Source organism: Silene latifolia, chromosome 11 (genome assembly GCF_048544455.1).
Source record: "Silene latifolia isolate original U9 population chromosome 11, ASM4854445v1, whole genome shotgun sequence".
Taxonomy (NCBI): Eukaryota; Viridiplantae; Streptophyta; class Magnoliopsida; order Caryophyllales; family Caryophyllaceae; genus Silene; species Silene latifolia.
Genome location: NC_133536.1, coordinates 8,824,252 through 8,896,340, shown reverse-complemented (window position 1 = coordinate 8,896,340; position 72,089 = coordinate 8,824,252). Strand labels below are relative to the sequence as shown.

The 72,089-nt window shown below is 38.2% G+C and overlaps 3 protein-coding genes across 3 annotated transcripts; 1 reads left to right on the top strand and 2 right to left on the bottom strand.

The window, feature by feature from the left end:
* Positions 1 to 23,579: 23,579 nt before the first annotated feature.
* LOC141610935 (protein transport protein SEC13 homolog B-like) lies at positions 23,580 to 25,606 on the bottom strand. The gene is made up of 2 exons (XM_074429248.1): positions 25,405 to 25,606; positions 23,580 to 24,828 (listed from the first exon to the last, which is right to left on the bottom strand). The coding sequence occupies exon 2, from the start codon at positions 24,795 to 24,797 to the stop codon at positions 23,892 to 23,894; it is 906 nt and encodes a 301-aa protein (XP_074285349.1). The 5' UTR covers positions 24,798 to 24,828; positions 25,405 to 25,606; the 3' UTR covers positions 23,580 to 23,891.
* Positions 25,607 to 27,135: 1,529 nt separating this feature from the next.
* On the bottom strand, positions 27,136 to 39,107 carry LOC141610934 (ABC transporter G family member 36-like). Its single transcript, XM_074429247.1, has 21 exons — positions 38,439 to 39,107; positions 36,092 to 36,301; positions 35,247 to 35,331; positions 34,535 to 34,694; positions 34,264 to 34,340; positions 34,090 to 34,143; positions 33,456 to 33,546; positions 32,308 to 32,609; positions 31,521 to 32,119; positions 31,272 to 31,432; positions 30,930 to 31,039; positions 30,665 to 30,818; positions 30,432 to 30,557; positions 30,158 to 30,333; positions 29,728 to 30,060; positions 29,357 to 29,647; positions 28,810 to 29,027; positions 28,486 to 28,713; positions 28,219 to 28,390; positions 27,876 to 28,130; positions 27,136 to 27,705 (listed from the first exon to the last, which is right to left on the bottom strand). The coding sequence occupies exons 1-21, from the start codon at positions 38,804 to 38,806 to the stop codon at positions 27,433 to 27,435; spliced, it is 4,443 nt and encodes a 1,480-aa protein (XP_074285348.1). The 5' UTR covers positions 38,807 to 39,107; the 3' UTR covers positions 27,136 to 27,432.
* A 27,456-nt stretch (positions 39,108 to 66,563) lies between these two features.
* On the top strand, positions 66,564 to 69,751 carry LOC141612680 (putative flavonol synthase 4). Its single transcript, XM_074431483.1, has 3 exons — positions 66,564 to 67,187; positions 67,836 to 68,190; positions 69,349 to 69,751. Exons 1-3 carry the CDS (start codon positions 66,598 to 66,600, stop codon positions 69,580 to 69,582), a joined length of 1,179 nt encoding a protein of 392 aa, XP_074287584.1. The 5' UTR covers positions 66,564 to 66,597; the 3' UTR covers positions 69,583 to 69,751.
* The last annotated feature ends 2,338 nt before the right edge of the window (positions 69,752 to 72,089 follow it).

The following is a 72,089-nucleotide window of genomic DNA, read 5'->3' as shown; positions in this document are numbered from 1 at the left end:
ATGGGAGACGTGCCTTTGATGAGCCATTGGAACACCGACAACTTGAGGAAATACTTTGTATAGCGGCGGAGGTGTCCAAACCCATTGTGGACACCCCAACGCACGATCATAACAAACGAATGAATCACCCAACTTTTCCATCGAAGTGTTTGTCACTCAAAGAAAGGAATCGCTACCGAGCCATTAACCCCGATTACCTCGGCCTCAGCCGAGAGCGACGGGGACACAATGACCGGTACACTAGAAGAATGCTATCGAGCCATAACCCCGATTACCTCGGCCCCAAAGCGAGAGCGACGGGACACAATGACCGATAAGCGCTATCGAGCCGTAACCCCGATTACCTCGGCCAAAGCCGAGAGCGACGGGGACACAACGACCGATATGCTAGAAGAAACGTATACTCAGTGCAGTTGAGACGCAAGTCTGGCGGTCAATATGCCTACAGTTACGAATGTTATCGAGCCATAACCCCGATTACCTCGGCCCTAGCCGAGAGCGACGGGGACACAATGACCGATAAGCGCTATCGAGCCGTAACCCCGATTACCTCGGCCAAAGCCGAGAGCGACGGGGACACAACGACCGATATGCTAGAAGAGACGTATACTCAGTGCAGTCGAGACGCAAGTCTGGCGGTCAGTATGCCTACAGTCGCAAATGCTATCGAGCCATAACCCCGATTACCTCGGCCCTAGCCGAGAGCGACGGGGATACAATGACCGGTACGCTAGAGGAAATGCTAAAGACGTTAACACAATTGAGCCATGCATTCTAACTGCCTCGGCCACGCCAACGGTAAAAACGAAGGCACTCAATTAAAACAACGCAAGAAGACAAGTGAAGGATAATATGATCAAAGCCCCGGCCAGAGCCAAGGACCCAAAAGATGAAACTCTATTAAAAAATAACTGCAAGAAGAGTACAAGCGACGGCCGTCCCCATAAGGATAGCCTAAAACTCTACCTACCAAAGTTTTACAAGAAGCAAGGAAATAAGGAAACAAAAGGGTACAGACTTAGGATTTGAAGCGCCAAAAGATGGCAGGGAGAGAAGGCTCAATAATTGGCCCCCGAACAGCTAAAGCTATCCGAGACGCCGGGGGAGTCTGGTGACGACCGCCCGTCTCCCTATGCCTGTTGATTCCCTCCATCAGCAGCAGCAGCCTCCTCGTTGGCTGGCTCAGACGAGGGCTCGACATTTTCAAGCGCCTCAGCTACCTGAGCCGCCTTCGCGGCCTCCGTCTTCCCCGCCGCCGCTTCGTCCGCAGCCTCAGCCATCTCGTCCAAAAGCGTCTCAAATTTATCCCACGGGAAAGAGCCCTCGGGGACGAGCTTCCTTATTGCCTCCCTGGTCGCCTCCTCGGCCTGGTCCCGGAATTGGGCGCACATTTTTGGGAGAAGTTCATCTTGGAGCATGGCAATATCCTTCTCCTTTTGAGCAATGACAGCCTGCGCGTCCCTAAGCGCCTCCGCCTGGTTGTGGAACTGATTCTTCCACTTTTCCCCCTCGGCAACCGCGGCATTATGAGCGTCCTTGTACCTATCCCGCTCCTCCATCATCTTGGCAGTAGCGCCATCAGCTTCCTCAACTTTGGCCCTCTCGGCCCCAGCCAGCCTTCTCAACCTCCTCCGCGCGCTTCTTGGCGTAAAAGAAATCCAGTTTAAACTTCGCGCCTCCCCTTTGCGGCGGAGAGGTCAAGTCTAAGCTTCGCCATCAGCGGCGCAGCTTGGCCCATGGTTTTCTCCTGCTCCACGATATAGGAGCCGGCTTGTTGGGTCCACTTCGCCAGCCTCTTATACATTTTAACACCCTCCGCCACAAGCTCGGAGGCAGAGATCTTCTGAGCGGAGGAGTCAACAATAACATTTCCGTCACCCGCCGTCTCGATAGCCCTCTCGGGCTGCTTACCTGATTGCCGCTCAATAAGAACGACGGTCGCCGAGGAAGGATCTGCAAAAAATTTGCACAAAGCATCCATGTCACCGTGCATTGACACATCGTAAAGCCTGGTCGTGCTGGGATGTCCAGCGAACCAGCTAAATCCGAACCACAAGTTAGATCCGTACAGTTTGGGCCCTTTTTGTTCGAGGGCCGGGATGGATCGGTTTTCTCCCGGAACAACGGAAGGAGACGGTGGCTCTTTCCTCTTCTCCCCAACAACGGTAGAAGCAAGCGGCGACTCCTTAGCAATGGTCACCGACCCCCCGGTATCAACGACCTCCACAGGTTCCCTCTGAACCACTGGGTCGAAGAGGGAGCAGGCACAGACGCCGCCGTCGCCCTGGTCGCAGCCCTCTTCGTTCTCTTTGGCACGCCTCCGAGAACCCTTGCCTGAGCCGCCACCGGATCCACCCCTTTTAACTGCTTATCCATGAGCTCGTTGGGAGACGGTCTGCGATCGCGCAATTCAGCCGTAGGATGCCGCACAACTACCTTCCCGTCCTTATCAAGGCCTAACCGCTTCAAGGTGCTCTCGGACAGATTCTGGCCAAACCGGTCTGCAAAAAAAGAAAACCAAACAAGAATTACACGACAGGAATAGAACATAGCTCTAGAAACAGGAGCATAACAGGCAAAATAGGCCTCACACCGACCCCACTCACCCTGGCTGAGGGCCGGTATGAGGCCGACGTGACAGAGCAGCTCATCTTGAAGAATAATCTGAGTCGGGGGCAGCCATCCCTTCTCAGCATCGAACAGCTGCATCGCCCGCTCCTCATCCTCAGTAAGAGGAACCTTCGAAGCGTCCATTTTCACCTTACCCCGGGAGGTACACTCCTCATACTCTTCCCGGTTCTCACACCGCAAGTAAACAGGGCTCTGGAAAGACCGGGGCAATGGGTAATCCTCCGGCACTTGGACATAAACCCACCGCCGTTGCCAGTCTTTGCAGGAAGTAAGCTTGTTCACGGAGGCATAGCCTGGCTCCGTCTGTACGCTGTACCACCCCACCTTATTAGCAATTGACGGTCGAAGACTGTGAAGTCGGCGGAATAAGTTGACTGTCGGGATCTCCCCCCCTAAAGAGACAAAGCCACACAAAGCCAACTATCGTCCTCATGGCCAGCGGATGTAGTTGGGCCACCGCGACGTTCATAGCTCTGATAATGGCCACGACGTATCTATTCAGAGGAAACCGCAGCCCATACTCCAGATGCCTGATGTACACGCCGGTGTGACCCGGTGGAGGGCAACAGACCGCCTGACCCTCTTTAGGAATAACGATCCTATACCCCTCACCGAATGAGAAATGGCCTCCGAAAAATGTCTCGCCGGAACAACTGCCGAACTTATGGAACCAACCACGTTCAAGACCAGTCGTACAGGGCTCGCCATGATCCGGGACAGACAGCCTCCCACCATCGGAAGGGGTCCCCCCATCCTCATCAGCATCCTCACCCTCATCCTCCCGTCCCTCCAGAATTGGTGGATCGACTACGGGAGAAGGAGACCTAGGGCCCCCAAACCTTATCGGAACGGCGTCTAGTATCTCCTCACCATCAAGACGCAACAGGGAATCCTCCGGCGCAGAAGTACTAGTCCCGGCGCCAGTAGCAGACATAATAGCAACAATTATTTAACAAAATAAAAAGAAGTTTGTTTGTTTACCTTGAAGAAAAACACTCGCCGGAATAACAACTCTGAATGTTAGAAGACAGAAGCCCTTGAAAGTTTAGAGAAGAAAAATTTTGGAGAATGAAATTGGTGACCAATTTCACGGAGCAACTGCCCTATTTATAGGAAAAGCCCATGAAGCGGACCAATCGAGAACAGCCCCATGAAGCGTCAACCAATCAAAGATGCGGACACGTGTCGGACATGCAACCACGGGATGTCAATCGTTGCAACAGTTATGTCAATCAATGCAACAGTGACCAAACGTCTTCAACACGCCTATTCAAATCTTTCCGCCTATTCACCTTCTTCAAACAAATTCCCATGCACCTATTCTCCGCCGGCCACATGATCAACCAAGCTAGACACCGCGGCGGGGCAATCAAAAATAACCTAGCCTCAACCCCGGTCTCGGCCAGCGTCCCTTTCTTTTCCACATCGGATGCCCAATACACATCCATGCGGAGGGGGGATATGGTACGGCCTAAGAAAGACTAGGCAGAGCGGAAGAAGCCGATGCAGGAAAATTTTCTACAAACTACTTGCGCAGAATATACGCTCAGACGTACATCGAAGCCCATACCACGGCATAGACTACGCTGGGGGCAAATTGATGGGGCATATTCTGCACCGCTGACCAAGTCAACATATTGAGCAAGGTCAAAGATGTCCACAACAAGTCAACGACTTAGACAGCCTAGCCGATGCCGCCCATCGGCTCAAGAACCTAGGTCCCGCACGACAACCCGCCAAATGGGACACATATCCGCGTACTCATATCCAAGACCCCTCGGCGGCGGGTCACCAGTGCCCGCCGGCCAGCCATAGGTCCCTCGGCCGAGGGGTAGATCAGTCTTTCCACCTGCTAGCCACTTGGCCACTTGGCCACTACGTGACAAAAGGTGAAGTCTATAAATACTCTTCAACCTTCATTGAGGAAAGGATCCCCCATCCAATCCAGAAATACACAACTTAACCTAAATACACTATTCATCTGGTATAATCTTCCTTATCTCTCTACAATATATTCCTAGTCCATTAGCATACAACCTATACATCTAAGTTTACTGACTTGGGCGTCGGAGTGGGTACGCTTGGCACAAAGCCAAGCCCTCAGTTCGTTCATTGTTGCAGGAGAGGCCGAGAGGAACGATTAAGACCAAAGGAGAATCCAACTCAAGACATCATTCAATAAGCCACGGGTGGTAACTATACTTGCTCTGGAATTACACCCGGAACATAATCTATTCCGGTTTTGAAAAAAAAACACATAAACTTAAAAATATACAAATTAGAATTTAGAAACCATACTATTTAATATTTATCTGAAGGTTCACTTTCGCTTCCGCCTTTTAGTACGCTTCCTTTTAGAGTTTTAGTACATGCCTTGATAATAGTTCATATGAATTGAAAAACAAAAATATATGTTAGAGATGATTATACTCATGAATACAAAACTACAAATTCAAATAGGTTGATCGGGAAAGCATAATAGTAAAATTACACAACAATATACGCGCAATAACAAATTTAAAGAAATATTATAAGATCTCCATTTTGATATCAACGATCATCTTATAATGGTTAAAAAAACATAAACCACTTTAAAAAGTAAAGTAAATTTTATAGAAAAACAATCAAAAAGTGGGAGTTGGAGAAAACTTAAATTGGAAGAGGAAATGACATAATTAAAATGATTAAATATTGTCATGATGGTTCAAAAAGTAAGTTGTGAAATTTTAAAGATTTTTCATTCAATTATTTGTACTTATTTATTTACCATTAATTATGAGAGTATGTTTTTTTTTTAGGAAATTATGAGAGTAAGTTTTATGTATTATTCTTGTTTTGACAAAAAAAACACATAAACTTAAAAACATACGAAGTAGAATTTAGAAATCATACTATTTAATATTTACCCGAAGGTTCACTTTCGCATCCTTTTATTACATGGCTTGATAATAGTTCATATAAAATGAAAAAGAAAAATATATGTTAGAGATGATTATACACGTGAATACAAAAATACAAATTCAAATAGGTTGATCGGGAAAGTATAATAGTAAAATTACATCACAATATACGTTTAATAACAAACTAAAAGAAATATTATAAGACTTCTATTTTGAGATCAACAATCATCCATTACTTATCAGTTTCTACCTTATGTTTTTTTACCTTTAATTTTACCTCACTTTCATGCCTTTTGTATTTCTTCCCTCTTCAGATTACCCACGTGATGATTTGCCTTATCTGCATTCACATACGTTTCATAGTGCTTTAAAGTTATGTGTTATTTAATGACAATAATCCATCCTAAACCACAACAAAAAAAAGGTTTCGATGCGACGGACACATTGCGACGGAAGATTAATCTGTAGCAAATTTAAACCCGCGACAGATCCTGCGACGGACCATAGAATGTAGTGAACCTCTCCTTCCCCATTATTTGCGATGGGATTTCGTTATTTGCGTCGGATTTTTCCGTCGCTATGGAAGCTTTTCTTTGTAGTGAACCTCTCCTTCCCCATTTAATCCATCCTATTGATTATCTCATATTAATCTTATCTTTACTACCATTTAACTTATTTTGATACACTGAAAAGGCAACCTGTTACACAGGTCACCCCTTTCGTTTTAATCCTTTAATTTAAAAAAAAAAAAACTAAAATACAAAATAATTAAACCCCTTCATGTTACATAGGTCAGCCATTTCCACTACCATTGATCCATAGACCTTCAGATCAAACCATGTCATCATCAATGGTGGCACTAACCCGTCGCCATGTCCTCTCCCTCTCCTACCTCCACCGTTGCCCACCACCTTACCTCTTCCTCCGCCGATTTTTTCCCGACGAAAACCCTAAAATACCATCCCCAACCCGTCTCCTACACCGTCAAACTCAAAACAGCGCCTCCAGAACCCTATGCCACCTCCTCCGCTGCGAAAATCGCCGAACAACCGCCGTGTTAGCAGGAGTTCACGCGCAAGGAATTCCGCACGCACCACCATCACAAACTCCTCGAAATCGCCGCCGCATATCATGAAAGGAAGATTGATGAACGTCGTCGCCGCTGCTGAGTGAAAATTCGAGATCTAATGTTGTCAGATTTAAGAAAATGACGCAGCTTGTTGGTTTTGGTGTTGGTGTGGATGTCGGTGGTTGGTTATAGAGGACTTGAGGAGTTAAGGGAGGGAGTAAATGGTTAATGTGTTTTATTGATTAATTGAGAATTGTAATTGAAGAAGGATGAAGAAGAAATGAAAGTAAGGTTATAAATTTGGGGTAAAAGAAGAAAGAAAAGGAACCCACCATTGAATTTCTTAAAGCTTACCCAAAAAGATGCAAAAAAATGGAGATAAGATAAATCAAGGGGAAAAAATTATCAAAAAGATGAGAGAAGAAGGGAAGAACCAGAAAGATGCAAAAAGAAGCAAAGATGAAAGATGAAACAAGAAGGAAAGGATAAAAAATAGAAGAAACCTGCAAATTAGTGAGCTTTACCGGTTACAACAAGTCAACATGGGGGCTGGTGTAAAATAAGTTAAATGATAGTAAAGATAAGATTAATATGGGATAATCAATAGGATGGATTAAATGGGAAATGAGGAGCTTAGGATGAATTATTGTCATTAAATAACCCTAAAGTTATATAAAAAATACATTGACCAAAAGATAAAACATCAACCTGACAAAAACTTGACAAACGAATCTCAACATTGTCACATATAAGTCACTTAAATTAAACCAACTGGAAAATATGAATTCAAATATAAAGCAAACGATTCATAAAACCAACAACATAACAAATTAAAATATACTTTATTGGACACAACAACAACACCAACAACAATACTCAACAATAATACTCGACAATAATACTCAATATAATCAATATAATCAAATAAATAAATTAAACCATAAAATATAATCCACAACTTAGAAACTCGTGATAATGAGCATATTTTAAATAAATAAAGTGAATAGAAATTATTATAGGTTTTATAGTCATTACACAACCATAAATTCCCATATTTTAATTTAATATTTAATTTATTTTGTGGTATTATTAAATTAGATAATTGATTACGAGACCTCAATAGATGAATTAAATAGGACAAAATGTTAATGAAAATTATGGGTGTTGAGTAATATACGGAGTTTTAATAAAATTATTAACATATTATATTACAAAAATTAATTAAATAGGAAAAACTTTTAATTAATTATGTGTGTTAAGTATTATGAAGAGTTTTAATCAATTTATTACCATGTTTAATTAAAAAAATTAAATAGGAAAATGTTAATAATGGTGAGTGTTCAGTAATATGAAGAGGTTTAATTAATTTATTAACAGATTTTATTACAAATTTTTTTAAAACAATAACTTAAATAGGAAAATGTTAATAATGGTGAGTGTTTAGTAATATGAAGAGATTTAATTAATTCCTTAACATGTTTTATTACAAAATTTCAATTTCAATTATAAATTAAGAAATTTATTAACATGTTTTATTACAAAATTTTCAATTACAATGTCAATATTAATTATAAATTATGAAATTTATTGTAAATTTGTAAGGGTTATATAAATTTTGGAAGACAATATATTTAATATACAAAATTAATTTAAGAATAATGATAATATCCTTTAATATTATAGATATAAGTGAATTAAATTAATTTATAGATAAATGATTTAAATTAATGTCATGTAATAATAAATTGATAATCATGTGACATTAATTCGTCCTAACACATTTAAAATATGCAACATTACATTTAAATACGACACGTCACATTAAATTTTAATCTAGGTGGCTTTTTGGATCCTACGTGGCTTTGTCTAAGTGGCGTTTATTTGTTATTTTAGGGGTAGCCTTTTAATTATATTTTATAGATGAAAAGTCACTTGTATAGCACACTACTACTTCATCTGTTCCTGTTAATAATTTATGCTTACTTTATTTTATTTATTTTATGGTGGAGAAATAAAATAAGTGTATATTATTGATTGAGATGGAAAAAGTACTCCAATTATAATAAAATTGTATTATACTTGAACTCTTTTTTAATTTTATTTTAATGTTATTTAATAAATTAAATTTCTTTTTAGCCCTCACTTCAAAAAAAAAATTCGCCAATAAGATACATCCATCTATCACTTGAAATAACGACTTTGGTCCTAGGTGAATTTGAAAATTATTTTTTGATAATCATTAACGGCTATGCTAAAATAACGCTGAATAATAATTAGATACATCAACAAACCTGGTAAATGGATCAATTGGACTGAGTCAGTTTTAGGTTCGGTCAATTTTGGGTTTGTTGGCTTCGGTCCTAGCCATGTTATTTGGGGTTTGGGTCCTTTTTGGGTCAACTATTATCGAGTTGTTCATGGATAATAATCAGTTTGTAACAATAAACATTCGAGTCAGATTATAGTAGGTCGGGTCAATTCGGATTTCGGGCCAAGCTCGGGTCTTGAGTTCGCGTATCAAGTAGGGTTATTCAGGTCAAGTCAATTTTCCCAGATCTGGATATATACTCCCTCCACACTCATTTTCACCCCATTTTATTAAAATACTACTCTCATATGAAAATGAGTGTGTGGAGGGAGTATTATTTAGTGTAATTATGTAAGCTCATGGATTCAATTCCACCATGAGCATGCATCCTGCCAGGGGCGGCTCATGAATTTCGAAGGCCCTGTTCTGAATATTAAGTTGAGGCCCTGAAATTATTAATCGCCATTTATTTGAGGTTCTAATTGAAAACTATTAATTATTTTTCAACGAGCTAAGTGATCATCATCACACATTTTTAGGCAAAGGTTAAAAAGGGAAATGTTATGATTTATTTTAGGCATATATAAAACACAAATTATATAAATAAGACGGTTGCACATCGTGAGACAGTTCACTTTTGTAAATAACTATTCATTTATTTGTAATAAATAAATTGTCTTTTTACACAATAAAACCGTCTCACACAATAATGAATATAAAGTATAAATATAAATAAAAAGTTGAAAGATGAAGATTGTAGTGGCGGTAAATAAAAAAACCAAGAAATTCTTCGAAGTCTATGCTCTACTTTAAAAAAGAAAAAAAGAAAATAATCTGCCTGATGCACAAGTTTTGGGCCGCATAGTTGCATGTTGACAAACATCGTTGCATTTAATTGGGCTCAGATTTTGCATGTTGACTTATACAATGTAGTCTGCAAAGAGGGGAAAGACAATCATTTTCATTTAGATTGGGCTTAGATTTTGGGGCCCTATTTCCCCTTGGGCCCCTGTGCTGAGAACCGAATGGCACAACCTTTGGGCCGCCCCTGCATCCTGCCGATCCTGGTACCACCCAATATAAAGAGAGACTACGAATCATTACACCAACTCAAATTGTTTAATAGAGATAAAACAACGCAGCTAGTTTATTTTTGTTTTTATGATGTCTAATGAGTTACAAGGATAGTACAATATCGGAAGTGAGGGTATTTAAACATGGAATCTATTGTCCACTAATAGGTGGACAGCTGGCATAATGGCATATTAATGATGTTCTCCTAATAACAAGGGTAGAGATAATTACTTAATTAGTGCCATTAATTGCATTATCTATTTCGGTTTATTGCGGCAGAGGTATTTAATAGGAGTACGTAACAAAGTAACTTTGGCAAACAACATTAACCAAAGATGTTAGGAATACACGGGGTGTACAAGCTACTTGTACACGGGCCACTTACAGTGCGACACGTGTAAAGGTTAAAAAAGATTCCATTTTTTGTTTGGAGGGAATTTAGGAGGGAAAATTTTATTGTATTGGAGGGAAAATTTTGGTTTTGGAGGGAAAGTTGGAGAAAGTTTTACTGAAAATATTAGTATTTTTTTTCTCAATAAATATTACATTATCATAATATTCATAAAATAATTAAATCACTTTATAATTATATTTTCACATTTGACCTTTATTTTATATTTCACATTCTCACCCCCAACCCAATTTTCCACGAGCCACCCTACACCAAACTAGCGATCCCAGCCACACCCGAACCTGCCACCACCCCTTGTCGCCGGCGACCGCCACCGGAATACCACCGCTAATGAAATATTGTCACATTACCCAAGCCCATCACCACCGATGAACCACCTCACGGCTCACGACCCACGACCAATTCAACCGCCACCACCACCACAAGCCGATCTCGACAGGTGAGTCGACCACTGACCGCCACTATTATCAACCACCCCGACGCCATATCCAACACCTCTTCCTGAAACCTCGTAATATCCGAGTATGAGAACTTCACACTGAGACATTGCGATAAATTCAATTGAGGAGTCGATTGGGTCAGGCAGACCTATCCAATGGCAAAGTGCTAAAGAGATGTCGCCCATCTGGTTCAGTAGTCTTATGATACAATTTCTGGGTTGCTCTAATTACTTGATAATCATGAATGTTTAGTGATTTTTGTCATGTTATATGTAGATTAAAAGTGTCGTCAAGTGCAGATTTCCAGCATATTCATCACCATTATTAATTTATCATACTTATTTGTACCACAAAAAAAATATCATACTTCTAAATATCAGATTGTAAAAACATATTCTCCAACTTGTTTTAATCAAGGTAATACCTAATCAAATTACCATCTAAATTAATCCATGATCCAACAAATTACAATGAAAATACAACGAAGAAACTAGTATTGATCTTGTTTGGATTTCAAAGCGAAAGTTCCTAAAATACCCTTGTATTGTTAAAAGATGAAAAAAATACATGTGGAATTTACTAGTTAGACAAATTTACATGTGGAATTTACTAGTTAGACAAATTTTCATTTAAATTTAAGACGACAATATGAATGTTAAACTTAAATGGGTCAAGTATTATATAACTTGTGTAGATAACGCGAATATATTTATTTTCAAGTGATATATGTATTTGATCCGTCTTATTAAGACGGATAGAGTTGTCTTAAGTGAAACTTACTAAGTTACTGCAACTATTATATCTCGGGTGGTACCGAATCAATATAATCGAATGCGGTTATTTCATTTTCCATTAGCTAATCATCACATGACATATTACATATAGTGTGAATTTAACTTTAATTTAATTTACTTGATTTAATTAGGTTTAAGTTAAGTTAATTTAATATAAGATAATTAAGGGGCTTCAGATAAAAGATGGGTAAAAAATGATGATGAATTGAAAATGGAGATGGGAAACGATGGAGGTCAGTCACCGTGAGCATGAGAATAGAAATTTAGGATGAAAAATCATTAAGAATACAAAAAAAATAAGAAGTGAGTTATACTCAGAGGAAAAAAAAAGGTAGAGATTAGAATATGAATGTTTGGCTTCGGATGAATAAAGGTAAAATTCTGCAAAAGTAGTCTTATACTCTTATGTAAGGTTGAGCCAAAAATCCGATTATTCAAACCGATCCGACATTCTATCCGAATTCGATCTAAAACTTTGGATATCCGATCAAAACGTTATGTTTGGAATCGGATATCCGATCCGAATCGTTGGTTTTGGTTCAGATATGGATATTGCAATTAAAACAATTAGATCTTATCTGATTCGAAACTATAGTTTTGTAGAATAATTTCGAGAAAATATAATTTTATCTGATACAACAACTTATTTAAAGATTAAAATATTAGAGAAATTTGTAAGGGGTATGGCTAGCTTAAATAAAAAATGAACTTAACTTAACTAAAATTAACTTAGCTAAATTAAAATAGTTAACATGACTAAATTTAAGTAAAGTTAACTTGACTAAAATTAAATTTTATTAAACTTAACATAACTTAGTTGATCTTATCTTATTGTAACTAAATTAAAAATAACTAACTAAGATGAATTTGGCTTAACTTAATTTAACAACGATTATATTGAAAGTAGTAACGGGAACAATGAATTTTCACAACTTTAAAAAATATTATACAAAAATGTATCATAAGCGGTAAATGAATGAATTAGACAAGTAAGATTTTGATAAAAAAAAATTAAATAGAAATATATGTAATTCAAACCGAATATCAAAACTGCTTTTCATTAAACAAAATAAAACTAATTAAAATAATGTTGTTATCAAATGGGTGGAAGGGGAGATGTGGACTGATGATATGGCCTACTACCAATGGGTGAAATAAGATGGTGTGGATTGATGATGTTGTGGTCTATTAATGGGTGAAATGGGAAGGTGTGGATTGATAATTAAATCTAGCTATGCTTTAAATTAACTGAGGTTAATACTATTGGGCGAAAGGTGGAGGTGTGGATTAATGACGTGGTGGACTTCTAATGGAGGAAAGGCGGTGGCGTGGATTAATGACATGGCGTGCTCTATGTAATGATACAATTTTTATGGGTATGATACGAGAGAATAATATATGATACTAATTTAATCACCATGATAACAAACAATTATCTGTATAACACTAAATAAACATAACTTAACATAAATAAACTTAATTGAGGACTTTTACAATCTTACCATCGATCTTATACGATTATGTACGATCAATATGTTCGACTAAATTGAACTAAATTAAGCCGATCAATACGAGAAGTAGTAGCGGAGTTAGACCTCAATTGAATGAATGAACTGAATCAACTCAACTAAATGAAGTTGAACTGAATGAATCAAAATGAGCTGAACTTAGGTTCGAAGAATTTGATTAATTTAATTACAAACTCATCTCTACACAAATTAACTCTTACTTTAGTTCAACTTCATTGAGTTGATTCGATTCAACTCATGCTACTGCTTATCTTATATATCAACTTAGTTAAGTTAACTTTAGTAAATTCAAGAATAACCAAGTTCAATGTTGTTAAAACGTGATCTAGATCGTAAAATTGTACGATCCTATGATCCAAAAAGTGGAAATGATACAAGTCATCGTAGGATCGTTTTGGTGGAAAGATCGGGTAGGATCACATATTGATCATACATAATCGTATACGGTCGATGACAGGATAGTAAAAGTCTTATTTATGTGTGTTCTAATTTTGTGAGGTTGTTGTTTCTTTGTACTTACAACTCTAACTTAAGAGGATATGTAATAATTTATATAAGATGTAAGTTATATTAACTTAAACCATACACTTATATTAATGTATGAGTACTCATGTTTAATTAGTATCATACACATCATTGCTCCTTATCACATTGATTAAATTAGTATCATAAATTCGTCTCTCGTATTATGTACATAAAAATTGTATCATTGCACAGTGTCTGCCACGTCATTAATCTGCGCCACCGCCTCTCCTCCAATAGGAATCCGCCATTTCAGCAATCCATATATCCACCTTTTGCCCGTTAGTAGCCCGCCATGTGTTTGGAGGGAAAGTTAAAGGGAAAATTTTGTTATATTGGAGGGAAAATTTTGGATTAGGAGGGAAAGTTGGAGGAATTTTTATTAAAATCTATAATCTTTTTCATGTCATAATAATACAATTAATCCATATTTTATTCAATAATTTATATACTCTCATATCATATACTATAACATTTTTATTTACTTTTTCACATTTTACCTCCAATTTAATTTTTAGGGTTTTAGTGTTTCTATGTTTGATTTATTTTAAGGTTGGGTGTTTTTAGGGTTTTAGTATTTTTAGGTTTGGTTTATTTTAGGGTTGGTTGTTTTTAGGGTTTGTTTTAGTATTTTTAGGTTTGGCTTATTTTAGGGTTGGTTGTTTTTAGGGTTTGTTTTAGTATTTTTAGGTTTGGCTTATTTTAGGGTTGGTTGTTTTTAGGGTTTGTTTTAGTGTTTTTATGTTTGGTTTATTTTAGGGTTGGGTGTTTTTAGGTTTTGTTTATTTTAGGGTTGATTGTTTTTAGGGTTTGTTTTAGTGTTTCTATGTTTGGTTTATTTTAGGGTTGGGTGTTTGTAAGGTTTTAGTATTTTTAGGTTTGGTTTATTTTAGGGCTGGGTTTTTTTAAGGGTTTTTAGGGTATATACTTAACTTTCACTATCTTTACTTCTATTTTAGTTATTTTAATTTAATTTGAGTAGTTTGAGAATTGTTAACAAGATAATTGTAGTTAAATAAGATAATTCTATTTTAGTTATCTAATGGAGACCAAAGGGAAATAATTTTCTTATGAACAAAGGATCTCAAAACAGCATCTGATAATTTGGCTTGCCTATTATCGCTAACTTCATGTAACTTTTGAGGGATCCTTCGTTAATTTTTGGTAGCAGTTATAAAAAAAACCCTAATAACAACAATAATAATAGTAAAAAATAAATAAAAAATTACTTAACCCCACTTATATTTAGTTAAAAATACAAAATTAATTTAATTATTAAATTAAATTTAACTCGAATATGATATGACCCGAAACCCCCTATCTCGCCCCGATTGACATCTCTATTCATAATACATGAAAGTGATATAATTTTGTTTAATTCTTATTAATAGTTAATTGTTGTATTTGAGTCAACTTTCGGATCAATTTCGGATTATCTTTAAGTTAATGTGAGTTTATTTAAATTTATTTAAGATACTAACAATAGTTAGCTAATTTTATTTAAGTCTAATTAAGTTAAGTTAAGTCTGAGTATCTCTAGCTAACTCAACTTTATTAAGTTAAATATACGAAATTAATTTAACATCTAGATTAATTATGTTATGTAAACTTTATACATTTAATATGAAATTTTATAAATAAAATTTAGTATATTTTGTTAACTCGTCCGATATCTTTTACATAAAATTACAAAGTATATCACATTTTATCGTCTAATATCGATGAAATTTGTAGTATTTCACGTAATCCTTGATCATTATTCAGGATGTGAAGTCCGTTATCGTCGATCATTATTCCAGATATGAAACTTAAAACATTATCTCAATGAAATAGCCGGGTCGTGCCTTTTAACACAACCAGCAACAAAGCTTTGCAGCAACAACTCCCATTAAAACACATCCCTGCCATTAACACCAGCTCACACCATCTTCAATCCCAATGCTTCAACCCCAATCCCTTTTCCGGCCGCCGTGAATCCATCCGCTACCTTCGTGCTTTGTGCTAGATTCGTCTCGCCTCTCCGCTGTTGCACTCACTCCAAATCTCACCTAAAAACAGTACAAAAAATCCCCAATTTCTACAAAACCCTAAACCCCCAAAATTGATGGATACCAGCTGGCTAATCAATTAATCAAGCAACAATCAACAACAATGGCGTCGAGTTTCGTTTCTCCGAATCAAAAAGTACCTCGCAAATGATACATTCAATAAATGATTTTCCCGCTAAACCTCACGGCAACAGATCCGAAAATTATGGTTGTTGATAATGTTGTTGAGTTTTGTGGAATGACTATCTCTCGTACACCTTGCTAAAGTGACGTATCCAGGTCATATAGCATATAGGATGAGATTCATTTGTTGCTCTTTGTTAATTTTGAGAAGAAGAAAAACGAGATCTTTTGAGTAAATTTGTACAAAGATTAGATCTTTTGAGTATTGGTGAGGTGAGGGATTTTTCAAAAATTAATTAATTAATATCAAATTAGGGAATGAAGAAGGATCAGAAGAAGTTGAAGACCATTGATGTGGAGTAACATTAAAACCGGATTGTGATGGTGGCGGAGACGGGATAGTATTATAAATGCTTTTAGGCTTGTCTCGTGCCAGATGTGGTGGTGGTTGGTTGAATGTGGGTGCGGTTGAGGGGAGGTATTGGGTGCAGTGGTGGATCGGAAGGTGGCTGGTGGTGCCGGAGACGGGATTGTATAATGAAGGTGGCTGGTCACGGAGGGTGGGAGAAAATGAATAGGATATAAGAATGTTGTGTTTTAAGTAAATTAAGAAAATGAAATGAAATATGATAGTAAAAAATAATAAAAAGTTTTTGGAAAAAATAAAAAGTCTAATTAAAAAGAATGACTATTCAACTTCTTAAATTTAAATTTGAAATTCAAAATATTTCAGTTTTTAGTGCCAAAAATTACAATTGAAAAAGATTCTATATGGAGCCCACAACTTTACACGTGTCATGCTACTACTGGCCTGTGTACCAAGGGCCTTGTACACCCCGTGTACATGTAGCCTTTTCGAACATTAACACTCGACCATCTTACTTGTGGATTTAAAGTGCTCCTTGTGCACTGTTCTTGACCATTTACCCTTGTTGACCACCTTAAATAGCTTTTTTTTTTTCAACAAGCAGCAACTATTTTAGTTGAAGGGGCTATTTAATAACAACTCCATCTGGATAGATACTTTGTATCTTGCATAATTAAGATAACATCAATTTGTTTAAATATAAAACTATTACAAATAATTACTTAAGATTTAAATTTAAATTTGGGTCTCACGAGTCACGACTACAAAAAAAGGTAGATGGTACCTAGGGATCGACCACCATGACTTTCTTAAAATATGGTAACCGTGTTTAGATGACCATCGGGGATTTTGTAGAGGGATTAGGGAAGAGGGAAGAGGGAAGAGAGAAGAGAGGCGACTAGCTTGTTTTAGACCTAATGATGGTTTTGATATTGACGATTGTACAATCTTAGTTATGATCGAGTTCATCATTATTACTTGGTTTATCAATTTAGGTTATGTTTTGTTGAGTTGAAAGCCTGAAAGTAGGTGAACTAAACTGAAGTGAGTTGAACTGAGTCGAATGAAGCTGAATTAAACTTAACGAAACTGAAGTGAGCTAAATTGAATTGAATGAAGCTGAACTGGACTAGGGTGAGGTTAACTAAATTGAACTTAATTAACTAGAAAACTAAAAAAACATAACAATAGTATTAATAGGAAAGCCGACAACAACAACAACAGCAACAACAACAACAACAATAAGAATAATAAATTTGAGCAGAGTTAAACTTAATTGAACTGTGTTGAGCTAAAGGAACGAAATTGAATTGAAATGTTGCTGGAATGAGTTAAACTAAAATGGAATGAGCTGAAGTGAGTTGAACTAAGTTAAATGTGAACTGAAATTAAACTGAAAAGAACAAGATCTTAGTGAAAAACCATCTCTAACAAGTTTTTGTGAAAGGGTAGATGGTGGTCTCTTTAACTCTTTTTGATGAAAAGGAAAACGGATACTCCCTCCGTCCCGGTCAATTGTTGTTTTTTGGTTTTGGCACAAAGACCAAGGAAAGAGGAGGAAGCCAATTACTAAATGACAAGTGGACCAAATTGAGTGTGAATGATCAAATTATTCATCAAGTTCATTCTTAAAATAGAAAGGACAACAATTGACTGAGACACAAAAAAAAAAAATGAAAAAGGACAACAAATGACCGGTAAGGAGGAAGTATTATTTTGGAGACGCCAGAGGATAAACGGTCCGTTTTTCTTAAGACCATTGCTTTTGGTCTGAAATAAGACGGGTAACATGTCATCATTTTACAATAAAATGTTGTTATTTTCTGATAACATGTTACCATTATTGTTCACATCATTTTCAGGGTAAAAAATGACATCTCTAGTCATAACATTTTGTGAATTAATTGGCTACATTTTCTTACAAAAATGGCAACATTTTATCCGTCTGACAAATAAGACCAAAAGTGTCGGTCTGAAACAAGAATTTGTGGAGGATAAAAAGTAGAGAAAAGATAGCTGACTATGTTTCTACTAGGGCTGAGCAAAAAATCCGATTATCCAAACTGATCCGATATCCGATCCGAATCCGATCCGAATTTTTGGATATCCGATCCGAAAGTTAAGTTTGGTTTGGATATCTGATCCGAAATCTTTGGTTTTGGTTTGGATATGGATATTAGAATTAAAACATTTGGATATCCGATCTGATCCGAAACTATAGTTTTCTAGTATAATTTCGAGAAAATAAATTTTATTTGATACAACAACTTAATTAATGTTTAAAATATTAGAGAAATATCTAGGTGGTACTTAAATTTTATAGCGAGAACATTGTAATAAGAATATGAAAGAAAATCATCATGTAAAACTATGAATATAACCGTGTTTCAAACTTAATTTTAAAGTAAATTCAAAAGTATGGATATCCGATGGATATCCGCATCCGAACCGATTATTTTGGATACCCGAACATTGGATATCCGAGACATTTGGTTTGGATATTGGATATCTAACTTCAGGATTTCTAATATGGATATCCGATCCGAACTAGCACTTTGGATCAAATACCCGATCCGTACTCTGCCCTAGTTTCTACACAAGGATATGAAAATTTTTTGTGCCCTTTAAAAGAACCGTACTCCTTACACCTAAACCTATAAAAATTACGGCCCTCTCAAAGGAGACAAGAATTTTTCGATATACTCGGTATAGTTTTGAATAACGAGTCCATATACTCTTTACTCATGATCAAGTTCATCATTATTACTTAATGACTAGGGAATAAGTAACAATTTCGTATATTACCAATTAGTGTAATGCCTTATGGAACAAAGAGATTGTTACTGAGACTAGAAATTAATCATATTATTAGGTTGTCTCTCGCTGACTAATGAACAAAGCTTGAAGGAAATTAAGATGATGTTTGTTTGTTGGCGAAAAATAGGGGATGATGTCTCTAAGCAAATTAAGGAAAGCCAAAATTTAATATAAAGATAGCCGTACCATTGTGGTTTTCTCGTGGAAGGTACATTGAATTTAACCCCTTCCGTCTATGCAAATATATGGCTAATCACAATGAATCTTATCATCTTATTATCCATCTTTATTAGTATTCCCTCTGTTCCAGTAATATGATTACACTTCATTTATTTTGTGAGGGAAAATAAAGGAAGTGTAAACATATCACCAGGGGCGGCCAATAGAATTTCGTGGCCCTGTTCCAAATGTTATATAAAGGACTTGTTATAATCGTCTCATATTTTTCAAGTTATATGCAAACGTAATTTTTTATATATTATATGAACACCCTTGTCATAATCCTCTCATAAATTTCGAGTCTTACAAATGCGAACATATTATTTGATGCCTTTAATATTTGACGACGCCGTAATTTTAAATTATCAAATACCAAGTATTTGAAATTTATAAAGCGAAATTTATTAGGTGTCTTGAACTAGTAAAACCCATAAACAGTATACTACATATCATCATAATGCATTTAGGATGTAAAAACAAATCATATTATTCCTTTATTAGTTTAGTTCATTTAGCTCGGCTATTATCATTTTTTTTTTGCGAAACAATAATTGATAAATAAGATTAAATTTAAAAAATGGAGTAAAGTAACTTATTTAAAAAACAAAAAACATGTCAGGTAAGGGAATCGAACCCCTGACTTTCAGCTTTTTGTACATTTCACTAACTTAGTTCTTCACCACTGAATCACTGCAAGTTTAGTACACTTTTAGTGCATCAATTGCTATTAATCTTTGTCTTGGTCCAGAGGAAGCCCTTAGCGGGCTTGGGCCCCGGTGCGGCGAGCCGAATGAACGGGCTCATGGCTGCCCCTGCATATCACTGAAACGGAAGGAGTACTCTATATATATATACTCTTTTCTCTATACATGATGTCTCTCGATCTTGCAATTGTAGTTTGACATAAAACCTTTAATTTTGCAAAGGACAATGCTTAATTCTATACTCCCTTCATCCTAGTGCGTCTTGTTTTAGACGAGCCTCTTTAGTTTGAAATAATAAAACGAGATTTTGTAACCATTTTACAGGTAAATGTGATCACTATTGAAAAACCAGTTATCATAAGCCGTAACACTGCCTATACCATTGTAGTTACATTTAACTATAAAATGGTCACATATGTCCGTCTGAAAAATAAGATGAAAAGTGTCCGTTTGAAACAAGAATTTGTGCCTCCATCCCTATCATTCAACCATTGAAAACTAAACAGATGATTAAGACGTTAAGCCGCTATCAACACTATCACCACATACCACATAATTATGCAGCCAAACTAGCAATAGTAGTTAGATATAACTCATTTTATGTCGATTGTTCAAACATATACCCGAATCTTACAAATTTAGTCATCCCGTTACAAAACTTGCTTAGTGATTTTACAAAAGTAAAAATAAAATTTCACCATCACGAAAACATACTTCGTATTACTTTAATTACCTCCCGACTTTAATATCTAATAATACTTCTTTCGATTCAATTATTTATTTATCTTTTTATATTCACTAGAAAAAGTATTTTTAATTAAAGATAAATAAATTGAAACGGGAAAATAAGTCACAAATGTGCAACAAGCCAACAACCGTAGTGTACGTCCGTACGAGTCCTAAATAAATTGGAGTAGATCGAGTAAAGTGTTGAAGCCGTCACTTGTCAAAGGGAAGGAGACCAAAATGTGAAAAACATGATAATTCTACCGTCCATGGATCACATATCACGTTATCAAATATGTGCGCGTTATGATTTAAGACTGACGAATAAGTAAATAAACCTTCGCGTACTCCATTATCTTTACCTTTTCGGCTATATATTTCGTGTGCGTCTCTCTATTTTAGTCCAACATTGACTTTCCTCAGATTTCATTTGACTATGAAAGTAAGAAGTTATAACGTCAGAAAAAGAGAATGGAAAAGAAAATTGCCTAAGACCATGTTTATCAGTAGGTTTTGCAGCCCTAGTTAGCCCTAGTTCTTATATTAAAATATTAATTTATTTTCTTTCACCTCCTTCTTAGACCTAGTTCTGATTTTTGAGGTTTATCAAGCCCTTATTTAACCTACCCATAAAACACCACCACGAAATACATAAAAATGAAAATAAATTATTTTTTGATCCAAATTTTTTAAGCAGGGTTGAAAGTAATATTTTATAGCAAGTGTAAAATTTCAGATGTTTTGATTTTTTTATGATATTTTATTTTATTTTTAGAGGTTATTTAATTGAGAAAATAAATAAAATTTAAACGAGTTCCAAAATATATCAAATGTGGTCTCTATTTGTAGATCATGAAAATTTATAAATATTGGTATAATTACAATTTATTTTTAATATATAAAATTTAAAAGATATTCATTTATTGAAGAAAATATATTTTTGCATTTATCTTCTTTACACTTGTCCACATGCCATTTGATGTCATTGTTTTTGCATGGGATGTGTTGTGCGTTCTAATTCTAGGTCTAAGTGTTCCAGATTGGACCGCCTGGAACGACTTTTGCAAACCAGGTCTTCATCCTATTTTCTTTTCCCTTTTTATTTTTTAGTCTTTTTTGTCCTTATTCAAGACCTTGCCCATGTTAAACCTACCTATAAACATAGTCTAAGAACTACGGAGTAAGAACTAAGAAGTAAGCAAATAGTGTGCATGTTGATCTTGGTAGGCGACTATGTTCTCATATAATTTCTCCGTCTCGGTCAATTATTGTTCTTTGGTTTTGAACCAACTAGTTTTAAACCCGTGCAAAATTGCACGGGTATGTATTTGGGCCGGTATTAATATTTTTGGATGTATATTTGTTTTTGCATTTTTATTGTACTTATCTAGTTGGTCTAAATCTACGATCTACATAATTTATGTTTAAATTTGTTACAAACACGTGTTCACATACACTGGTTTTATAAGGAAATAACGTAATCTACTCTTGTAAATAAAAATTGCATACATAAAAAACTTTACATCCGGATAAAAGAAATATAATCTAATATAATCAACTTTAACATATGTATGTAATTCATTTGCATTTTATGTTCGATCCCGTATATAAATGTTATTCCTTCTTGAAATTATGTAATTTTTTTATTATGTAATTTTGTTTTAAAAATTATGTAATTCTATTTCATTTATACGGAATGTATAAAATTATTTCATAATATTAATTCATTGAATTTTTTCATAATATTATTTCATAGAATTTGTTGTAAGACGGAATTTATCGCATGTTTGAAAAGACGGAAATCTGAAGAAATAAATACATTACACACTCCCGGGTCCCACCATAACATGAATTTCCAAAAAAAAAAAAAACTGCATTAATGACGTGGCGCGCTGAGGATTGAGTATTGTCTTTTGTATTAATATAGATAAGATTACTAAATAACAAATGGAACAAATTAAGTGTGAATGATCAAATTGCTCATCAAGTTCATTCTTAAAATAGAAAGTACAACAAATGATTGAGACACCCTAATATGAAAAACAACAACAAATGACCAGGACAGAGGGAGTACACGGTAAAAGTACGGGTGTGCCACGATTCACATCGCCATCCACAACGAGCCTCTACATTGCAAAGTGATAATCAAGTCCAGGAGCATTGTTGGCATTGTTGCTAATAAGATAGTACGACCATAAGTACTACCTATAGGTGCGATAGAGTATTTGAGTCACATACGAGAGTTCTACTATCACAGAGAACAAGAGTTAGCTCAACTAGTAAGACCTCTCTTACTCCAACCATGAAGTTGGGGGTTCGATTTTCCCCCGAGAGTCCGTGACATTGTGCGCTCATTTGAAACAAAAAAAAAAAAAAAAAGAGTTCTACTATCACTCAAACCCGCTAATAAAGCTTGCAATTTTTTGGGCCAGAATGACTGTTGAATTCCGATTGACCGATTCAGCTGATGTTAAGGCCTCTCTTGGCCCAAGCCTGAGGCCCAATACCAAGAAATAAGGTTCAATGTTGGTTTTGGAAGGATGAGCTGAGCTTGATCAAGTGAGGCCGTGAGGGTACATATGGGGAGCACCACCTCAAGTCCCCAAGCTCTAACCTCACATGCCTAAAAACTTCACATGCCACCTCCGAACTCGACATAAAAATACTATTACATGCATTACCCCCAGGACCTTGGTACCGGACTACCGGGTTAACTTTTAACATGGCAAATTACATATCGGCTCAACCATTCAAGCATATTCCATTGTAACAATTGCTTAAAATCTACTTTGTATACACGAGGCTCTATTACGAGAGTACTGCAGATCGGATGTTACCCATTCGTTCATATTACGCATAACTTCAAGAAAAAATCATGAATCAACAACCATTGATAGTCATGAAAGCCTCGAGGGAAACTTAATTCACAAGAAGCAAATTATTCATATCCAAATTATAAGCAGATGAGTAGCATTTTCACGAGCATATTAGCATACGCTACTCATATGGTCGCTGTCAGAAACAGAGCATGGCTAACTCAATGAGGTCATACATTTCAATGATCGAAAAGCTAACATCAAACGCATTTCTCCATGAGAACCAGAGAACTATATGATCACCTAAATACATGCCGCTCTATAATATAATTCAAAACAACGATAGAAGAAAAAGAATGTAGGAGAATGTAAACATAAAAAGAAAGTACTGATCAAGAGTCAACAGTAGTTACCATCTGCCACACGCCATCGACAGCTTCATTCCACAATGTGACATTGTTGTTACCATCAGCCACAGCCAGGATGTTGCCTGTTAGCGACCACGAGACTCTCCATACCGGGGTCTTGAAATCAGTCAACACCTTCCCTTCCCACTGATCACCTTCTCGAGCAACGGTCCATATGATGACTTTCCCATCTTGAGAAGCACTTGCAATGGTGGACTTGGGTAAGCCGAGATTCGGGGCCCACGCAACATCCCTAACCCAATCAGTGTGCATTTGGAGGGCCGGGAAACAATCCATTTTCCACATCCCATTATAGAGCTTCCACACCTTCACCGTGTTGTCACAACCCCCGGAACAAAGCTTCTGAACTAAGTCATGTCCTCCGGATCCCACAAGAGCACCAGGACCAGTGGCCGGGGCCCATGAAACCGAGGTCACTCCAACAGGGTGAGCTTGATCAATCCTAGTTGAATCCCACCCTCCATCAGACCTAGCCGTATACACCATAATGTTCCCATCAGACGAGCCACTTGCAAGACAAAGCCCAATCTCATAGGGTGCCCAACAAATCGAATTAACCGACATTCTATGATCCTCAAACACATGCGCTTGTGACCATTCATTTTGGCTCCCTTCCTTCCATATTATAACTTTGCCATCAAATGAGCAAGAAGCAAGCATAGACCCAAATTTTGGGTTAGCCCACGCAACCTGCCAAACCGGACCTTGGTGTCCACTCAATGTAGCAAGCTGTTGGTGGGAATTGCCTCCCACCCCAATAATCTTGATTGTGTGGTCAGACGACGCTGTTGCTATACGCTTCCCGTAATAATCCATCTGGAAATCATGGATGGTGTCTTGGTGACCCGTTTCAATCTTATGTACACCCATCTTCACACTCAACAACACTACTACTCAATTTCTGCCAAATTACAATTTGCAAAAGTTCAATACAAAATCAGACTGACGATTTCGTAACAAGCCAGTTATTCATCCGATTTCTTAGCAAATCAACTCCAGTAGCGAACAAGCATTGGGGTTCGCTGAAGCGATCGCCCCATAGGCGAATAAAAATTTGAAATTTTTAGCCATTTTTCGATATTTTCTATAGTTTACTTATTGCATTACTGGTTTCCGAACCTAAGTAGAAATCCTGGTTCCGCGTTTCGCAACAGCAGACAACCCAGTTCAATAGTTGGAACAATTGAATAGCCTAATTCCAATAATTCACTGATTTTTAATTTTTTGATGATCAAAACATAACATGGCATAAACAACATCGTCATTGTAAAATTACAAAAATTGAACCATCTTGGCATCTTTGATCAGATCAAAATCAGGAAAATCAAAAAGTGTAAAACCCTAAAACCCCTAATTAACGTAGTAAATCAATCAGATAAATCAATTGAAATAACTAATTTCAGTGATGATCAAATAGCAAGACAAAATAATTCGACGAAGCAAGAGAAAATAAAGGATGTGAGAGAGAAGGAAAAACCTGGAATTAGGGTTTGTTGATCAAAAATTGAATTGGGGATTTCTCTGCTTTGCTGATAGAACGACGGGACGAGTCAACCAACAATACGAGCGATATAAACCGAAATTGGGTTTTTGAAACGTGTTGGGATTGATATCGGGTTTTAAAATCGGCTCGGTTTGATATGAGTACGAGCATTATATATAATTATATATACTCGCTTTCTGTTTGTAGTTCGAATTGTTGTAGGAGATTGGAAATAAAAATTAAAGAGGAGCTAGCAAAAGCTGATTCGACTCGGGGAAATCAGCCTGATTTAGTGACCCATCCAAAATCTGATCCGATACAATTCGAACCGATAGCCGATAACAACCTTAATTTTTTTCCAACCCGACCCGACCCGACCCGTGACCCAATATTTTCTCAACCCGATAATGAACTAGCTTAATGATGGGTTAAATAAGACCAAAATGACATTCATCTTATTATTTTTATTTAAAATTATAATTAATACACTTTCACATTGTTTAAACATAAAATTACCATTTAAAATTAAATACAAAAGATAAAATATATGCTGATAACCTGACCCGATATTGACCCGCTAATAACCGGCCGACTTGCCACCCATTGACGACCGGCCCGAAGATACCCAACATGAACTGAACCGACCCGAACCCGTTAGTAGCCCGACATAACCTCGAACTGATATAACCCGACCTGCTTTGACCCGACCCGTAATCGACCTGATTTCCACCTATACTCGAAAGTAATAATTAAAACCCATAAGAGTGGAGTTCAGTGGTTAGAATTTGGGTGAAATTCCTAGAAGATTTCCCTCAAAAGAAAAATTTCCAGGAGACTCAGGTAGTAGGTTTAAGCCTTTTCCTAAGAACAATCTTATGCAGTATTTATGATCTGAGTCCATACCTTTAAGATTTCGCGAATCTATCACTCTCTGGTGATTTAAATGCCTTACATATAATCTCATGATATATTGAAAATCTCACACCACAAAATATAAATATCCAACCAAAATATAATTAAATTTATGAAAAAAATATGAGTAAGAAAATTACAATATTTGAAGAAAATATCATTATGGGTAAATAATTATTTTTAAAAGACAACTAATATTTAAAAACTTATTAATATTTTTTAAATAATTGCTTGCTATATATTTTCCATACTTTTGAAATTTTATTATATTGTTGATAGGAAAATAATTAGTTTTACAAGATCATTAATTTTTCCAAAATATCTGTTAATTTCCTAATTAAAAGTTATGGTAGTATTTACTCCCCCAGTCTCAATAAAATGTTTACACATACTTTATACACAAATACCAAGACACAAAAAGACAGAAATTACTTTTAATATTATTAAAAGATAAATTTGAGAGTAAAACATACAAAACAAAAAAATAAATTATTAATTTTTCTTTTAGATTTTATTTTATACAATATTTTTTTGCGTTATTACTTAAAACTAAGCAACAATGATACTCACGGTTTGTCATACGACAATAAAGGCGGATTGCTATTGCTTAAAACTAGTTGCAAGTAAGTTCAATTACCTCTACATTTTGGAACTACAACATTAAGGGCTCAATTTTTCATCAACAACTTCTAGCATCACTTGATCGCCCTTACTAGATCGCACGAACGTGTCATTATCAACACAAACCGGAGCGTGATCAATTGATCATGTGATTGAAGCGTGTTAGACTGTTAGCTACATCTTTTGAATCGATTGAGAGCCAAAAAATAATATTTTATTCAGGAAACCGATCATATACTTAGTTGATACCTTAACAACAACATTATCCTAAGGCCTTATACGACTCTTGCCTATGATTAGGTAACAGAGTTAAATCTACGCGGTCATTTCCTGCGTCGATCCAACACTAGGGTCTTATACTACGGAAAAACAATACACTTAGCCTATATATAGCCTACTCTTACACAAATCTCATATATACAACTTCTCTTCAATAAGACGAGGTCACTGGATTTCTTTTTCTCGTCGAAAATCAGGATGATGACCCTTCTATCTCATTTGGAAGTTGAGTGTACGAATGCAGTAGGCATACAAGAAGGCAAAGAACACGGTGAAGCCGAATAAAACGACAGCGACTGGTGCCATAAAATCAGGATCATAGCCGAAATGGTTTTGTATGTACCACTGTATTGTTGGCGTAGTAGTCATTCCTGTGACTTGGATCTGCTGTGTCAAATCACCGTACTGCGACACAATCAAGCCGTATACCGTCCAGGCAACCGGGCAAATCCAATAGTACCATATCCACCACTTCGGTATCCTCTGCAATCGCAACAACAAATTATCAAATTCTCTGTTATCATTCCTACGTATTGGCTGGTGTGATTGGTAAGGACTCTCACCTCTTAAACAAGTGGTCAGGGGTTCGATTCCTGACTCTAGCGAATGAAAAAGTCAAACTGAGAATTTTAGAGTATTTTGTAAAGACTTACCGGTTTAGGGATGAAAAAGCCGGAGAAGAGATTGAAGAGAGCGTAGAAGGCGGCTGCAAAGACCGAAGCTACTTGGTGGTTTGGCGTAATAGAGACCGTCATCATGCCATAATAGGTAAAATACAGGAACGAGAAGAATGTGATGTAGAAGAACCATAAGAATTTCGCTACAGTCCATTGAAAGCTGATCATCGCGTATACTATCAGTGAATAGTATGTCGTCTGAACGAAGATGAACGGAATTTCAACGACCACCTAAAGCATGAAAATGCAGGAAGTTAAATGAAGATGAAGGGAATTTCAACGACCACATCAAACCGTCTTATTTGAGAAAAACACGCACCTGTGAGATGGCATATGGCATGGCAGAATACATTCCTGCAGCTCTTTCTCGATAAAACACCGTTCTCTCAATAGACACAACCGGCTGGACTGTCCCACAATTACAGATCCCGACAAACAGTACAGCAGCGTACATTGCTCCGATGACTATGGTTAAACTATTGGCATTGTCCCTGAGTATTTAAACCAGTTTTTCGTCGATTAAGTACTAATCAAACTGATACATAAAATGAGTTAAATGGCTGATTAGAGGAAGAGAGGTACTCACATTTTAGTTCCGACTTTGTAAAAGATTGCTCCGACAATGAACGCAGCAGCCAAAGTGAAGAAATATCTGACAAGATTATAATCCGGACTTCTCCAATAAGTCCACCATTGTTTCCAAAGACATGCTTTAAATTGTCCCCATGTCGATTGTGCGAATTGACTCGTGAAATACAGGTCTTTTGCTCCTGATGGCGGTATGCTTAGATCCTTCACAAGCGCCTTGTTTCTCCTGCTCATTAAGTCGAGATTTAAGTTAAATGGGTTCGTTGGTCTCACAAGAACGTGTTTCGACTAATTGATTCCATTTATGTTCGGAATTACTTACTGGTGAAGAGCAGATGATTTGTAATATTCAGCGAAGTCCATGTCGAGTCTTATTTCAGCTGCAATAGAACTCACTTCCAACATCCAGGTTGCAGGGTTGTACTTCTCTGGTATTTTTGGGACACCGGGAATCGCCTCAAAGTACTCGACAACTTTGTGGGAGTTCTTACCTAATGGACCTGAGTAAATCACTTGTCCGCCTCTTTTCATCAACAATAACTACATTAACATTTAAGTATACAGTGAGTGATCAGAAAAAAAGTCGTAATATGCAGACGTCAGCTAATTCAGCTGGAGTAGCCAGTAAACATATAAGTATACAGTCAGTGATCAGAAAAGTCGTATATGCAGATGTCAACTAATTCAGCTGGAGTAGCCAATAAACATATAAATATACAACCAGTGATCAGAAAAGTCGTATATGCAGACGTCACCTAATTCAGCTGGAGTAGCTACATTAACATATAAGTATATAGTCAGTGATCAGAAAAGTCGTTTATGCAGATGTCAGCTAATTCAGCTGGAGTAGCCAGTAAACGGTGTTGTACCTCATCGAAGGCTTCAAAGATATCAATACTAGGCTGATGAATTGTGCAAACAACAGTTCTTCCAGTATCGACAGTGTTTCTTACGGCCCTCATAACAATGGCTGCAGCTCTAGCATCAAGACCCGAAGTTGGTTCATCCATGAAAATGATGGAAGGATTAGCAACTAGTTCCACTGCAATTGTCAACCGCTTTCTTTGCTCTGTCGACAATCCCGTTATCCCTGGTAACCCTACTATGGCATCTTTCAAGCTCTCTAGCTCTACCAATTCCATCACCTCGTCCACAAAAATCTAACATACCGAATAAATAAGCAAAACAGTTAGCACTCTACTCCAACTGAATATGTAATAATTCTCGGTAAGATTCTTACAAGTTTTTCTTCCTTGGAGACTTCACTAGGAAGCCTAAGGAAAGCGGAGTAGATCAAAGATTCATGTACAGTGACTTGGGGAGAGTGGATATCAGTTTGTTCACAATAACCGGAAATTCTTGCAAAAGTTTCTTGATTTTTTGGGTAACCGGAGATTCTAATGTCTCCTTCAATGTAACCTCCAGTCTTTCTCCCAGCAAGAACATCCATCAATGTTGTCTTTCCGGCACCACTGACACCCATCAAAGCAGTTAGTACTCCTGGTCGAAATGCACCTGTCACTCCGCGAAGCAGTTGAAGTCTGTCTTCTTGAACCCCTTGAGCCTTCATTTCCTGAAATTCAAAAAAAATTATCGATATATAGCTTGAAATGAAATACTGAGAGCCATCTAATGAAAAATGAACGCAATGAGAGGAAGTTCGATCTTACAGGAGGCATATCGACAAAGTAGTCGACACTGTCAAATGACATAGCTAGTGGATTGAAGGGAAGAACCATTCCTCTCTTAGGAGAAACTCCATTTGCTGCCTCGAGAGACGAATCATCATTTCTACTTAGTCCATTCGGATTTGATTTACTCATTATTCTCTGTAGTGCCATTTCTCCTATAAAATACAAAAACATTATGATTAGATGTTCATCTAGAGAGCGTGGGAACGCTTTCTTTGATCGCTCAAGAAAACATGTCGTTTAAGGCCATTACTTGTGTTGTTGCCATCGGAAGAGGATAGAGAGCGTGGGAACGCTTTCTTGGATCGTTTTTCTGGTTGTTGATATCCCATATCAGGTGCATCGTCTTTAGGAATTATTGCTTGCGACTTTCCATAAGCTAATTGAAAGGAAAACAGTAAAACAAACTGAATTAGTATACAAAGAAGATACAGAGTAACAGTTTATCCTGCAAACTCTATTTTAGTCGAGTTTTAAGATGCTTACGACTAAGGTAGCTGAGAGAGATGGTGTAGCCGACATTTGTAATGATTGTAAATCCAACAAGAGCACCTATTCCTATCCAATACCAATAAGGGTGTGGATAAACATTGAAATTCTGTAACACTGCCAAACCCAATGGTGTTTTTCCATCCGATCCCTGTCAAAAATGTCGAAACATGTTGTACATTAGTGTTTTGAGCCAGTCACCAGTAGCGTTTGAGGCACTGACGTAATGTTGTTGTATGTACTCCGTATTAAGAATTCATACCAGTTTGTTCATCCAACGAGGAGCGAACATCTCATTAACAGCCAAGGCATTGAATGAATATGACAAGGGAGACACCCAATATCCCCACTGCAACCAGCCTGGTATTAAACCTGATAGACGACATAATCGAACAGACATAAGTAAGACAATTAATATTAACTCCTGTATATTCAAAGTGTTTTCCTTTCATTTTTGATATACTGCCTCTGTCCCAGTCATTTGTTGTTATTTGATTTTGGCACAAAGATCAAGGAAAGAGGAGAGGGTCAGTTACTAAATGACATGTGGACCCAAAAATGGAAAATGACAACAAATGACTGGGACAGAGGGAGTAGTACTGACCTTTTGGAAGGATAAAACCTCCAAGCATGAACATAAGTAGAAGAACAAGTGATCCTCCAGTATTTGCAATAATCATAGTCCTGCACAACCCGGCTGAGAGACGGAATATTCCAGCAGCCATTTGTTGGATACAGAACACCAGTAGAAGATGCTTGAAGAACCTATAAAATGTAAAGAATCAAAGTTAGTCTTTTCCTCGGTGTTGACCAGCAGTATCCCCTACAGAACTTAGATTTTGCGAACAATTACCTGCTTGCCTCAGGTGTAAATCCAATGGAGTAGTAAGTCATACAAGTCCAAATTATCGACTCAAGGACAGATATAGGCAACCCGAGTAGGAAAGTTGGTAAGCTAAAAGTCCAAGACGGATGGAAAAGGAGATCCCTATGCTTATAAAAGACCGGTAGTCGTTGAATAGTCATGGCTAACTCAGCAAATCCATTAAACATGTTAATAATCAGACTAAAAATGAGAGCTCCCATGTAAAGGGCACCATCCCTTTCATTCCTAGTATGCATCCTTGTTCTTATAAACACAGTCGATGTAATAATGGCAACGATCATGAGTTGTATAACCTTGAATACGTAGACAAACGGGTTTCGCTTGATCAATAGCCATTCTTTGTCAAAGGATGCCTTAAGAAGCTCCTTGTATGGGACAGAGTATTTTTCATACACTAATGATGCTTTGTGTGATTGGGCCTTTTCAAATGGTATTGAGAGTTCATTGTCTTGTCTAAGCCCAACATGGAATTTCTTGAACCGGGTTGCGAATTCTGAGACCGGGATGTATCTGTAGGGTCTCGTCCTCTCGACCCAATATTGTTCTTGATCCTTCCTTGAGGTCACCTGTATTCAGGGACGAAGCCAAGATATAATGAATGAGAACTACATTACCAAACATATTTAGGTTTGAAACCAGGTCATGAGCACCACGTATGATGACTTTACCAACTAAGCTAGTTGACTTCTGCGATTATAACATGCTATGAGACCCGTCTTATATATAAAACAATTCGAGACAATGTTAAAATTACCTCTTGGAGAAAATCGGCGGTGCCCTTTCTTTCGGGACAACGAAAGCCACAAGTTTCGAAGAAATCGACGACATGTTCTCTAGGGCCTTGGTAGACAATTTGGCCCTCAGAAAGTAAGATAATGTCATCAAAGAGATCAAAGGTTTCAGGAGCAGGCTGAAGTAATGACATTAAAATGGTTGCATCAGATAAATGGGCTATTTGTTGCAAACATTTTACTATTTGAAATGTTGTTGAACTGTCCAGCCCAGTTGATATTTCATCCATGAATACTGTTTTTGTTGGCCCAACTATCATCTCACCTGTCATTTTTAAAATTAGTAACAAATGATCAACCAACCCGATAAGACTGATCTAAGACCTGAAATTGCATAACTCGATTATCACCGAAACACGAATTACGATTTGGGGGACGAAAAAGTTTCAATTGGTTGAACAAGTAATTCCATGAGGCAAAATAAATTCGAAAAAAGTTCGAAAATTTAGACCATGACTTTTGCATTTTTCAGGGTTTAGTGGGAGCGAGCGTCCCTGTCTGCTAGTCCCCTAAATCCGCCACTGTAAGTCTGTAACTCCTAGTGAGAGTGAGGTGGTTTGATGTGTATGTTATTTGCTAGTCCCCTAAAATCAGCAAGTATTGTTTAAGACGGGCACAATCCATCTTTAAGTTTAAGACGGGCAAATACTATTACATGGTGGTAATAAAGACAAAATTTTTGACATTTTCTAAACAACTTATCATGTATTTTGGGAGTATTTGACCATGTTAAAATTAAGACGATAATGCTCGTCTTAAATGAGAATTTGTACGTTTACAGAAATATTAGTGGTTGAGAAACAAATTGAGTACATTATCAAGTGTCACTATTTGTCTATTCAACATTCAACAAGAATATTGAATTAATTGCACACATGAAAGTCAAGCTTTATCTTGCTTAATTTGAACAAATAAAATAAAGTCACCTAACTTTTTAAATGTTAGAAATCAAATAAAACATTATATATAATGTGCCTATCTTTCACACACACCAAATTAAACCATATGTCTTTGATTCTGTATCGTTCTTTTTATGAGACGGTTTTATTTTATAATACTCGACAATTCAACAATCGTTGACTATAACTTCGAAAAATTGATATATAAGTACCTGTTGTAACACGTTTTTTCTGTCCACCTGAAATACCACGAACCATTTCATCTCCTACTAACGTGTCACGACATATATCAAGTCCGAGTATCTGTTTCATCGAACAATATATCAAGTTAATCTATTTACATACAAAAATTGAAACATTCTACTTTGTAAAAATGAAGTGTTGGATTTGGTTGTTCCATTTTCACTACCATGATATGACCCAATACACTAAAGTAGTTCACCAACCCAATTACCCAAATTGCAAAATTATTCTATCACCTATCTTTAACATTAGAATAATACAAGAAGAGAATTTTATGACCAAAAGTTTTATGAACAAGTCCAAAATTTAGAAAGTGAGGAGAATTATTAAGACCATAAAGTCAAAAAAATATGTACTTTTAGGTAATTAGTGCTAAATCTTGTCAACTTTAGTTAGGAAGTATCTTTAACTTGAAAGAAGCACAATTCTAAATAAGGAAATAGTAAGAGTCTCTCTCTTAGAATAATAATATTCATCTCTAATGTAAACGGATAAAATATCAGAGAGTTTTTTTTGTCTCATTCACCGTATTAAATCAGTTTTAAATTTAAAACGAATAACACAGTCTTGAACAATAATCCGTGATAAGGAAAATATGCTTACTCTAAGAGTATAATCCACAATGAGGTTGCTTTCAACCCCCTCCATTGCAGTTGCCTGAACAAGAAGTGAAATATCATCACAATTTCATAAGTAACTAAGAAACATAACAAAAATTAAGTTATGATCAATAAAAATACGATTAAATCGACTATGTTCGTTTCTATTTTTTCGTACCTTCATGAAAAGGTCAACTTCTGGGTCGGGTTTTAGTCCATGTTCCTTTTCTCTTCTCGCTAGCTCGGCTAGGAGCTCTGAAAGAAAACGCGATTATCACTCACAATTAATTAGGGTTGACCACGTGCACAAATAAAAAACCTCAATCACTTTATCGTGAGACAGTCTAATTATGCATTATGCACACATTTGATAACAATAACAATATCAAAAATTGGTAAGGAAATCGAAACTCAGTATCAGTCGATAATATTAAGGGAGTCGGAATTACCAAATCGAGAACCAACTCCTTGACACCTAGCAGAAAAATCAAGAGTTTCTTTGACAGTCATGGATCCAATATGAACATCATTTTGACTAATATAAGCAGATGTCTTTTGTGGTACAAATTCGTCAAGCCTATGTCCATTGTAGCTCACTTCACCTTTGACCTGTTCCAAAATTTGACAAATACTTGTCATCTACCCGTATAACACACAATTCCAATTATACTTTCAACTTTGAAGAATGTTTTATGTCATTATGAATTTAGTAATGTGTGTTATGCATGTATCGATCGATAGGTATGTCATTCTTTTAAACCTTAATCCTTTTTGTTTCGGAATGTTGTCGTTTTTATTTTGAACTCGTCAAATATCACGTGATAAGAACGTTTTTTGAAATCGTCAAATAATGGCAAAATTTCACCTCACAAGTCACAACCCAGGTCACAAAATCATGAGTTTTGATACCATATTAATAAAACGAATTACGTATTTGTTTCTTTATTATATGTTTATTTATGTACATATAAATATTGATGTAGATGCATTTTTTGGGATCAGAAATAATCAAGTATATTTACAAAAGGACCAATTATTTATTCCATTTTTGTAATAAATAATTTGTCTTTTCATATTTAAGTTATTAATGCATATCTTTAGAATACACATTAGAAGAACCGTTACTTATAATTTAAAAAATGCGAATTTAATATACGGTACCTTAAGAGCTGGATCAAGTTTCCCAGCAAGGGCTAACAAGAGAGTTGTTTTCCCAGAAGATGGGGGACCCAACAACAAGCACATCCTGCCACAAAATTTTGTTCACTTATTTATGATCAACTTTATAATTTGTGCAACATTTGTCAACATAAACATATGATCAATTTTGACACTTCTCCGTACATGATTAACAAGTAACAACCACCAACTATCGTGGAAAAAAAATTGACTCATATGACTAATCATTTTTAATGACATTTCTTATTTTTATTCAAATTCTTTTATGTATCTTTATGACTTTATCGCATTAATTACGTAAGCGATTAGCAATGCTTTAAGTAAAACACAAATTCTCATTGAAGACATGACATATCCGTCACAAGCTTGTGACGGATACCACTTTACCTCACAAAAATCTCCACTTTTTTCTCTCTCTCTCGCAACACTATTCATGCCAATTAAAAAAACTTTCTCCACTAACCCATTTTGTTACCATTTTATCTCACAAAATATCCGCCACAAATGGTAACCCGTCACAAGGGAGACCAATTGTAAGTAAAATTTCATTCTCCTTGTAGTAAAATAAAATTTAAAATCGTCCTTAAAAGTACTTTGTACTAATTTAGGAGTCACAAATTATACGAAGTAGTAGAAGTTATAACTATTAGGAATATTACGTAAATAATCTCGTAATATTCCTAATAATAACTCCACCGGTAATTTGGATAATATGTCACGTGTAATACTCCGTATACCACGTCTTTTTGTATAACTTTGTCATAGTTAAAATTTTAATATAGGCCCTGTTTGGTAAACATATTTAAGAAAAATCGAGATTAATATACCTTGATGGTTTAACAATGCCGGAAATGTCTTTAAGGATGGTGAGTTTTTGCCTCTTGGCCAAAGTAATACCAACCAAACTAATGAGTGATTCTGCAAAATTTCGAGCTGCATTTGGAAGAGTCGGAAGGGCTCTATTTCCCACATAACAATCCGCCTCCACGGTTAAATGTTCGAATCTTACTTGGACCGTTGGAAGTTGTATTCCCACCCTATAATCACAATCAAAATCATAAAAGGATAATGTTAAACACTTCAAAACAATTTAAACATGGTACGGGCCTAGTATCGGAGCTAAGAGGGATTAGCTGGAGCAGTCACCCCGCTAAACAATGAAAAATTTGAAATTTTTTAAAACATTCGATATTTCTAGTTTATCTTGTTATTTATATCATCTACACCATGACTTGTTTTAAATGAGGTAAATAAAATAGTCGGAGTAGATTAAAGTTAAACAAGAAATTCCAAAAACTAAATGTTTTTTTTTTCTTTTGGTACAAAAGATGGGGAAACCCTGAATTAATTAGAATTAATAATACGAGGGATAGCTACTCCGTCCGAGAACACATATAATAACCACGTAACTGATAGATGAACCAACTCAACCAAAACTTTAAGGTGATGGTTGAGGCCCAACTATTATAAATATTCCTATTACGCTCCCTCACTCAAATGCCCGTTGGGCTTGAAGAGTGGTTAGTTGTCTGCACCGCTCCCCATCACCGTGTCTTTGGGTTTCCACTTCGAGTTTTTGAGGGGTTTGAGGTTGCCAGGATTTGAACCGTGACCTTGGTCGCACACTCCCGATCTGTGATAGATGAACCAACTCAACCAAAACCTTAAGGTGATGGTTGAGGCCCAACTATTATAAATATTCCTATTAGTAACCAACATGTGATCAAAGTAGACGACGTGATCAATTTTGCTACTTTAGGCAACATATCAAATTATGGCTTACGATTGATATTTCAGATGATTTTAGTTATGCTATATTATGCCAAAATGCATTAAACGTCGGAATATTATAATTTTGACAAAAATTGATGCAAAATTAACGTGCAATAAAACGTCATAAAAGCATAATCAAAATTAGATAACTTGTTCCAACTACCAATAATAGTGACACATTGAGAATATTAGATGGGTCGAAAACTTATCCGGGAATGTTGTTGAGTCCATGTTACGAGTACTTAATAAGAATTGACCAATATTCGCTAAATAATAAAGCAAAATCTTAGTAGGACAAAAATTGAGGTTTCTCGTCGATTATCTGATCCTTCCTTTTTGACGGATCACATACAGATTTTTCTTTTACATTAAAAAATATGAAATATTTTCGAGATTTATGTTTTTTTGTTTCAAATGTACTCCGTATATACTTAACAAAAACCCATCTAAGGCTATTTAATTTATACATACATACAAAAAAGTTTTAGTTAATTATTTACATGTAACTAAATGAATTGTTATACATATTTTACCGTTTTACATAGGACTAACTGCTAATTGTCTATATGTTCGTATATTTATCCTCGGAATTGAAGAGAATATGTGGCTTTTAAGACTTTAACCATCAACATTATTAACAATTTGTTACTTGTTATTTACGTATTTTAGTCCTGATCATTAATGCATGGAGGGCTGGGTATCCTGGTTGGCACTGGCTAGCATGTTCAACAAAACAACAAAGATTAATAGCTAGATAAAGCGACTCCTATATTTATCGTAAATACTTTTATATCTCGTTTATGTTATAGGATGTAATCGTAAACACGATTACATCCCAAGTGTATATATATAACGATTGATACTGAAATGATTTCCTTGCGTTTATTCCTCATATGTTTCAAAACGTATATACTATACATGATAGAAAAATCGATATATTATAATTATGGACGCAGATAAATGTATAACATCTATATAACGATTTAGAACGATAATTTTACAAATTGTAGTGCGAATGGAATATGTCTATATATTAGAAACAAATCAATCTTTTAATTCATAGTTTTCTAAATTTAGTTAAACCACCAATAAGATCTTCAACACAACATGCATAAACAAAATGATGAAATTATAATCTACTCTATTTTTCCAATCATTTATTTATCTTTCATTATTATACTTCTCATAAAAAAATATAAAAAGTAAACAAATAATCAATACGTTTGGAGTACATTTTAGGAAAAAAAAAAACTATTACTATAATGAAGAAAATGAAGTGAAAAATATGAGACGATGAAAAAAAATTCATAAAATGACTGAGACGGAAAGAGTAAAATACCACTCACAATAAAATAAAAAAAAAGTAAATAAATGATTGAGACGGAAAGAGTATGAACTTACTTATCAATCCTGTCCCGAAGCTTTTTGAGGAACTTTTCATTATCTTCTTCAGCAACTTTGAACAATCTATCAATAAACTGAATTTTCTCATTCATATCAAGTTTTCTAACATCAACTTCTTTATGAGAAGAATTATCATTTTGATTATTTTGATTTTGGCTATTTGCATAAGATTTAAGTATACTTGTCCTTAACCTATTATAAGTAGGTAATTTTTCTAAGGCAGCCCATCTTAATGCTTCTTCATCATCTTCATAATTTCTTGCACTTCTTCTTGTTTGACTCCCAAATACATCTTCTACTCCCCATCCTGACCTACTTAGGTTTCTACTTAAGTTCCTTCCCCACCCTCCGTCTTTCGTACCCATTTCGAGTTTATTAAACTAGTCGCAAATTCGTCTGGTGCGAGTTGCGACTAGTTTATAAAATTTTGATGTAGGGAAAACAAGGAAATTTTTTATTTTTGAAGAAGTGGGAATAGTTGATTACTTGGTCCAGGGTTTTGGTTAAGTGTATTATGGGAATTGTTGGAGGGTATTTATATGAAGGGGAAGAGTGGGAGTTGGTGGTGTACTGGTGATATAGTAGAGTTGTTGAATGACTTGGGTCATTTTTTTCAATTATTTGGTGGTAATAGATAAATAAAATAATCATTGATAAAATATAATGGGTAAGTATGTACACTATTTATTGATATTTATTCTCACATAATTACAACAAATTGTCTTTTTCAATAAAATAATTACAATAGATTGTATTATCATTTGCTTTAATGGGTTGTTAATTAATTATCTGTCTCGACATTTTAGTAAGTTATACGTGGTTTACAGGGTACTATATATGCTCGAATTGTTTATCTAGTGTACGTGCACATAATAATAATGAAAAAGGCAGCGGTTAGGAGTTCCTCGTCATAGAAAAGAAAATTAGCTTATTTTATTCGAATTGCAGTAAAAACGTAAAGAAGTGATCAAAATGCTAAAATAAGAATTGTATTATTATTTGCTTTAATCGGATATTAATTAATCTGTCTCGTCTAGTATGCTTTTTGAGATATTTTATACTAAGTTAAAGTCCATCATCGCCCAATGTATATGGTTTCCATGATATTACGTATGTTCAGAGATTTATAGGTGTGTACATGGTAAAAAAGGCAACGGCTAGCTAGGAGTTACTTGTCGTAGAAAAGAAGGAAGAAAAACAGCTTATTTTGTTTAAATTAAAATGAAAACGTAAAGAAATGAACGAAGCACCTAAACCAGAAAAACGTAAGGAAATAAACTGGACGGTCGGTGTGAAGCATAATAATTCCTTTTTTTTTTTGGATGACGAGGGGGTTGAATCCCCGCCCATGATTCCCGCACCACCACACGGACCATGTAGCCACCCCCCCCGGGGATGCGATGGCAAATGATCATCGCCCCAGCTGGTAGTCGAACCCGGGACCTCTCAACTCCTGCATTTCTGCAAGCTTCAAGGTTTAACCCGGCTACCACTGGACTAACACCACTTAGTTAAAGCACAATAATTCGATAATGCATATATAGCTAATTTTAGAGCGGAATAACAGAAGTTATTAACAAGTGACAAACATGCAAGAAAACAAATTGAATAATGGCCTTATTCAACTTGATTTTTGCTCGACGAATTAAGAAGATGATACAATATCCACTTGATTTTGTAATTGTGTCATCTCAGACGACATTCCACTTTCACACTTTGTGGCAGTTAGCTAGCTGGTTGAATGTTACGTTGCTAGTATGGATGATAGCCGGGCATCAACTTGTATTTCGGATTCTTTGCGTACTTGTATTAGTTATCTTCAAAATGAATGACAGTGTTAACGTTAAATCATGCAACGAATACTATCTTACAACCAGTTATATAGTAGCATTGTACAACCGCCTTAAAATTATTGAGCTCTTACACAGTTATTGAGTTATTTTACAAGTTATTGAGCTATTTTACTAAGTTATTGAACTTAATAATTATTCTGTGAAGCTCAATAACTTTGTACCATAACTCGATAATTTTGTTAATAGAACTCGACAAATTTATAATAAAGCTCAGCTACATTAAATAGATTGTACATACAACCAGTTGTATAATACATTAACTGCAACAGGTCAAGGCTATGCCGCCCAAATAAAAGAGAGAGTTTATTTTATAAGTTCAGAGAAATTTCGCCATATAAACCTTTGACAAAGCATTATGGCATACTAGGAATTGGTTTTAGACCTGATAGCAATAAATAAAGTTTATATGAGATTTGAACCTGTAAGCTCTTTAGACCTTCTTTACAGCTGCCAAAAAAAAAAAAAAAAAAAAAGAGAACCTGTAAGCTCAAAATTAACTAATACCCCGTAACCTTTAGCTATGTAAAAATACTCAAAAAGTCATTAGTAGAGATCGGACCCCTCCCGACTAAGTGAGAAAAATACCACTGGTTCGGGGAAAGGACAAATAGGCTCGGTAGGCCGGGTTATGACCGTAAGAGGACCATTTCCAAATTTTGACTAAGATTAGGTTAATTATCCAACAGTGGAAAGGTGGGAAGTAGAAAGATAGTAGGAGTAGGTAAAGAAGAACAATTCTATTGAAGTTAGATAAATGGACTATACTTAAATACTTGATCACTTCAAAGAACGAAGAAATTAAAGGCAGTAGAAACTAGAAAGTACAATTATTTTAAGTGATCTCACAAACTAACTTTTTCTAACATTTAAAACACAAATTCAAAGTAAGGAATCATGAAGTATTTCAGTAGGTCTCTTTTTAGACGGTCTCAGCATAGAATGAGAAAATGTTAATATTTTATAATAATAAGACCATTTAATGATAAAGTGTTACTCCCTCCGTACCACATCAAAGGTAACACTTACTATAAACGGACGTACCACACCAAAGGTAACATTCCTTATTTGGCCCACAACATTACCAAGTTATCCTTATACCTATTTGATATTTACACAAAATGCCATTACATACCCCACCTACCAACACACAATTAAACACACAATTACATACCCCACCTATTTTTTCCCTCTTTACCCTTACTTTTTCCACATTTTCTTAAATACTCAATTTTTCCCGACGTTACCTTTGGTGTGGTACGGAGGGAGTATAATTTAAGTTGTCAATCTTAAAAAAAATGATGGTAATATTTTATTAGAAAAAAATTACTCCCTCTGTCCCGGTCATTTGTTGTCCATTTCCATTTTGGGGTGTCTCAGTCATTTGTTGTCCTTTCTATTTTAAGAATGAACTTGATGAGTAATTTGATCATTCTCATTCAATTTGTTCCACTTGTCATTTAGTTATTGGCCTTTTCCTCATTCCTTGGTCTTTGTGCCAAAACGAAAGGACAACAATTGACCGGGACGGAGGGAGTACATTTTATTGTAAAATGTTTACATAATTGTCCTTTTTATTTCAGATGAAAAAGGTCCGTTTAAAACAAGAATTTACCAGTGTCTTTTGTTTGGTGTAGTCGTGTACCTTTTTTCCTTGGCTCAAAATGCATGAAAAATTGAGTACAAAGGGTGACTAAGTGCTAACTTCTGATGACATTACCTAAAAATATTTGCTTATATCATGTTATTGTGCTACATAACTTCTTGTTTCCACACACAATTGTTACAATACTTCTTGTTTGTGGCTGACTTTTTAAGTTTCTCCTGAAAGTTTGTTGTTATATTTCTTCAAGTGTAAATGCAAAGACCATATTAACACGAATATATATACATGATGACAACGACATTGAACATATGATCGATGAATGTTGTGTATTGTTTTTCTAGAGGAAGTTGAGTTGAGTAGTGACATCTTCATTATGTCTCAATTGCCTCAGCCCAACCAACTACTATCTTTCGAGTTTCGATTTATGTATGCATATATTGCATGGCGTCTAAGACCTTGTTCAGCCATGAGCGTGGGAACCAAGGAACCAGACATTCAGTTTTGATCATCAAATTTACAAGCTTATTGATGGAATTCAATTCAAACTTTGAAGTATCGGGCCTCATTTATTTGCAGAGAACAAAGTCGCCATTTGTTTTAAGACTGCCCTAATGCATTTGTGGTTTTGGTTGTGAACAAATAAAAATGTCGAAAACTGATATAAATACTGAAAAATCTCCTATTTCGCTCAGGTTAACCTTAAATCCGTAATCCAGTTTTATAAATTCTTCTCAAAAAAAAAAAGAAGCAAATGGAGCCAATCGAGTAAAAAAACAAAGGAAATATTGAGAAAACACACATTACAAATTGATCATGACATTTCCAAAACAATTTTACATACATTGACATGAAATTTGCCTAGCTAGCTAGGGCATGTTCTTCTTAACTTAAATTTTGTTTTAGTTGAATTAATTTTTTTTAATTTCAATTCATTTTACTTTAAATAGTTAAAGTATAAAAAATGGACATAGAGGGAAAGGAATCCTTGCAATTTTAAATTACTAGCAAAGACAAACGCATCACCCTCTTTTCCTATTTCTACAAATATTTACCTTCAAACAAAGCACTAATGACTAAATATAAAGTTGTTGGTCTTGTCGCATTATTTTGGTTTTTATTTCATTGATTTGACTTCACTTTCATTTTTTTTTTTTAAATAAACTACTTCATTTTAATTTTTCGCTTTGCTATTATAGATGGTTTACAATATACTTCGTACTTTTTATGTTGAGTTAATAGTACAAAATAAAATTGACTCGTCAGTTGCATTGTAAATATTAAAATTATAGTTGTTAATCTTTGATTAAAAAAACATTTTATAGATAGTCAAATTATAAAAAAAAAAAAAAGATAAATATCAACTGAAATATTACAAATATAAGATGTTTCTATTGTTATAATTAAAATGATGATTCTCAACTTGAAGTCACGAAACAAAATGTTTACCAAATCAACTAATCATTCCTCGATCAAGTGAGTTACTGAATTACCTCACCAATGTCGTACCTTAAGACAAAGGTAAATATTATATATCCATCTGATATCACTTATAATACGATACAATCTCTCAAAGGATTTATAATATGAAGTTGAAATCTAAAACAAATAGGGATTAACATATTAATTAAAGCCCTTTTTTTGGGTATATAATTAAAGCACATTAATATGCTTCCTTATTTCTTTCCAAAGCGTCTTGCTTGTGACGGACAATATCCGTCACAAGCTGAAGACCTCTCACAATAAAGTAAGTGGGTTGGCAAGTGGGAGGGAAAATGGAGCACCCATACATATTGCCACTTGCATCTTGTGAGAGGGGCACTATCCGTCTTCAGCTTGTGACGGATAGTGTCCGTCTTCAATGAGATTTTGTGATTTCCTAATTTTACATGGTCCAAAAAGATAACTTACACTTGAGTTGATAAAGTCATTGATGGAGTAAATAAAATATGGTGCTAATTAGCAAACATTACGTAGAGTACTTTTTATACCAACCAACGGTTGACGCAGTAGTAGTATGGGGCTGCGCTTGGTAGGGAGGTCTGCGGATCGATCCCCCACAACTGCGATTGGGAGGGGTTTAAATACTGTAATCCTTGGACATGCCCCAAAATTTGGATTAATCGGCCCAATGTGGTTCGGATTACCGGATGGTTTAGACAAAAAATGTAGAGTACTTTTTATACGGAACTCCTAAGATTTGCATAATTCATGTGAATTTTCGTATCATGCTTTTCTTCAACTACTACGTCCACATTTCCTACGTTGTGGGACATAACACTTTAGCCTAGTCCAAACATATTGTAGATCGTATCCACTAATAATTACAGTATAAATAAAAGTGTCATTATTCCATTATCTAATACTTATTAATTGTGTAAATTGATTAGATATGTGCATCAAACTTGGCGGCCTTAAATTATATATTAAAAAAAGTAATATGTCGATTTACGGCTTAAATTGGGCCCAAGGGCTCAAGGCTAGTACATAAATAAGTAAAACAAACAACAAGTGACATCACTGGCCCAATTGGGCCCAAGGGCTCAAGTCAAATCCTCCTTGACAAATCCTCCCTTGCTGCCAAAGCCTTACACAGTAAATACCTTACCCCCCGTCCCCGTTCCTTCTCCTATGGTTCCCATATTTGGAAAAATGTGGGAATCGGGTGGGGCTTCCTCAAAAATAATCTCACCTGGTCTATTGGAGATGGCTCCACTATCCGATTGTGGGATGATCCTTGGACCAGTCTGGGGCCTCTCCGGGCTGTCATCACTGGCCCTCTTAGTTTTACTTCCTCTACGGCGAGACTTTGCACCATCATCACAAATGGTACTTGGTCTTTTGACTCCCTCGACTTTGAGCTCCCCGATCATATTACCCAGATCATTCTCTCAATCCCAATCCCCTCCTCCCCTCGAGGTGACATTCTCTCCACCTCCCTTGCCCCCAAAGGCAAGTTCTCTGTGGGGGACACCTACCACCACCTCTCTGGACCCCCAATCCCCCCTTGCCACCCTTCCCCCCCTCTCCCCGGACTTGTCATGGCTGTGGGACCTCCATACTCAACCTAGGATCAAAGTTTTCCTTTGGCTTGTGTGGTGGAACAAATTACCACACAAAGCTTCTCTTTTTGCCAGAAACATCATCCCTTGCCCTTCTTGCTCTCTCTGTCACAGTCCCTCCCTCCCTGAGACTTCTCTCCACGTCCTCCGTGATTGCAGTCTCGCCTCTGACTTTTGGGCCTCAATTAAAGTCCCAAATTCTTTCTTCGCCCCTGACCTTCACTCCTGGATTTTTGACAACTGTAATTCCCCTTCCCCTTACTGGAACACCCTCTTCACTTTTGCCATCTGGCGCCTTTGGATGAGGCGCTGCGACTTTATCTTCTCCCCTTCTAACCTCTGGCCCTCTCCTTCTTTCTGCACCTCTATCTTCTCCCAAACCTTTACCTGGACTAGAGCCAATGACCGCACCCCCGCTGCCCCGTGCACCGGTACCACCCCCCTTGATGCCTTTTGCTTTCCTATTAGCTCGGCCCCTCCGCCGCAGGGTTGGCTCAAAGCCAACGTTGATGCGGCCCTTTCTCCCTCTTCTTGTTTAGCCAGTTTGGGGTGTGTCATTAGAGACTGTTTTGGGTCTTGGGTTTTAGGGTGGTCACTCCGCTTCCCTGGGAGCGACCCTTTCCTGTGTGAAGTTCTTGCCATCCGTGATGGGCTTGTACGTTCTAGTGTCCTTGTGAACAATGTTTTGATTGCGTCTGATTGTCTGGATGCCGTCAACTCTATATTGCAGACTACTGCCCCTTGTGGTCCGTATACTAACATCATTCTTGAGTGTAGGGCCCTCTTGCAGGACTCACCCCATTTGAAGCTGATTTTTGAGAAGAGGACGGCTAACCGTGTGGCGGATGCTATTGCACATCACTCCGTCCATGATACTAGTTCTCTTTTAGGTTGTTTTGAGTGGGCTCTTGCCCCTCCTTTTGTTGTTGAACTTTGTATTAGTGACTCTGTTTTGGCCTCTGTGCCTTTATCCCCCGACCCGCCCCCGTGATGTACTCTAAACTTTGGTTTCTTTAATACATGTTCCTTTCATCCAAAAAAAAAAAAAACAAGTGACAAAATTGAAACTAATAATGGAAAAAGCACCTTCTAAACTTGTTTTCCATCATCCAAATTTCAACATAATCAATTTTTTGACCATATAATAATTGATTTCTTTTTTGAAAGCTTTTAAATAACGCATATTTATGTTAATATATAGCTACTTATTATAAAGTTTATTTAAGTAGGGAATTTTTAAACCGTGTGCAGAGATGGAGCAGGTGAACGAAAAATTGTTTGCTTAAATTCAATAATTTACTAAGTAAAAGTTTTTAATAACGTTTATTCGTGTAAATATATATAGGTACAGCTTTCTGTGTTTTTCCTGATCTTGTTATTGTTGATCGTTAATTACCTAAAATGAGTCTTTACTTTTGTATTTATTATCATATCTCATTTAATTTTTAAGAGTGATTTGTATCTGTTTTATTAGCTCTAGTACAATTTTTATTTTAAATTGTAAAATGCTCTCATTGTAATTTTGTTATGAGACCATTAAAGGATATAAAAGTACTCCTAGATAAAATCTTTTAGGAGGAGCAAAATGTAAGCAAGGGAGTAAACTAAAATGTGAAAGAAAATTAAGAAATAATTAAAGTTCAATTTTATTTTATTTTTGCATTGTTTCATTTTGTGATTGCATCATTAAGGGTCAAATAGGTCAATTATTCTTTTTACTCACCCGTTTCCACTAACATTATTCATCTAGTTTCCAAAGTTTTGACCTTATTCATTTTCCACTTTTGGTTGGTGTTGACTGTCTGTACGACCACTACAATCTTATTCTTGAAACCTTTTCTTCACTACTACTCATTAGAGATCGAAAATGTCCCCTCTCAAAGTTGCTAAAAAGTACTCCCTCAGAACTCAGTCCGTTCGTTCCGGTCAATTGTTATTCTTTGGTTTTGGCAGAAAGATCAAAAAAAGAGGAGAGACCAATTACTAAATGACAAGTGGACTAAATTGAATGTAAATGATCAAATTACTTATCAAGTTCATTCTTAAAATAGAACGGACAACAATTAACTGAGACACCCAAAATAGAATAGGACAACAAATGACTAGAAAAGATGAGTAATTAGTGTTGGGATTTTGGAGGTCATTAGGTTAGAACACCAAAATAAAATAAAATAAAAGTTAAAAAAGCTTATTTGAGTTGCTAAAATTGCTACAACCTCTACGTTTTATATACGAGTGCGTCGTTCTCACATTCTGATATCTCGATTAGCAGACTCGATATCAAAATATATGAGTAAAAATTATAAAATGTATATATGCAAATGAAAAAATCGTAAGGAATTTCATAATACTCGCAAAATGTTTATAATTTTGAAATAATATTTTAATAAAAAATAAGTTAAAATTACAAACTCACTTTGAAAAATAAAAACGTCATACAATGTCTTTTGATTCATCCTAATGCCTTTTTATACTAAGGCTCTGTTTGGTAGCTGAAACCTGAAAAGGTAGCTGAAAACTGAAAAGCTAACTAAAACTTGAAAAGGTGACTGATAAGGTAGCTGAAAATTAGGAACTGATAAGGTAGCTAATTATATAAAAAGATGTTTGGCAAACTAAGGCTCCGTTTGGCAAGACATTTCAGGTATCTGTTTTGACTGAAGTAGCTTTTTTGAGAAAAATTTCAGCTAGCTTATTTTTCTGGAGGTGTTTGGCAAGTAGCTTATTTGCTCAAATAAGCTACCTGAAATGAAATGCTCCCTAGGTAACATTTCACATTTCAGGTACCTGATTCTTGGTAATATTACCGTTTTACCCTTTCAGTTTATAATATATTAAATAATTATTATATACTTTTACGTCATTTTACCAAAATAAGGTACCTTTTCAGTTAGTTTGCCAAACAATTTTTTATATAATCAGTCACCTTATCAAGTCCTAATTTTCAGTTACCTTATCCGCTACCTTTTCAGGTTTCAGGTAGCTTTTCAGTTTTCAGATAGCTTTTCAGGTTTTAGCTACCTTTTCAGGTCATTTTACCAAACAGAGCCTAACTGAAAAGCTAACTGATTTTGATGAAATGACGTAAAAAGATATGATAATAATTTAATAGTATAAATTTAAGGGGTAAAAACGAAAAATCAAATCAAATCAGGTACCTGAAATCTCAAATGTTACTCTAGGTAGCATTTTATTTCAGGTACCTTATTTGGTTAAATAAGCATGTTCCGGGTGTAATTCCAGAGCAGATTTGTTACCACGTAAGCTTGTAGAATGATGGCTTTGCTTGACTCTTCCTTTCGGCCTCTCCTGAAACAATGAACAAACTGAGGGCTCGGCTTGGTACCGAGCGTACTCACTCCGACGCTCAAGTCAGTAAACTTAAAAGGGATTAAGTTGTGTGTTACTTGGCACAAAGTATATTGTAGAGAGATAAAGGAGTTTATACCAGATTAGTGTGTTTTACTGATTATTTTCGGATCCTTGCCTCAATGAGGGTTGAGGAGTATTTATAGACTTTCACCTTTTGTCACGTAGTGGCCAAGTGGCAGAGCAGGTGGAAAGACTGTTCTACCCTCGGCCGAGGGACCCATGGCAGGCCGGCGGACCTGGTTGACTTCATGCCGAGGGGTCTTGGATATGAGTACGCGGATAAGCCTCCCGGCTGGCTAGTTGCCTAGCCGAGACCCAAGTGACAGGCCGACAGACTGCGTCGGTTAGACTGTCTAATACGTTGACTTGTTGTGGATGTCTTTTACCTTTGCTCAATATGTTGACTCGGTCAGCGGGTGCAGAATATGCCCCATCAATTTGCCCCCAGCGTAGTCTATGCTGTGGTATGGACCTTCGATGAGTGTTGAGCGTATTCTGCGCAAGTTGAAATTTCTTCCCGCTTCTTCTTCTTCCTCGACTTGGTTCTGCTCGGCCGTATCGTATCCCCCTCCACATGGATGTGTAAAGGGCATCAAATGTGGAAAAGAAAATGGTCTTTGGCCGAGACCGAGGTTGTGAGTGCCGTGTGTTTTTGATTGCCCCAGGTCTCTTGCCAAGCTTGGTTGAACAGCGGGCCGTTTGGCAAGTAGATACCAAGGATCGCGTTGAAGAAGATACGTCGATTGGCATTCTGTCAAGGAGCGTGTTGAAGAAGTTTTGTAACTGTTTGTCGATTGACATTCCATGGCTGCATGCTTGACACGTGGCTCGGCGTTGATTGGTTGACGCTTCCTGGGCTTTGCTCTGATTGGTCGGATTGAGTGGGCTTTGCTCTATAAATAGGGCAGTTAGCCCCTCATTTTGGCCTTCCAAATTTCATTTTCTCAAAAAATTTCCTCTCGTTTAGTTTTTCTTTCGCAGAGTTCCTTTCTCTTTCTAATTTCTCGAAGCGTTACTCGGTGTAACATTTCCTTCCAAGGTAATCAAACAAATTCTTCAATCTTTTTCTTGTTAAATATTCGTTGTCATGTCTTCTGCTGATGCCGGACCTAGTAATCCTGCGCCGGGGGGTTCCCCGTCGCGCCTTGATGGAGAGGAGGCACTGGCCGCCATCCCGATAAGGTCCGGGGGCCCTAGATCTCCTTCTCCTGAGGTTGATCCCAAATTTCTGGAGGGTTTTGAGGATGATGATGATGGTGATGATGACGGTGACGATGTTGATGATGATGGTGATGATGAGGAAAGGACTCATTCCGATGAGGAGAGGCCGCATCTCTTGGATCAAGGCGACGCCTGTAAGATCGGTCCTGATCGTGCTTGGACGAACAAGTTCGCCGATTGTTCTGTTACGAACTTTTCGAACATCATTTCTCCTTCGGCAGGGAGTATAGGATTGTTATTCCTAAAGAGGGTCAAGCCGTCTGTTGCCCTCCCCGGGTTGTATCGGCGTATACATCGAGACACCGGAGTAGGGGCTCCGGTTTCCTCGAATGCATACGTTCTTTGCCATAATTAAAGCAATGAACGTCGCATTGTGGTACAGCTGCATCCGTTGGCCATTAGGACGATTGTTGGCTTTGTGTGGCTATGCCAGTTTAAGGGGGAGGCCCCAACGGTGAACCTCTTCCATCGGCTTCATCACCTTCGAAAGAACATCCAAGGTGGCACGGGGTGGTATAGCATACAGACTGAGTCGGGTTATATCACCGTCTCTAAGCTTACTTCCTGCAAGGACCGGAAGGTGCGGTGGGTATACGTCGAGGTTCCGGAGGATTATCCACTTTGCCCCGGTCCTTCCAAAGACCGTGTCAATTTGCGGTGTGAGAGTCGGGGAGCGTGAGAAATATGTCTCCGGAATAAGCTTAAGATGGACGCCTTGAGGTCCATCTCAATGAGGACGAAAGGCGGGCAATGAAGGCTGTTTGAGGCCGAGAAGGATGGGACGCCGAAGGATGGATGCCCCGACGCGGATCATTCTTCGAGGATGAGTGCTCACCACGTCGGCCTCATACCGGCCCTCGAACGGGGTGAGTGGGGTCGGTGTGAGGCCCATCTCTACTTTTAATGTTTGTTTTGAACTTTGATTTATTTCTTTTACTTAACTCTTGCTTCGTTTCCTTTGCAGACCGCTTTGGCCCGGAACTGTCTGTTGACGTCCTCGAGAGGTTGGGACTTGACAAGAACAGGAGAGTTGTTGAGTTGCATCCTAAGACCGCGACACGTGATCGCAGACTGGCCCCAAACGAACTCATGGAGCAGCAGGTGAAGGTTTTGGATGCGGGGGCGGCTCAGAGGAAGATCGCCGGTAACGTGTCGCGCCGAAAGCCAAGAGCAACGTCTACGGCGGCGACGGCGTCAACTTCAGTTCAACCTTCAATCCCTGCAGTCCAAAAGGAGAAGGTGGTGGTCGTTGTTGATGTCGATGAGGAGGTCACCGTTGCGGAGGAATCTCCTCTTCTACGTAAGAGAAAAGAGACGATATCTGCTTCTTTGCTTGCTATTGCTACCGAGGCCGTCAAAGAAATGGGTCCTCCAACCAAGAAGGCCAAGCCTGGTACGGATCTAACTTGTGGCTCGGTTGCATTTGGTTCATTAGGCGTTCCTGATGACAGGCTCTCTGGCATGTCAATGAATGTTGACATGGATGCTTTGTCCGAATTTTTTGTAGATCAACCATCGTCTCCTCCTCCCCGAAGCCTTCAGCCGCCCAGATTAGGAAGATGCTGGCGAAGTGGGCTGACGTGGCCGGTGCTCACATTATGGAGCAAGAAAAGGTCATGGCTGAAGTTGCCCCTGCGCTTGAACGGCTTAGGCTTGAGCTTGATGCTTCTAAGCAAGAGGCCGAGAAGGCGATGAAGGACTTCCAGGCTGCCGAAAATGATTTCCTCGCTGAGCGAAAGCTCAGGGAGGATGCTGAGAAGGCGGTCCTAGCCGAGAGGGTCAAGGTTGAGGCTGCGGAGGCTGACGCCGCTAAGCTGCGGGAGGAGCGGGACAAGCTTCAGCCTGCTTTCGACTTTGCTGTTGCTAAGAGGGAAGAATGGAAATTTCTGTATTTGGCTCAGTCGAAGGCACACAGGAACACAAAGGCTATCCTCCCCCAGAGGGAGGAGGACATTGAGACGCTCCAAACTGACGTCATCCCTAACATGTGCGCCCAATCTACGGGACCAGGCCGAAGAAGCTACCGGGGAAGTAATCGTCAGAGCTCTTTCTGACGGCTCCTTCCGTGGCAAAAATTCGACCAGTGCTTGATGATAAGGTGGTGCTGCGGATGCAAAGGCCGCGGAGGAGGCGGAGGCTAAGAAGGCGGCGCCGAGGAGGCTGCGGAGAAGGCGGCCCATCTTTGAAAAGGTGAAGGCGGCCAGGGGAGGAAGGCGAGAAAGGCAAAGGCGGTGAAGGCCGCCAAGTCGGCTTCTGGGTCGCCCACTGATGGTGATGCCGTTACTACTGCTGATGGCGAGCAGAATCAGGCATAGGGAGACGGGCGGTCGTCACCGGATTCACCCGGCCCTTCGAGGCACGATTTCACTGTTCGGGGCCAACTATTGAGCCTTTCCTCCCTGCCATCATTTTTGGTGCTTTCAATTCTTATGTCTGTAACCTTTTGCTGTACCTTTCTCTTTTTTGAACTTTGGTAGGTAGTGTTTAGGCTATCCCTATGGGGACGGCCGTCGACTTCTTTATTTGTATTACCTGTAAACATTTCAATAAGAGTTTGTTCATTTTGCCTCCGGCTTGGCCGAGGTCTTTATCTCATTTTCATCTGAGTTGTCTTTTTGCGTTTTTAACATATTGAGTGCTTTTTGTTTTTACCTTCGGCCTGGCCGAGGCAGTTAGGATGCACATCTCAATTGTACTTAAACGTCTTTAAACATGTTGGCGTGTCGGTCGCTTCCTCCTCCACTCCCGGTCTTAGCCGGAGCGGACAGATTTGCGCTTCCCAACCGCCGTTGTGAACATGTTAGCGTATCGGTCGTTGTGTCCCCGTCACTCTCGGTCTGGCCGAGGCAATCAGGGTTACGGCGCGACAGCGTTCATATCTGTAGACGTGTTGATCGCTTCCTCTTTCACTCTCGGTCTGGCCGAGGCGTCCGATTTGCGTTTCTCAACCGTACTTATACGTTCCTAAGCATGTTGGATCAACTGCTGTGGGGCAAGTCGCGTTTCCCTCGTCACCCCCGGCTTTGGCCGAGGTGATCGATTTTACGTTTTGACTGTTGTTGTAAATATCTTGGTATGACTATGGGAGGGACACTTCATTTTGATAGAAAACTCGGAACATTCTTCCTTAGATATAATCAAGCGTTGGGGTGCCCACAACGGTCTCGGACACCTCCGCCGCTATACGAAGTATTTTCTAAGATTGTCGGTGTTCCAGTGGCTCATTAGAGGCACTCCCTCCATGTCTGTCAGTCGGTATGTACCCGGCCTCATTTCTTCAACCACTTTGTAGGGTCCTTCCCAGTTGGCCGTCATTTTGCCATGGATGTTTCCTTTGTTGGTGGCGGCCGACTTTCTTAGGACTAGATCTCCTACTCTTAGGTCCCTTTTGTGGACCCTTCGGTTGTAGGCTCTTCTCATTCTGTTTTGGTAAACGGCTAAGTTGAGCCGTGCCGTGTCTCGACTTTCTTCGACCCCGTGTCTAGGGAGGCTTTCGGGCCTTCCTCATTTTCGATCAGGTTAAAGGTTTGCGTTACGAATGTCGGCACCGCTGCTTCATTGGTAGGACGGCTTGGACCCATAGACAAGGTGGAATGGGTTGTATCCCGTTGCTTCTTTCTCCGTGGTTCTAAGGGACCACGGGACGCCGGGTAGTTCATCGACCCACCTTCCCTTTAGATCTTCAACCTTCTTTTTCACCCGTTTAGGATTGTTTTATTAGCGCCTCCTTTGCCCCGTTGCTCGAGGGTGGCAGACGGAGGAGTATGCAAACTTGATACCGAATTCTTCTAGCCAGTTTATCACCGTGTCACTCCAAAACTCTCGGCCGTGGTCAAATACCATGACTTGGGGTAACCCAAAACGAGTTATGACGTTCTCCCAAATTACCTTTCTTACGGCCGCCGTGGTCTTGGCGATCTTTGCGGCTTCCCGACCCATTTGGTGAAGTAGTCAACGGCGACGATCAGGTACTTCCTTCCTCCGGAGGCCGTCGGAAATGGTCCTAATAAATCCATCCCCCACTGTGCAAATGGTAGGGGGCTAAGTACTGGCTGCAAGTCTCGGGAAGGTGCATGTATCACCGGAGCATGCATCTGACAATTCTTGCACTTCTTGGTCTTAGTTCTGGAATCTTCAAGCATGGTAGGCCAGAAGTAGCCGGCTCGGAGAGCTTTGTGGGCTAGCGTTCTTGCCCCCATGTGATGTCCACAGATGCCTTCGTGAATCTCTGTCAGTATGAGCTCCGCGTCGGCTGGGCCGACACATTTCAAAAGTGGTCTTATCACGGACCTTACAGTATAGTTCTCCTTCGAACACCAAGTATCTTGCGGCGATCCTCTTCATCTTCTGAGAGAGACTGCGGTCCTCCGGTAACTCTTTTGTTAGTTTGTATTTCATTATCGGAGCCATCCACGTCATCTCGGCTTCTATGTCACCCACCATGCCGACGGTCTCAGTGATGCTTTTAGCATTCCTGATATCTACCAGCACGGTTCGGCTCACATTCTTGATGGTTGAACTGGCCAGTTTTGAGAGAGCGTCGGCTCGGTTGTTCTCAGACCTGGGGATGCATTGGATTTGGAAAGATTTTAATTTTGCAGTGTCAGCTTTTACTCTTTCCAGGTATCTTACCATCCCATCGTCTCGAGCTTCATACTCTCCTCTGATTTGGTTAGTCACCAATAGTGAGTCTGTCTTCAACACAATGTGTTCCGCCCCGGCAGCTCTAGCTAGCTCGACTCCAGTTATCACCGCCTCGTATTCAGATTCGTTGTTTGAGGCCGAGAAGGTAAACTTCAAGGCGTACTCAAACTCGTCCCCGTTTGGGCTGATGATAAGGATGCCGGCTCCTGAGCTGTTTGTCGTAGAGGACCCGTCGGTGTATACTTCTCATACACCGGGGTGGGATTCTTCTTGGTATGTGCACTCGGCCAGGAAGTCTGCAAGTGCCTGCCCCTTTATCGAGGGCCTCGGCTTGTATTGAATGCCGAACCCGGATAGCTCTACTGCCCATTTGATGAGCCTGCCGGATTGTTCAAATTTTTCCAATGTTTTCTCCAATGGTTGGTCGGTTAAGACCGTCACAGGACGCGCGTCGAAGTAAGGTTTTAGTTTCCTTGCGGCAACGACGACAGCAAAGGCTGCTTTTTCAATCAGTGGGTAATTTCTCTCGGCGGGTAGCAGTGTATGGCTGACAAAGTAGATTGGGTGTTCTTGCTTGTCTTCTTCTCACGATGATTACGGCATCGACCGTGGCCGAGGTAATCTGCTATGTATAGATATAGCGTCTCCCCAAAGATCGGCACGGACGAGGTCGGGAGAGTTTGAAGATGAGCTTTCGATTGCACGAAAGGCGTGCTCTGTTCCTCCCCCCACCTGAAGTCTTTATTCCCCTTCAACACTTTGAAGAATGGGGTGCTTTTGTCGGCCGACCGAGAGATGAAACGGGCGAGAGCCGCCATTCTCCCTGTCAACATCATAACCTCTTTTCGATTCCTCGGCTCCGGTAGGTCCGGTGTTGCTTGGACTTTCTCGGATTGGCATCAATTCCCCAGGCGACAAGTACGCGAGGGAACTTACCTGCCCAGACACCGAAGTTGCATTTCATTGGGTTAAGTTTCATCTTGTATTTCCTTAGTGAACAAAATGTTTCGCTCAAGTCGGCCAAGTGCTCGTTTGTCGGACTTGCTTTTTACAATAGCATCGTCGACGTAAGCCTCGATGTTTCGCCCTTTTTTATCTTGAAACACTTTGTCCACCAGCCTAGTGTAAGTTGCGCCAGCGTTTTTCAAACCGAACGGCATCATTTTATACATGTATGTGCCGTGTATGGTGATGAATGCGCACTTAGGCATGTCTTCTTCGGCCATGAATACCTGATGGTACCCTGAAAAGGCGTCGAGCAGGCTTAGCATAGTGTAGCCTGCCGTTGCGTCTATTAAACTATCTATTCGAGGCAAGGGATATCAATCTTTAGGGCATGCTTTATTTAGATTTGTAAAATCAACACACATCCTCCACCCCCCTGATGACTTCTTTACCATTACAACATTTGCTAGCCACTCAGGGTAAGTACAAGGCATGATAAAGCCCGCCTCTAATAGTTTGTCTACCTCGGCCTTGATGGCCTCATCTTTCTCGGCCGAGGAGTTTCTCATCTTCTGCTTGACAGGGCGAGCGTTGGAGAGTACGTTCAGCTTGTAAACGATCACCTCTCGGCTCACGCCTGGCATCTCGGCGGGCGAGTACGCGAAGACGTCTTTGTTCTTTCTCGGCGGAGTCCAAGAGGTCGGCTCGAATTTTGGCTCCGGGGCCGACACCGCAAGCGATTACGGTGCGTCCTGGGTCAATTTCTATTTGTTCGGTCTCGGACCCTCGACCATGCTGACGTTGTTGGTGCTCATCGGATCACCCTCCTGTCGTAAGGATGGGCTCTTCCCCTTCTCTGATTTCTTCGCCACTTTGAGGGATTGCATGTTACACCCTCTGGCAGATATTTGGACATTGACAATTTCGTCCCTCTCGTCCTTTGAGACGAGCTTTTGTGCCTCCCCCCGGTCCGAGACATACATCAATGTCGGGGCCGGATGGACATTACAAAGATCGGCCTCGCTCAAAGTAACCCGGCCTATTAGAACATTGTAGGCAGACGTACCATCAATGACCACGAACTCGGACCAAACGTTCTTGGCCGCATCGGCTTGGCCAAACATCACCGGCAGTTTGATTGACCCCAGGGGGACTAGGCCGGCCCCAGAGAAGCTGTATAGTGGGTTAGTGTAGGGGCTCAAGTCCTCAATCTTCAGACCGAGATTGAGAAAGCATTCCCTGAACATGATGTTTGTGTAGGCGCCTGTATCAATTAGGCACCTCTTAACCAAGTGGTTGGATATGTCCAGGTGGACCACCAGCGGGTCGCTGTGTGGGGCTATGACTCCTTCGTAGTCTTTCTTTCCGATGGTTAAATCGGGGACGGTGGAAGCGGGGATCGCTGTGGTGGGCACAAAGTTGATGGCTTGGTAAAGCTCATTTAGGTGCCGTTTGTGCCCATTAGCCGACCCTCCGTTCTCGTTTCCTCCGATAACCACCTGGATCACTCCCATCCTTTGGAATACTGATTTCCTGTTCGCCCCGTCGGAGCTCGTTTCCGGGGCCCCAGCTACGTACTTGCTGAGGGCCTCCTTCCGGATCAGCTCCTCGATGGCGTTCTTCAGATGCCGACAGTCGTCGGTCTTATGGCCGGGCTGGCCGTGGTAATCGCAAAATTGGTTTGCATCGCCCTCCGCCCTCGTCTTGGGGGGTCTTGCCCACTTCTGCCCTTCATTCTTGCTCAGGGCATAGACCTCGGCCGGTGATTTGACCAGGGGGGTGAGACCATGATACCTCTTCAGGGGTGTATGGTCCCGAACTCCCCCGCGCCCGCCGAGCTCGTTTCTGTTAGATCTTTCGGGCCGTGACCGATTACGATCCACGGCGACCTTCGTCGATATTCTCCCGGCGGCTCCTCCTTTCCCGGTGCCCGGCTTCACCGTGGCCTACCCGAGTCTTGTGGTAATCCTCCACCTTTACGACTTGGTCCGCCATCTTTCCGGCGGAGTCCGGGTTGAGGACCTCGCACTTGATCGGCTCATTTTTGAGCTCGCCTTTCGGAGGCCTTTCATCGGTGCGAAGGCCGCCGATTCGGTGTTCGGCTCACGGATCTGCAGAGCTTTTGCGTCGAACCTCTTCACATAGCTTCGTAGAGACTCGTCCTCCCCCGTCGGATAGTGAGGAGATCCGATGTCTCCACGGCCCTTCTCCCGTTGCGGCGTCTTCGGGCTATGAAGTTATCCCTTAAGTCGGCGTAGCAGTATACAGAACCATTAGACAGCCCCTTGTACCAACTCTGGGCCATCCCATACAGGGTTGTTGGGAAGACTCGGCACCATACCTCATCAGGCTGTTCCCATACCGACATGTAAGACTCGAAAGCCTCGGCGTGGTCGGTAGGGTCACCGTCCCCCCCTTTGTATGATAGGGACGGTAGCTTCGGTTTGGTCGGCACGGAGACTCAGGGACATAGGCACGAGGGGTCATCGACCATGTGTCGAATGACACGCGGCGATCGGCTCCTCGCAACCCTTGTACGGCTTCTCTCCCCGTGGCGGGAGGGGCTTCTTGTTGTCTGACTTTGGAGAGTCGGACTTCTTTCTTCATTTCTTCGGGGGTGGCCTCGTTGTTGCCGCGGCGACGCTGTCCTCCCGCGAGGTGGGGAAGGACTTTGGTCTGCCACTGAAACCACGGGCACCGCCGGCGTCCTTACATGCTCAGCTCCTTGTATTGCTCCGGTCAAGTTGATCGGAGTCACTTTATGGGCCCTGGTCACTGCGGGTGTCTTTGCCGTCACCGTCGTTGCGGCGGGGGTGATCGGCGTATTACCCATCGTGGTCCAGGAATAGCTTCAATTTGGTCAGTATCGACCACATGTCCCATGACAAGATGGCGTGGCCGTGACGAGCGCGGTGTTTACGGTAGTATAGGCATCCCGTACGCCGGTTGAATTACTCGGCCGGTGGGGGACTGCCCGATCTCGAAATTATGGATCGTGTCATCCCGATAGAATGCGATTTAAATCGGTCACAATTACTTCTTGTTGCTTTGACATCTTCTTAGCTTGCTGGGTGGGTTTTGTTTTGTGTTTTTTTTTTTTTGTAAGGGATTTTTACTAGCTTTTAGTATGATTTTCCCACAGACGGCGCCAATTGTTCCGGGTGTAATTCCAGAGCAGATTTGTTACCACGTAAGCTTGTAGAATGATGGCTTTGCTTGACTCTTCCTTTCGGCCTCTCCTGAAACAATGAACAAACTGAGGGCTCGGCTTGGTACCGAGCGTACTCACTCCGACGCTCAAGTCAGTAAACTTAAAAGGGATTAAGTTGTGTGTTACTTGGCACAAAGTATATTGTAGAGAGATAAGGGAGTTTATACCAGATTAGTGTGTTTTACTGATTATTTTCGGATCCTTGCCTCAATGAGGGTTGAGGAGTATTTATAGACTTTCACCTTTTGTCACGTAGTGGCCAAGTGGCCAAGTGGCAGAGCAGGTGGAAAGACTGTTCTACCCTCGGCCGAGGGACCCATGGCAGGCCGGCGGACCTGGTTGACTCCATGCCGAGGGGTCTTGGATATGAGTACGCGGATAAGCCTCCCGACTTGCTAGTTGCCTAGCCGAGACCCAAGTGACAAGCCGACGGGCTGCGTCGGTTAGGCTGTCTAATACGTTGACTTGTTGTGGATGTCTTTGACCTTTGCTCAATATGTTGACTCGGTCAGCGGGTGCAGAATATGCCCCATCAAAGCGACTTGCCAAACGCTTACAGAGAAATAAGGTGCCTGAAATTTTGGTCAAATAAGCTACTTTGACCAAATCAGATACCTGAAATGTCTTGTCAAACGGAGCCTAATTATAGTAACTCACTTATATAACTTGGTTGGTAGGCTACTAAAATAATTCAGGATTGCATATATCATAGATAATACTATGTTTTAGATTTCATGCAGTTAAATTATCAATAATCTACTATAGGACAATCAACTATAGTATTATCAATTGATCTTCCTTGTGACGGGTTACCATTTGTGGCGGATATTTTGTGAGTTAAAATGGTAACAAAATGGGTTAGTGGAGAAAGGGAACCACATGAATAGTGTTGCAGAGAGAGAGAAAAAGTGGGTATTTTGTGAGGTAAAATGGTATCCGTCACTCAAGAGTGACGGATATGTGCCGTCACAAACAAGAATTTGTGTAGTATTATATATTGTAGCCTGTAGGGCCCGTAAGGGTGGAGTTTAGTTAATAAAATTGGGAAGTGCTAGGGCGACACGGGGTGTTACCGAGTTTTTGTTACACACTAATTAAAAAATGAAAAAAAAATGAAAAGAAGATAATAATTTTCAGTTTTGCCCCAAATTGTAAAGGTTAGACATGTAATTTACTAAACTTGATACATTTAGGAACTATTCCAAATAAATCTGTCTATGATTTCCGAAGATTGCACAACTAATATCGATGGATAACATGAAAAATAGAGTGTCGTGAATCAACGAAGAAAGGTAGATAATGATTGAAGAAAAATCCAATAGTGGAATACTGATTGATCAACATGAAAAATAGTTCATGTTTATCTCTAATCAAGTGTCATAAATTTTAGTCGTAATAATGATTATATGCTTGTTTGTCTTCTACCTCAATGTTGTTCACAGATTTACCGAACTAGGATGCAATCTAGGTCTAGGGGTATCATATTAAAGGAGGAACCTAAATTAACTCAATTTTTTAGCTTATTCAACGTCAATTTTTCAAGTTAATTTAGTTTATTGTCATCAATTAACTATTTGCAGTGGACAATTGGCACAAATTCTGGGTTTTAATTGAATCGTGATTATGATTTTGATTGTATAATGTATTAAGCAATTCCAATCCAAATTCTGGAATTTACCAAAATGTTTTTTTTTTTAATTTAATACCTACAAATAAGCCCCAAACGTTTGCCACTACGTGCAAATTAGCCCCATAACATTTTATACGTACAAATTAACCCCATTAGTTATACCCGATGTGCAATTTGCCCCAATTAGAGATATCCGAGTAAATTTCTCTCTGGAAAATATTGACATGGCACCGGAAAGACGTCTAGGATAGATTAAATAAATAATAAATTTTTTAAAAAAAAACAAGAATTACACCGTCACTTTTATCACTCGTTACTTCTTCCCTCTTCTCTCCCAATCTCATATATTTTAAGCTCCTTCCATCCGATCCATTTTTTCTATTTTTTTCATCACAATTTTTTTGTTTGTTGTAGCTTACACTAATTCTCATATATCATCCACCATTTTTGTAATTAAAGTTTAGCAAGTATCATAAAAACTGAAAAAAAAATTGAAATTTGGGGAAAATTGAGTTTATGCACAGTACACTTATATACCGCCATTTTTACACGGTTTGAGCTCGAAAATTAACAATGGCGATGAAGAAGATAGGAAGCAATAAACAGACGTAAAAAATAAAAGTAATAGGGTTAATTTATTATCTAAAGGCGAAAGAAGATATGAAGCAATAAACAACGTAAGAACTAAAAAATAACAATGGCAATGAAGAAGATAGGAAGCAATAAATTGAAATCTGCCAATATTTAAAATCATATTTTTTTGTAAAAATTTATTATTTAATTTAATCTATCCTAGTCATCTTTCCGGTGGCATGTCAATATTTTCCCGCGAGAAATTTACTCGGAAATCTCTAATTGGGGCGAATTGCACATCGGATATAACTAATGAGGTTAATTTGCACGTATAAAATGTTATGGGGCTAATTTGCACGTAGTGGCAAACGTTTGGGGTTTATTTGCCACTTCCCCGCCCTTATATGTCTAAAGACTTTAAATTTCAAATAATCATGGAGGGATTTAAAAAATGAGATGAATTTACAAAACTATTCTGGGTGTTACTGAAACTCGGTAACACCCGGTGTTACTATCTCATTTTCCAATAAAATTTGGGTGAAATTTTCAGGAGACCCGGTTCAAGCCTCCTCAAGAGCAATCTTGTGGAGTATTATAACTTGAGTCCATGCCTTCTTGACTTTGAGTCTGTCAGCCTCGGATGGCTTAATTATCTGGTTTACGTGGTTTGCGGGCTATCACGTATATCCGAGGGTCTACCCAGTGTACACCAAAGATAGCGACCGCGGGTTCTCTCGTCACTCCAAATATATGGGGTAGGATCACAAATCACATGTATTATGTCAAGTATTAGTCGTCACATAGTCACATGCATGGCATGGGGTGATGGTGAGTAAGCAAAGGGGTAGGCGGAATAGTGTGGTCAATAAAATACGTGCAAATTGACGAATTAGAGTATATGATATCGATTGACATGCCTTATGTATGTCTTTATCCTTAATACCATTGCTCTCATTTTGGTGTCAAAATGAGCCGCAAGCAGTTGGACCAAAGGAAGACTGGCCGGCACATAAGATGCATCAGTTCACCAACAACATACGACTATTTCATCGAATTTTCTTTAGGCGTCGTTCTCACTTTTCGATACATTCACATTTATTTGATCAATATGATGTATATATTATGATCAATATGATCGAGATTCATATTATTAATCACTTTTCTATTTTCTACGAATTATCTGCATTAAATAATGTAGATTACAGCCGTCTTAAATCCAATATATTCAAAGTTTAAATAAAACCATTGTACGAAGTATTATTAATCACTTTTCTATTTTGTTGGGTGTGAATATTCTCAATGTTTAGGAGAGTCCAAGTATGCATGCATACATGATTCTATGAATCTTAACCAAAGGACAGCCAAAGTGCATATTCTTTTCGACAAATTTATGATGGCTTGATGGTTTATAGTTCCATACTCTTAACTCTATATATAGAGGACTATTATTCTTGAACATCAGTATCATTAAGGGTTTTTTGTCAAACACAACCTTTAAAAAACTTTTTTTTCCAAACACCACCTTTAAAAAAAAAGTTTGTGAAACACAACCTTTAATAAATTTTTTTTTGTAAAACACGACATTTTGGCAAGAGTTTAACCACCTTGCAATAGGGTGACTTTAAGTCGATATTTGAGGTAGCAAACGAGGTCGATTTGAGGTGTTCTTAGACTTTTTGGAAAGGTGGTAGTACAAGCTTTCCAGGGGTTACCACTACGGTGGTGATAGGTGGCCTTATGTGGGGTTTATTAGTGTGTAAAGTAAGGTTGGTCAAGGAGTGAATTGGAGGTAAAAACAAATCAGAAAAACACCAATTCACTCCTTGACCAGCCTTACTTTACACACCAATATACCCCACATAAGTCCACTTATCACCGCCGTATTGATAATGCCTAGAAAGCTTATACTCCCACATTTCCAACGAGTCTAAAAACATCTCAAACCGACCTCGTTTGCTATCCCAAACATCGACTGAAAGTCACCCCTTTGCAAGTGTTCAAACTCTATCCAAAATGTCGTGTTTAAAAAAAAAAAATTATTAAAGGTTGTGTTTCACAAACTTTTTTTTTAAAGGTGGTGTTTGGAAAAAAAAAGTTTTTTAAAGGTTGTGTTTGACAAAAAACCCTATCATTAATTTACAAGACAAATCAGTTACGTAATGTATTGTATTTGCAACTTTGGAAGCGCTTTAAGACAATTCCAACTTCACAAAATCTCATTTGTGACGGCACGTATCCGTCACTTTGGAGTGACGGATACCATTTTCCCTCACAAATGACCCAAATAGAGGAGAGAGTGAAGCACATGGGGTGCCCCCACCTTGTCCCCCTATCCGTTTTGTGAGTGACATTATCCGTCACTTGCTCCGACCCGTTTTCAGCAAGACTAATTGTTCCAACTTATTTAACGCTAATGCTAAACCTAGTAATCAACAATATAATAATGCTTATGTAAAACGGTTTTATATAAGAAATGTTGAAACCCCATATGTCGGGCTCTTCGTATAAGAAATGCTGAAACCCCATATATCGTACTAGAGGATTATTGGAGAAAGCACTGCATTGAGAATTAAGGGAGTTTAACTATGTTAAGTTCTCCGCAGCGGGCTTATAGAGATATAGGTGTATGAAATCGGTTCACAAGCAAGCGAGGTTCCATCCTAAAACCAATTAGTGATAGGAGGAATAACCCACTTACTTTTAAGCTAGTCCTTTCACTATTATTCTACCGATTTGGGACAATACCCTCATTTCACACACATATGGGAAGAAACCTCAATAAACTATGATCCGAACTTTGATAGAATATTGTATTAAGGACCCAAACTTTTGATTTATTGAAGCTTTAAAGAAATCGATTTTTTTTGACAAAAATACCCTTGTCGTCCTTGTAGTTTGATTTTAGAAAAAACTAAAACTAAAAATAAAAGTATTCAAGAGAATTGAATAATGTCATGAAGGCTGGTTTATAATTTAACTATTTTTATTTAAATAAATCTTGTGATATTAATTTATACTCCCTCCTATTTACTATATTCTTCCCCTTTTCTTTTTGCACAAGAAATAAGAAAGTGATTTTGAACCACACAAAACACACTAACCCACATGTAATTTAATTTGGACCACACAAATCAACCCAAAAAAGGAAATAGGGAAGAAACCTGAATAATCCGAATATGGAAATAGGGAAGAAAATGGTGAATAGGAGGGAGTATATTTTTACAGATAGTATATTGAATTTTTTTATTATAAAAAGCGTGGAGACAAATTTTCTATATTTGTAGAGACCATGAGTTTTTGAATTTTATAAAAATTTTAATATAAAAGACTGGTCATTTGTAATTGCCAACGTATCTATAGAATAACTACAAAAGATAAATCCAACTCTAAAATATACGGAGTAGTGTTTAAAAGGTTAAAATTACTAGTTCACTTAATCTTTTAAATTTTCAATAGGTCTTTCTTAAAATGGATATATCGTCTTAAAAATAAAAGGGTTAAATAACACCCTACTTGTATAGATGAGACAAACATTTTGCTAATCTCAATGCATTATGCTTTTGTCTTATGTTTGATACTTGACCTTTTTTAAGTTTTAAGACAAATATGCCCGTTTTAAACGAGAATTCCTGTTGAATTCTAATCATAAATTTGGTCTGGATCGGACCGGACCATACTTTATTTGGTCCGGTCCACGGTCCACCTATCTACATAAGTTTAGTCTTTGGTCCGGTCCTGGACCAAACCGAACGGACCGCGGACCGGATCGTGGACCAAACATTTGTAAGGAATATCTATAAAATTGTATGATACACAAACATTTCTCCTAATCTCATAATATTACTTCGTAATATATTACTTTGACATATTCTACTACTCAAACAAAAAAAATCTAGGTTATTAATATAAATTAAAGTAATCTTCGAAATAATGAGGTAAACTAAAAATATATTATTTGGTCCATATGGTCCGGTCCGGTCCATATATTTTTATGGTCCGGACCGGATCGGATCATTATAACTATGGTCCGGTCCACGGTCCACTATTTTACCCTTATTTGGTCTTCGGTCCACTAAATTTGGTCCGGTCCGGTCCGGTCCGGTCCCGGACAGATGAACACCTCATAATAGATAGGGAATAAGTTTTATCCGCCACATATTTGGCTTGGACTGCAATTAGACCTGACAAAACTGACCCAACTTGAATGACCCGAATCGAAAATGACCCGATAAATAATTAACCCGAAAATGATCTGAACTAAAATGACCCGACCCGAATTCAACAATAATGACCCATTTACCAAGTCTACATACAATGATACAAGTATATACAAGACCGGGCCTTTGCTAATAGTGAGCAGGCCTTATGAGTTATTGGGCTATAAAAGTACTTAATTGATGGGCAATAAAAGCCCATTTTCTGCTATAACATTGTAGACGCTGGCACGCTGCCCCTATTTGCTAAAACCTTTTTAATTTTATTTTGGCAACTCGTATTTTATGGTGACGACGACGAACTAATTAACCTGCTCTTACTTTTGATCCATTAAGTCGAGCGGATTGGATGAGGCTTCGCCATTTCGATCCTAAATTAATAGGTCATTCCAAGTTTGGGCCGATCTAATCCCGAGGAAAAAGTTTATCGAAATCAGGTCAAATTTTACCGAGTCTAGCGTCAACCAGTGGTGGAGCTAGAAGGGGCTAGCAGAGGCGGTCGCCCCCCCTGGCGGATGAAATTTTCGAAGTTTTTAGTTAAATTTTTCGAATTTTTTTTGAGTGTATCTTATGAAATTAGTCGTTCGCCCCCCCCCAAGTTGAAATCCTGGCTCCGCCACTGGCGTCAACCGACCTTCAAATGCACCATATCACTTCCCTCCGTAGCGCTCTCAACTGATTTCAAATGACGATTCATGTTAACGATCGGCAAAATCTAAATCATTGTTGCTATAAACATACATTACCCTACCAAAGTTACAATGCAAAGCTGTAAAGGTTAAACCTTTAGAAGTAGAGCAAGCCAGCAAGGATTATATTATTTTTTCCTCCCCCACAATTTTCTTTTCTAAGAGAAAGCAAAATAAAGTATGATGATTGACTAATTGTTTACAACATTTTCATCATTAATGTCTCTTCTTTTGCATAAAATTCACAATCTAAAATTAACTAAGCAGTGATCAAATCATCATCTATATTCATCAGTAATCATTATGTACAGTGGCGGATTTAGGGGGCTAGCAGGGGCACTTGACCCCGCGAAATTTTTAGTTAGAATTTCCGAATTTTTTCAAATTTACAATATGTCATTATTTGTCCGCCCCAGCTGATTCACCTCCCCCTAACCGTAAATCTTGGTTTCGCTAATGATTACGTGAGATGGTCATATAATGTGAGACGATATCATAATGTAAAAAGACAACTCATTTAATCATTTATCATCAATAAATGAATGTTTTTTGGGGATATTCTCTCGTGTATTGCTGAACTTTTTCGTTTTCTAAGTTGTACCCCCTGTTTTTCATAAAAAACTTTGACTGACAATAATTCTATGTTACGAGTTCAGAAAACGGTATTTTTTTTTTTCAAACCAATTATCTCGTCAAGACCTTGAATTTGAAAAAAAAAAATCACCGCTTTTTGAACTCGTAGCATGTAGTTATGGTTGGTCAAAGCTTTTTTAACGAATAAACTTTGACCGACCATAATTCCCGACTACAAGTTGAGACGTCGGTGAAGTTTTTTTCAAATTGAAAACCTCTTAAAGACATCAATTTGAAAAAAAAAAAGTATCGTATTCTGAACTTGTAGCCAAGAGTTATTGACGGTCAAAGTTTTTTTGCAAGAAAAGAGTGATACATCTTAGAAAATGAAAAAGTCGAGGAATACACGAGAGAATATCCCGTGTTCTTTTTTTTTTTACAAAAATGGACGGTTTCATGGTGTAGACCGTCTTACTTTATAATTTGCGTATATTCATATATAATAAACCTACACCTACAAGTCTATAATTACAACTCTAATCTAGCTTTACTTCAAAAATTTCTCATCAATGAAAATGTCATCAACAATTTGCTCTTCACCTCAAATGTTCCTACACGAACAAGATTATAATCTCATAAAAGACGAATCGGAGCAGATCATCCTCGATTTCCGAGCCCCTCCACCTTCCCCAACCGGCACAAGCCGCCGCACTTCTTCAGTGACAAACGACGGCGTTTTGGCAGAGTTTTTGGAAAGCTCTCTTAGGGTTCCTGACCTCATTTTACCCAACAGAATATTTCCTAGACAAAAATCCTTTCGAGAAATCCCGGTAATTGATTTTCAAGAGATTAAAAATTCCTCTGTTTCGAAAATTAGCCAATGTTTTGAAGACCTAGGATGTTTTCAGCTGATCAATCATGGGATTTCACCGGAGTTGGTTAAGACGGTGGGGAGGCGAGCGTCGAGGGTTTTCCGACTGTCACCGGAGAGGAAGAGGATAGCGGCAAGGTCGCCGGAGTTGCCGTTAGGGTTTGAGGAAGTGATTGAGGATGTGGATGATGTTATTGGTGAATTGAGTGAAGAGTTTGTTTGGAGTAAAAGTAATGGTTTGAAGGTTAAAATGGAGGGAATTTGGCCTCTTAAGTATTCAAAATTCAGGTAATTAACGGTAACTAACTTTAATTTTACATCTATTTCATCATTTTTTTTCTTAAAATTAATTTGACTTAGTATTTATTCCGTCACTTGGTTAACTTAACTAGTAAGGTTATAAGAAGACTGAATCCAGTTCAATTCATCCTGATAATGTTATTTGTCATGTCGTGTTCATTCTGCCACTTAGTTAGCTTAACTAGTAAAGTTATTAAAAAAATGAATCTTATAATTCAATTCATCTTGATAATGTTGTTTGTCATGTCGTGTTCATTCTGCCACTTAGTTAGCTTAATTAGTAAGGTTATTAAAAAATTGAATCCAGTTCAATTCATCCTGATAATGTTGTTTGTCATGTCGTGTTCATTCTGCCACTTAACTAGCTTAACTACTAAGATTAAAAAATTGAATCAAATTCAATTCATCCTGATAATGTTGTTTGTCATGTCGCGTTCACAACATTGATTATTTGATTCAACTATACTTTGATGCGGTAATTTTATCGATAAGACCTATATTGATTGTCATGTTGTGTATCACCTTCTGAGTTCGAACTCGGGTCATGAGTACCACATTTTATGACTTTACCAACTAAACTAGTTGACATCTGCATGATTGATGTTTATTAACACGTTATCACAAAAATCGTTGCAGTACAAAAATGGAGAGCTTAGAAAGAGCAATTGAGGAGGTAGCTAAGGACATAATGAAGATAGTTATCATGAATAATCAAGAAGATCAAAGTGTAATTAGCAAAATGCAACATGAGAAAGATGGTAATATATGTCACATATACAAGCATCCTCATGATATACCAATTGATCAATGCATGAGCTCGCTACGATGCGATGTTATAAGGATGATGATTAGAGGAAGTGATTATTCTCATGCATTGTCATTGCATATTTGTGATGGTTCGTCGGAATTTCATGTCTACTCTAAGAAAGGATGGACTTCTTTCATTCCGATTGGTAATGCTTTGGTTGTCACTTGTGGTGATCAAATTCAGGTAAATTTCTAACCCGACCCGTATATTAGTATATAGTACCCGTATGTTGTTCGACATTAGCCTGTTGCATTGAAGGTGTCGGATTATGTAGGTGGCTAGTAAAAGGGATTAGATGTGCGCGTTAATAATCCTGTTAGTGAACTGTCGACATATAATTTTTAGTGTCTATATTGAAATTTCTGGCTAAATTATGTTAAACGATATAATTGTTACGTCATACTAGTTTGAACTAAGAAACATACCATAGACATTTTGATATAGATCTTTTTACTCTACTATGCCATATTCTAAAGCCAAAAACCGATTTTAATTACACAATGACTCTTTTAGAATATATAAAAAAAAGTAGCTGCCAATAATAAAAAGTGAACACTTTTTAATATAAAATGGTCACTTTTTGTGTGGTTGTACCGTACGAAAGTCTTACAATATAATTTCGTTATATTTACGAAATAAATTATTTGAAAACTGAAATGATTCACCAAAAATTAGAACTTTCATTTTGGTGACAAACATTGGTCCCTTTAGAAAACAAATTAAGATTCCAAAGTTGCATGCTTAACCCATTGAAGTTGTTCACATCATGCATGTCTAACAATATTTTATCAAAGGATTGAGCCCCATTGTGTCTATTAGAATCATGACATTCATCTTTACCGATTGAGTATCATTTGATTTTAAGCTGTCACACATTTCTAAGCATTACTTTAGATTAGAGATCTAGAGCATACAATCATTTCAATTACAACTTTTATGGACTAAATATTCAATAAACTAACTTCGTTTAACTTTTTTGGACACACTGGCCGAAACAGAGTGTAATAATCTTTTGTCGCCAGATTTAAAATGAGTTTTATTATTTGATAATAACGTGAGTCTAATCCGTATGACAATTCAAACCCGAATTTGATCACCTGCAAGTCTGCAACTGTGACGACTATTTGAGTACACAAAATTCTCATTATAGTTATAGACGGACCAAATATTCACCCATTTTAAGCATAAAACAATGCAAGCAAAAAGTTGTATTGTGGAGTCTAAAAATATCATCACTTTATTCATATTTGATATGTTTTTTTGCTTTAGACGGATATATCCGTTTATTTTGAGACTAATTGATTTGAGTATTCGGCTAATTATTTGGGTTTGGTCATGTAGGCGTGGAGCGCTGGACGATACAAACATGTGATAGGAAAGCCAATATACACGACCAAAAATAAAGATTCCATATCAATGGCTTTTCATTTCTCGTCTCAAAGAGATTCCACCATAAACAAGCATCGTCAACAATTGGAGAATCCAAGAATAATTTCACTACGTGATCAAGCTCTATTTGCATTATTTTTGACAATTGCATCCCAAATTTTGCTCCATATTTACTACACATTTTAACATTCATGCATATATATACACCATTGTGAGTAAATTTAATTGTAATTATGGCTTTTTTTTTAAAAAAAAATTTCATGGACCATGGTGGTCTAGCTACAAGGGTCATTGTCCGGCCCGTTATTTTTTATTTCGTATTATTTTTTATGTGTTTCTGTACGTTAAGTGTGAATTATATTTTGGTAAGATGCCAAAACATTTCTAAATCTATTTTTGTTTTACAAGATTGTTTCGAGTATTATTATATATTAATTAATTTAGTATATACATTTTATTTATAGTAATGATTTTATTATTCTCGTATTAAAAACAAAAATGGTTAATCTTACTCTGAACAATCAAGTAATTTTTGTATCTTAAAAACAAAAATAATTTCAAAAAGTTCACATACACAGCCAATGATGAATGGAGAATGGAGAATGAGACCTGAGGAACTCGTGGTCTGATCTATTATAGGGCATGGCGACTGATTTTGGTGACTGATAGGTGGTAGTCGCCATTGTGGCGACTGATTTCAGTCGCCCGAAATAAAAATCAGTCGCCACTCTTTTTTACTAGTAGTCGCCAAATGAAATCAGTCGCCCGATTTCCTTTGTCAGTCGCTATTTTGGCGACTATTTTCATCAGTCGCTTTTTTGAGTCGCCCGATTGCTGAATTCTTGTAGTGCTCCACTCAAGGAGGTAAGATTGTCTTCCATCAAAAAGTTGACTCGAATATGGTCATATAACGTAGTGATAAGTCCTATGATGAACTAGTGCACCTTCTCCTCCTCTCGCTCCTTAATGAACGTTACCCCGGCGCCGGAAGTAAATTTTGGTATGCGGCTGTCATTGGCTAACTCATCCCAAATGGATTTCAAGTGAGTGTAGCATTCCAGAACTGAACGAGTCCCCTGCCTACACTCGTTCAACTCGCTTTTGAGTTGATGTACACGAGGTGCATTTCCCGCTGAGTAGTGCTCCTTCAATTCTTTCTAAATTTCAATTACAGTGGTCGAGAACGTGATGCTAGTGTGCACCTTCTCGTCAATGACGTTACGCAACCAAGCTTTCACCATAGCGTTGCACTAGCGCGAGGCTACGGCCTCATACGAATCTTCTTTAGTACCAATGGGCTTCGTGACGGTGCCATCGACAAAGCCTAATTAGTTTTTTGCGTCAAGCCGGTTACGAACTGCATCAGCCCATAGGTCGTAGTTGTCATGATTGAATATCGTCTGAGTCAATTTTAGACTCGGACTATCTAAGGGGTGGAGAAATAGCGGGGATGATGGTGGTATGTATAATCATTTTCTCATTACCATTATCTGATCCCTTCTCCTTGCCTCCATCTCCAATTTTTGTCATTGTCGATTATTATTATTGTGATGTTTTGTAATTATGATTGTGATCGATGCAAGGATCAAACCTGCTCCGATGATACCATGATAAACTGAGAAACTGAGAATAGTATTTGGGAAGGGTTAGAAGCCTCATACACTACTACAGAAATCATGAAGGACATCGGACTTCTAGACACATGGACATCGGATTATAGGCCGATGTAGAGTTCAGTCCCGTCCATATGGGGTGTAATGGACATGGGACTTTAAACCGATGTCCATTAATATATGCACATCGGATTTTTAAATATATCCGATGTCCATATGAGTAATGAACATCAGATTTTAACATTAATCCGATGTCCATATGTGTAATGTACATCAGATTTTTATAGAAAGCCCATGTCCTTTGAAGCTAGAATTACATCGAACTTTTATAAATCCATTTGTCCTTTATATTTTTTTTTTTTTTTTTAAAATTTGAAAAGAGCAGGCCAATTCATATTGCATTACACCAATTTGAATGCCAAAACATTAATACAAAACATGCCAACTGCCATTCAACCAAAATGATCGATTTCAACTAATAAAAACCGATCCCAATCAACATACAACGCAACCGTCTCCGTCATCCGAATTCAACAACTAACGAACAACAACAAAGGGCATAACAAATCCCAGCCAACATAACATATGGTCTTGCGGATCATGTAATCGCTTTTTCAAAATGCAACTACCTAATACATTACTACGCTAGCTAGCTATCTACGGCTAGATATTGAGAAAATAGTTCGCCCACAAGTCCCGAACCTCATCTAATTCTTCTTGTGAATATGGCGTGGTGTCTTGAAAAACCGTAATGCATATTAATGACAATGGGGCGGTCGGACATGGCCTCACAAGGGCGACTTCATATAAGCTAATAATTAAGGGCATTCCTGAAAAACCTGGAAACATAAATATTTTAAATCTATGAACTCCTACATTGACAATATAAGATGAGGGCATTCCTGAAAAATGATCTCTCTTCCTTGCTTAAAAAAAAAAAAAAAAAACACATACGTTCAATAAGATACAGCAGACAACAACAATGGAATCAAATCTCTACACTCTTTTGTGATGGTGAGGAGGAAGTTACTACATACCTCTCAGACATTAGAACTTAGAAGAATGTAGAAGATCAATTAA

Coding starts and splice junctions, on each gene's coding strand:
- LOC141610934 (XM_074429247.1), bottom strand. CDS start 38,806: ATGGGTACGAAAGACGGAGGGTGGGGAAGGAACTTAAGTAGAAACCTA. Junction 31,040..31,271: donor AGGTTTTATCCTTCCAAAAG/GTCAGTACTACT, acceptor GTCGTCTATCAG/GTTTAATACCAGGCTGGTTG. Junction 28,131..28,218: donor TGCCATATGCCATCTCACAG/GTGCGTGTTTTT, acceptor TTCATGCTTTAG/GTGGTCGTTGAAATTCCGTT.
- LOC141612680 (XM_074431483.1), top strand. CDS start 66,598: ATGAAAATGTCATCAACAATTTGCTCTTCACCTCAAATGTTCCTACAC. Junction 67,188..67,835: donor CTTAAGTATTCAAAATTCAG/GTAATTAACGGT, acceptor AAATCGTTGCAG/TACAAAAATGGAGAGCTTAG. Junction 68,191..69,348: donor CTTGTGGTGATCAAATTCAG/GTAAATTTCTAA, acceptor TTGGTCATGTAG/GCGTGGAGCGCTGGACGATA.
- LOC141610935 (XM_074429248.1), bottom strand. CDS start 24,797: ATGGGTGTACATAAGATTGAAACGGGTCACCAAGACACCATCCATGAT.